Below are 72,089 nucleotides of genomic sequence, written 5' to 3'. Positions count from 1 at the left end.
TGAAAGGAGCTAAAGAGCTGAGCGATATTAAGCCCCTGCAATTCGAAAACTTTAGCTTTAACGATTTTGTGGTATTCAGTAAATGGCTGGAAGATGCCGAGAACGCGGTGGACAAGAGAAGGACGGAGCTCTGGGCTTTAAAGGCTTCAAGTTCAACTCCATGCCCAGGAGCTATTAAAGCCTCTTTCAGAAGCCAAAACAATGATAAATGCGACGATCCTTGTAAAGCACAAGTTGGACATGAGTAATCAGTTCCAGCGGACGTAGGGAGAGATTGTTAACTCAGCTTAAATTGTATTTGGCATGATTCAGTCAATCTCTCCGCTTCAACAAGAGGGGCCTTTTGATAATAAAGCATTAAAAATGCTTAATAAAGTTACAGCAATCTTTTTTCTTTGCCTTTTTTGCTATGCTGTTGTGGTTGAAATTTTTCGTTTTTATTATAGTCTTGTGACAATTATTTTCCATCGAGTAAGAACCAGCACTGTAAGGAACAAACGTATGAGTAATTCCAGAAGTGGAAAAAAAAACAGAAAGGCTTTAAAAACATAAATTATTGCCTTCCGAATCAAATTTTTGAACTCAAGATGACCAATGGTGCAATGAGAATCCGAATCAATTCAAGCAAAGCATCAACAAATCGAGTGAAATGGGCACATTCTTGCTCTTATGGTACACGATCATTTACATTCAAATGCTGGGGTACCTGATTTATAAACGGTACGAGTCGCCATTTTTCATGAAATCAACGAGTTGCGAGTTGTGAGAAGCTCCCATCATTTGCTTCGCCAATATATCCTCATACTCCCTCCACCATTGCATGTAGCTGCTGCTATCCAAGAAAATATCAGTAGAAACAGCGTAGTTCTTGAGCAAATTCATGACATACCCCTCGAACCAGACCAATTTTTCTATTTCTGTGCTGTTCGATCCTCCGCTGTTCAACAACCTACACGATATTTGTGCCTCCTCCACATGTGGCCAGAAGCGTGAATCCTCCGTGACGCTCAACATGATCTTCTTCATCTTCGAATCGTTAGAGACACTCTTTGCTGTCTGCTTCGGATGTTTGTCCAACCAGTCTTTCAATAGCTTGAAGTGCTTGGATATCCCTTGAGACATGTAACCTCTTTTGCCCCATTTATAGTACTCAGCTATGTGGAGCGGTTCAACCAACCTCCGATAGTTTGTTCCTCCAAAAAGCCAGCAATTCCGCAGCGGTTCTCCCTCTCTCTGAGGCCTCTTCTCCGCATTTTCCACCACTTGTTCCCAGTAATTAGTGAGCTTTCTCACAAACTTAACGGCTCCATAGTCACGCCTAGCCATTTTGTTTTTGAAGCTGTCGTAATAACCACAACCCTGGCCATCGTTTTCGCATTTCTTCTTGTACCATTCCAAATTAGCCAGGCACACTTTCATGTCATTCAAATCCTTTGCTGGATCAAATGCTTTATTCTTTTGTTCTAGGACATCTTTTTCAGACTTGACTATATCCCTCAACAGAGCATCTACATCCATATTCTGCGGCTGCCATGACAATGTAAGTTCAGTAAATGAACTTCCAAAAGGTAAGAGGAAAGCATTCATAACAAGGGGAGCGAATTTTCCTGGTTAAGTATGTGAAGCTAAAAGCTGGGATACAATGCATTTTGATTTATACGACAAAGCACACTTCTGGTTTTGAGTAGAACGATTATGAAATCCCCTCCTGAGATGTTTTCAGAACGTGTATGCAAAAGAAGGTATAATAAGTAGTTACCTGAATTTGCAGAAGGCCAACTGCTGCAACTTGTGCAGTTATCCCAGCTTCAAATAAATCAGTAACAAGCACACTAAATTCAAAATGGCTCTTGCAAATCAATTGTTGTTCAAGACATTTAATGATGCTCTCATAATTGACAATTTGGGCACTATCTGGGCTCCTGGGGGCTAGCAACTCAATTATGGATTTAGGGGCTTCGAAACATGCACTACCCGATTCGGAACACACAAGAAATGTTCCAAAAGGCTTGTATAGGTTCTGCTCCATGGTCGACGGGTGAAAGATTTTGGGGAAACAGTCGTCCTTATGAACCACATGCACGAAGCAAGCACTCCAGGTTGGATTTTGCGATACTGCTTGTTGGAAGCCGTCGTCCCCGATGAGGGGCGAACCAAATGTGATGCAAAGCGGACGCTTTGTGGTTTCCGTACCGAGTGTGTAGGAGCCATAATGTGAAAAGAGAGGCAATGGATCCACCCAAACAATCTCTAGTTATAATGTGTGGAATAGACTCGCGGGATTCACTACCTGCAACAAAACTGGATGAGCATCGACAAACACAAGTCTGTGGGGGCCAGTCAGATTTCCAACTTGCAGCATGCGTCCCGAAGTCAGTTTTGCAGACATAATCACAACATTTCCCTTTTCATATTATTGCGGAAAACAGGCATTTATAATAATATAAACAAAATTATGCACCAAAATTACAATCACACTCAAGTCACTCAAAGATTGTCACTATTTCCCAACTACTAGTACACTCAATAATTGACATAGAATTTAGACCTCACAATTCCTCACAATACAATCTATCAATCTCACAAAGGAATTCACAGATTTTCCCACAAAATTAATTGGTTTCAAAACACTGTTATTTTTCTGGTGAAATAATTCACTTGCAAGCCGCACAATTGATTGTCACAGCCAAAAGTCAGGCAAAAAACCAAAACCATCTCTTATATACATAATATTTTGATCCAAAGCAGCCAACCCCTTTTAGCATACTCAAATTAGGAGATCTATTCAAACGTAGTCTAACTCCAAACCAGATTCATCGTTGCTTCATATGTTCGTCTACCAAAAGTCCACTCAAGACTTTCCTAATTTACATCAAAAGTCCGATTTGGAATTTCTACTTGGACGGGGTCCCTCAAACTAGAAGTGCTCTCAGCAAATATTGTGGTCAGTCAGAAAAGATGTCGAACGAACTTTTTCACACCAGACTCAAGATTCAGACATTGACAATTGACACTAGTGGCATGCTTAAGATTAACTGGAAACATTTTGATCCTTTTTTCTCTTATCGGCTCCGAATGGGATTAAGGTCAACTCAACTGAAAAAGATTGGAAAAGGCGACAGGCCATTGATGCCAGAGGTACTGTTCAGACAACTTGACCGACTGCTCATCATCACCCATTTTGCCAAAAGATGCAAGCCACGCTCTGAAAGAAGCAAGAAAGGGGGCGATCCACTTTTCACTCAAATAAAGTTAACTTTATGCGAAGAAGACAGCTCAAAACGATCATCGGCGAAGCAATTATCAGAGCACGTGTATGTATTGCAGCAACCCCACTTCGACAAGACCAAATTTCTAAATCTGAGAGACTAAGCAAAGCTCGTTGACTTTCAAAATTAGCAACTCCAGCTCATAAATTACTCGAAAAGAAACGATAGATAAAAGGATGTTTACCTTAGTTCTCAGGTCATAGAGCTTATCTTGGAGAGAGTTGTGTTACGAAATCGCACGTCAATTCCAGAAAAATAATGCTCGCAAACAATTCACCAGACATAATATAGTAATAAAAGAGCAGAATCAGATGAACACGCCAGAAAATTTGTTATCGAAGTTCACCCAAACTTGGGCTACGTCTCCGCGCAGAGGCACTCTGCGAATCCACTAAACTTCGAAAAAGTTGGAATACAACGACGATCTTCTCTCAAGATCAGGGCACAAAGAGATTGAGAACACTCATCAAGAAAAAAACTCACTTTTTTCTTCTCTCTTTTTCTTGCCTCTCTATTTCCTTTTTCAGCGTCTTGACGGCTAGGGTTTTGCCATCGCTAATATATAGGTACCACTTTTAACCTAAAAGGAAATCTAATAGAAAAGACAAAAAAGCCCCTAAAAACAAATATTTGGCTTTATCTATAACAATCTCCCACTTGAAGACAAATATATCAAAGCACCAAGCAACTTTGCATCCATCTTCTTCAAAAAATAGTAGTTGAAAAACTTGTGCCTCTGCGATACTCCTCATCAATCAACATGGAGTAATACCAATAGTAGTAGTACAGAAAATATGCTTCTCTCTGTCTACTACCTTGGTCAACATGTCAGCTGGATTCTTTGAGCCATCAATCTTGTGTAGTTTTAATTCATTATCTTTCAATGCTGACCTAATAAAGTGATAACGCTTCTTGATATGTCTAGTCCTTAAGTGATAAGCTGCATTCTTTGCTAAGTGCACTGCACTTTGACTATCACTCCACAGTGTACTGATTGGTTGTTTTCGATGTAACTCCTCCATATAATCTTGTAACCACATGATTTCCTTGGAGGCTTCTGTAATCGCTTTATATTTTGCCTCTGTCGTCAATAAAGTCACTATCTTTTGTAGTTGAGATACCCAACTCACTGTTGTACCTGCAACTGTAAAGACATATCCAGTGGTACTCTTACCACTATCTCGATCACCCAAATGATCTGCATCTACATAACCCTGCAACTCTAGAGATGTACCACCATAACAAAGTGAGTAATTGGAAGTACCTACTAGATATCTCAATATCCATTTAGCTGCATTTCAATGCTCTCTGCCTGGGTTCTGCATATATCGACTCACAACTCTCACTGCTTGTGCAATGTCTGGTCTCGTGCTCACCATGGCATACATCAAACTCCCTACTGCTGATGCATATGGAACTACCACCATCTCATCTTTCAAAGCCTGAGTGCTTGGACACATATCCTTGGAAAGTTTGAAATGACTCACTAGAGGATTTGCAACCGGTTTTGCCTTGTCTATTTTAAATCTCTTTAACACCTTGTTCACATAGTCTTCCTGCGACAACCATAATTTCTTATTTTCCCTGTCTCTGATGATTTTCATGCTTAAAATATTCTTGGCCTCTCCCAAGTCTTTCATAGCAAACTGTGATGATAACATCTTCTTCACTTCTACGATTATCTTCATATTGGAACTAGCCACAAGCATGTCATCCACATATAAAGATAGATACACAATGTCACCATCATCATATTTGCGAAAATAAACACAGTGATCAGACTCACAGTGTGCAAATCCTTTTTATTGCATGAAACTATCAAATTTTAAGTACCATTGCCGCGGAGCTTGTTTCAAGCCATACAAGTTTTTTTTCAAGCGACATACCATGTGCTCCTTACCTTTGACTTCAAAACCCTTAGGTTGTGCCATGTATAATTCTTCATCTAAGTCACCATGTAAAAACGCTGTTTTTACGTCTAACTACTCAAGATGAAGATCCTCCACTGCAACTATACTTAGCAGAACTCTAATTAATGTCATTTTCACTACAGGTGAAAATATCTTGGAGTAGTCGATCCCTTTTTTTTTAGAAAAGCCCTTGACTACAAGTCTCGCCTTGTATCTAATACTACCATCTGCTTCATTTTTAACCCTGTACACCCATTTGTTTAATAAAGTTTTTTACTGTGGGCAACTTGGTCAACTCCCAAGTTTTGTTCTCAAGTAACGAGCTCATCTCGTCTTTCATAGCACACTCCCCCGCAAGTGAGACGTGTCTGCCTTTGCCTCATCATAAGTCTCCGGTTCCCCCAAATCTGTATATAAGACATGGCTCAAAACAGTATTAGCTGATGGATCAAAAATTACCTTTGGCTTTCTCACATGTGTAGACCTTCTCAAGACAGGTACTTCAGGGTCATTCGTTTGCTCTAAATCACTGCGTTCTTCTTGAACTACCTCTTTACTGATAATAGGCTCATCTTGAACCTCTATTTCAGGTGAACTTTGATCTATTGGAAACATCTTCACGGGCATTATGTTGAATTCAACATACTCTGGTTGTACTACCTTCTCATGCTCTGTCTCTGTCTGACAATTCTTATACATCTTTTCTTCATGGAATACCACATTGCGACTGCGGATGACTTTGTTATTCTCATAATCCCAAAGTTTGTAGCCATACTCGTCGCCACCGTATCCAATAAAGACGCACTTCTGGGACTTAGCATCAAGCTTTTTTCTATCATCCCTGTCAATTAAAGCATATGCAATACAACCAAACACCTTTAGATGTGAATAATTAATCTTTTTACCTGACCACCGCTCTTGTGGTATTTCTCCATCCAACGCACTAGATGGACTTCTGTTGATAAGATAAATAGCTGCATCAACTGTAGCGGCCCATAAGTGTAGCGGGAGACCCGCGTGTAGTCTCATGCATCTCACACGTTCTAGAATAGTTCTGTTCATTCTTTCAGCTACACCATTCTCTTGAGAAGTTCTAGGAACAGTCTTTAGCCCATGTATGCCTTCTCGGCTCAGATAATTTGCAAATTCTTTACTTGTGTATTCACCACCATTATCAGATTTCAAAGCTTTAATCTGATAACCCGTTTCTTTTTCTACCATGGTCTTCCACATTCTGAACATCCCAAATACTTCTGATTTTTCTTTAAGAGCATAGACCCAAGTCTTTCTTGTTGCATCATCAGTGAATGTGACAAAATATCTCTTACCACCATAAGAGAGTTCTTGAGCAGGTCCCCATACATCAGTATGAACCAACTCTAGCTTCTGGCCTTTATTTTGTCGCCCATTCAATTGAAAACTAACAGCCTTCTATTTTCCATAAATGCAACTCTCACAAAAATCTAACTCAACTTTTTGTAAACCCGGAAGTAATTTTCTCGAGTGTAACTGCTTTACACCTTTTTCACCAAGATGTCCTAAACGATAATACCAAAGAGTAGATAAATTACCTGTAGTCATTGTAGTTGCAACCATATCACTGATATTGTCTCCTTAGAGAAGGTAAAGTGTACCCGTACACTTTCCCTTTGCTACTACTCTTACCCCTGAGGTTATCTTCCACTCTCCGCAGCCAAAGGTTATTACCAAATCTTCTTGGTCAAGTTTACTAGTTGAAATCAGATTTTTCTTTAATTCCGGAATATGCCTAGTTTCACGCAAAACTAGACGTCCTCCACCTGAGATGCTCACTGTCACAGTTCTTTTCCCAACAATTGGACACATGTGGCCATTTCCCACAACCACTTGTCCAAAATCTCCACTAGCATAATCATCAAATATGTCTCTTTGCGAGGTGCAATGAAAAGAAGCGCCAGAATCAATAAACCATTTATCTGTTGTCATGTCAAACCCTGAGACAAACACAAGTTATCTAGCAAAGATTTATCGCTAACTACATTAGCACCTTGATTCTCATCTTGCTCATCTTCTTTTTGTAGGCTTCACACTTTGAAACCTCCGGTGTCCGGTTTTGTGACAAAACCAACACTCATCTCTTGCAACCTGTCGCTTACCCCTTGATTGTGATCTGCCACGACCGCTGAAATTTCTTCTACTTTTACTTCTTCCACAGTTCTCCACTGCAAGTGCCGTTGAAGATGTAGATGCAGAAAAATTATCTCCACTTGAGACTTTTCTTCGCATCTCTTCATCCATGATACTACTCACAGCATCATCAAGAGTTAAATCATCCTTCATGGTGCTTGAAATTCCCTACACTGCGGTATTGTAGCTTTCTGGAAGAGAACATAAAAATAATAAAGCTTGAAGCTTCATATCTAAATTTATGCTTGCAGATTCCAATTGACCCGTGACTGCGTGAAACTATTAATATGCTCGCCACGAACCTCTATCGATAACTTCATATTAACCAGTTTCTTCAGCAAAAATACCGATTTGATGTGGATGACTTCTCAAAAATATTCGTTAGAATATCCATGGCTTCTTTTGCAGTTTTTGCTTTCGCGATGTGATACCCTTTCTTTTCGTCAACCCTAGACGAATCGCACCTAACGCCTTTCGATCAAGAATTTTCCATCCGGCTTCGCTGTCGGATCTACTTCCGCCATCTCGGGTTTCCAACCTCAAGTGGTGCATAGAGATCTTTTGATAAAGATAATCCTCTATTTGTAGTTTCCACCATCCGAAATCCTCTCCATTGAACTTATCGATTTTGATTTTATCTTCTGCCATCCTGTTTGCTTTCAATCAAACGTCACCGAAAAACCCTCGATGTTCTCGATTAGCCAACCTAGGCTCCGATACCAGTTGTTACGAAATCGCACATCGATTCTAGAAAAATAATACTCGCAAACAATTCACCAGACAAAATATAATAATAAAAGAGCATAATCAGATGAACACGCTAGAAAATTTGTTATCGAAGTTCACCCAAACTTGGGCTACGTCTCCGTGCAGAGGCACTCTGCGAATCCACTAGACTTTGAAAAAGTTGGAATACAACGACGATCTTCTCTCAAGATCAGAGCACAAAGAGATTGAGAACACTCATCAAGAAAAAACTCACTTTTTTCTTCTCTATTTTTTTTTGCCTCTCTATTTCCTTTTTCAGCGTCTTGACGGCTAGGGTTTTGCCATCGCTAATATATAGGTACCACTTTTAACCTAAAAGGAAATCTAATAGAAAAGACAAAAAAAAGCCCCTAAAAACAAATATTTGGCTTTATCTATAACAAGTTGAACAGAGAGATCACCTCCTTGTTTATTGCAAAAGACGGGTTCTTCTTGGAGCAGAGAAACTGAAACTCGGAGGCCTCCGATGAAGAAGATTCGACCAAACCGTTCTCTTCTTGGAGATAACTTGCAGCAACTGGAGGCGTCACAAAAGCAATGACCTTGTATCTCGGGTATTCAAATTCTTGAATCTTCACGGTTTCGGAAGATGAGGGGCTTTGGTGGTCGCGGTCAACCTGGGACCGGAGTTTAGAGATTGCAGCCCATGAATTGCCAAGAATACCGGAGGACACGGCCAGGTTCGCCAAATCGAGTCCGTTGCTGCATCTGCCAAAAAACAAGAAAACGACATCAAGAACAAGAGACCAACTTGAGGAACTAGAAACAAGAACGCGTCTCCTTATAAGAAGCGGAACGGGGTCTCTTTTCGCGGATTCCGAAGATGGGTCTCTTTCGCTTTCGGAACAAACCATAAAGTCGAGGAAAGCTAAAAGGAGCTTGCTCCTTTTGCTACAATACGTACAGAGGTTCAGCGGCTTTTTCATAGTCCATCGTCGGAGGAGCACGGTTGTCGGATTGCTGTTCTTGCGGCAGAACCGGCGAGTTGATATCTGTTGAATTGCGCCTCTTGGGATTTGGAGAATTGATACAGTCAGGATCAAGAGGTCGTTTGCGTTTGCTCCACAAATTCCCCATGGACAAACCCAAAACCAGGCATTTAATCTGGAGATATCCCGAGTAAAAGGAATAGGCCGGTTCCTTGGCGAGCTCATTTTCTCTTGTAAATTTTATGGTATTGTGAGGTGAATTTCCCGGGAATGAGCGCGCGTCGACGTTCGAGGGCAAATTCCTTGTTAAATGCTAAAAGCTGTTTCGGCTCCCCCAACAGGCCAATGGGAAAAGAGGATGACGGGCACAAACTCCAAAGTATTTACGCCGGAAATTAACGTCTTTTTAAAAATAAAATAAAAATTCAACCGTGTGGCCTAGAAAACGGATCTATCCTTTGCGTGCCTTAAACTGGTTTGCTTTTGCTCTGACCCCCACCAAAAATAAAAAAAGGGCTAGTTTGCTTTTGAAATAAGTTATTTTTCAACTGCAAAATATCCTTTTTTTCTTGGCTGAGTCTGTTTTCTCCTGTATGAGGAAGGTGCTTTGGAAAGTTGTTGGCAACTATATGGCAAGTAATGACTTCCTCATGTCTAGTCTCCATTGAGATTTCTTTTTTTTTTTCCTTAGGGCTTTGTTAGAATAATGGTTACAGCTTCTTATAAGTTACAAATTCTTAAAAAAATTAACTCCACAATAATTTATAATTATTTATTATTTGATTTTTTTTTCTGATTTAGAAAAGATTGTAATTCTCACGATCAATTAAAGATCATCATTCAATCATTTCTCTTTTTTTATTCCTTTTGCTAGGATTTCTTGACTACAAACTTTAAGTGTAACTTGAGTTAGACACGACTTCGTAACTCGAGTCAAATCCGACCATCTAGACTCGGATGCTGCTCGACATTCGATTTGAGTGTGACTTAGTCTATGACTTCAGCCTCAACGCGATTCCACAAAGTGTAAGAAAAGAGCAAACTTCCATCAAGTAAAAGCTCAAACTCGAACGAAAATAGTATAAAAATATGCATACTGAAACAAACGTAAGGATTATACTACCTGATCATACTCTTGAGTCAATCGAGTAGAGTAGCTTTTCATGTTCAAGCTCGTTTCCATCGGATATCTATTGAAATGAGAATGTGTTTCTCTAATTGGTCGTGCACTACCTTGTAGGCCTAGATGGAATGGAGATCAGTTGCGTCATTATATAATAGGGTCTTTTCTTCGTTATGCGTTTTAAAAACGCGTTGACCATCGCATCATGTACGAATGAATTTTCTTTAGAAGCGTTACAAAAGTCGTTGAGTGCGTTTTGTCCACCTGCGGATCCTTCTACCGTAGGGACGAAGAAAATTTGGTGGGAGCCGGCCAAAAGACTTTATCCTCAAGTATGCATGGACACAAGACTCGGAGAGAACCATCACATAAATGGGAAAAGCATCTCTTCCGTACAAAAGTGTCCCGCAGCAGCATCAACAGAAAAAGAAACTAATTTATGATGGAAGTTGAACGCTAGAACAAAGCCGACTATGCTTCCACAAGATCTAGAGAGTAAGCTCTATTTCACCAGGTGAAGAATTGTCAAAACTGTCGTGCATAGATCAATCGATACAATGGAGGCAAGTGCAGCAACGCGTTCGTGTATGGAAGTTTCCATGACCAGACCTCGCCAAGTGGCTCCATATTACCAGCTACGTGATCTCGGCCTTGAAGCAAAGAACTAGAAAAGAATTGAATCATATCCCTCAGATCCCACCGTCATATAAAACTGGCAACTGATCTCAAGGCTCCAGTCCAACTTCAAGGGATCATCGTACTTTACGAGACGATGGACGATCTGATCTAGTTCTGATGCCCTTTGTGTATATGTCGGTGAGAGCAAAATGTAACAGCACAAACACGACTTGAGCGCTCACGATCCCAAAATGACTGATGCCGTTACCGATCTCCATCCAGCTTCCTGTATTGCGGACCTGATATTATATAAAAGTGATGGCAAGTTAGGTTGGCAGAACAAGAACTACAATTAGGAATAAGTTATGCGAGCAAGCTAGACAATGGAAGCCGATAAAATTACAGGGAGGAGAAGTACAGCAAAAATATGTTTACCAGAAAGAAAAAGTGGATGGTCATCACATCTGAAAATAATATAACACGGAAATAACATCCTGATCGTGGAATGCGAATCAGTTTGGCTATTGCGCTAAAAATACATCTGCATTTACAGAAGACAGATTATCATCAGGTAAGTAAATAGGCAGTTACAACATTTTTCACGTCAAAAGCTACCAAGTTTCGAACTATTAAGAGAATAGTTCTATTATCATAAAGGTAAATGGCACTTAATCAACCGATGAGAAAAGATCATCTCACAAGAAAGCAGAAGTAAAGAATGGATCAGTGACCTTCAAAAGGCATAAGTTCAAATAGTCATTTCCACTAACCAATGATTCACGAGTTAAGAAAGTCGTGAAGCATATGGCATCCAGGTCAAAGGTTGACCACGAGAACTAAAGTAGCAACTAGACTTGCGGTGCCGCTCGCTGCTTTTGCAGTATAACATTCTTAAAGGAACACATAATTCATAATACCAAGTTCTATTAATTAACACCGTTATAATTATAGTTAATGGATCAACGAAGACCAACAAATTAATATACGTCTTTTCTATTCACGTATCCATTGAATTCGTAAATTTCCTAAACTTTTATGTTCATATATCTATTGAATTCATGAATTTTCTAGATTCATATATATTTTATTAAGTTCACGAATCTCTTGAATTCACGTGTCTCTAGATTCATGAATCTCTTAGATTCACGTATATTTTAATTCACGAATTTCGTGGACACATGCGTCTATTTAATTCATGTATCTCTTCTGTACATAAACTAAAAAGCTCTATAAATAGATAGAAGCATAGAGCTTCATCACAGTTTTTGGTTTTTTCGATTCGATTCCAAAAAGCTTTGATATACTTTTCTACTCTTTTGATTTTTCTAGGTGTGCTGGTTCAATTGAATAGTTCGACCAAGTCCTGTTTGTATAGTGCTAATCCAAACAAGTTTGAGATGTTGTATCTTGAGAGGTATATAGTTTATGAATCTGCAGAGCACTATTAGTAGGAACTAATCGCCTTAAGGAGATTCGGATACTCGTACCTCACCTCTATTACATTGATATTCTGATTACAACAAACAGTTTGTTTTCTCTAGATTTATTTCCAACAAAACTACATACCACCTTGATAAAACCAGAAATTTCAGAACTCATGAACCTCTGGTTTACGATAGTCCATAAACAGAGACTTCAATATCCTTTAATTTTAAGCCTTTCCAGACAATAGATATATAGATTGCACCAAAAAAAAAAAAAAAAAACCAATCGTGGTTTTAGTTGTAGCAAATATAAAGATGTCCAAATCAGTTAACCTCCCCCAGGCAGTATGAACAACACAGAAGGCTCATCATCCATTAAGATTTAAAAGTGACAGGGTCTTCTCATAAAAATATTTTGGTAAAAGCTTTGAGCGCAATGAGATGACCTACATTCTCTATGGACTACAAGCTGATAAAAGAAGCCAAGAAAGAAAATCTCTCACGGGGAAAACTGAAAAAAAAAAAAAAAAAACTACAAGATAACTAACAAAAAATCATACCCAAAAAAGAAAAAGAAAAATCGGGTGATCAAAGCACGACTGTCCATTGTAACTGCTAGCAATCAACAAATCTTTTATTTTCAATGGACCGCTATCTTTTGATCTGCCAATATACACATCAACTTAGTGGAAGCTTTGTTTTGAAATGGAAAGAAGTTGTCATTAACGGAGGTTACTTACACTGAAAATAGAGGAAAAGTGCCAAAAAGTCCTAAACCTTTTGGCTTTATGCCGATTTAGTCATAAACCTTTTTTTTTGTACTGATTTAGTCCTAAACCTTTTTACGTTGTGCCAATTCAGTCATTTCCGGCCAATTTTGGCCGGATTTTGCTGACTGGACGTCGGCCGGCCGACGTGGCATGATTGGCACCGACGTGTACAACTTTTAATAATATTTTAATATTTTTGAATTTTTTTCTTTTATTTATTTTTTTCTCTTTTTATTTTTATTCTTTTCTTTATTCTTTTTCTTTTTTTCTTCCTCCAGCCGGTCACCGGAGCTCGGTGACCGGCTAGAGGCAACGGCCGGCGAGGTCGAGGTCAACCTCGCCGGCCACCTCGCCGGTGGCCGCGAGGGCGGCCTCATGCCGAGCGAGCAAGGATTGAGCCTCGCCCATGGCCGGTGAGGCTCGACTCACCAGATTCGGCGAGGGCGAGCCTCGCCGCTCGGCGCGAGGCCGCCCTCGCGGCTTGGGTGGCGAGGGCGAGCCCCGCCAACTTGGCGCGAGGCCGTTGGACTCCTCCCGGCTCCGTTCTCCAATCCCAATCTCACCCTAGAAATTTCCTCCCTCCTCCGCTCGTCGTGGTCGTCGTCTCTAGGGTTTATGGGAGCTCGGGGTGTCTTTGGTCGCGTGGCTCCGGCCCCGGATTTTCGCATGTTTCTCCCGCCGCGGCGATCCATCGGGGGTGGGGGTTTGTGATTCCTAGGGTTCCCCGAGGCAGCTGACCTCGTGCCTAGCTGGTGGGGCTCGCCCTCGCTAGCCATGGGCGAGGCTCGACCCTCGCCAGATCCGGCGAGGGTGAGCCTCGCCACCCAGGCCACGAGGGCGGCCTCGCCCGCCCGACGTGAGGCTGCACTCACGACCACTGGCGAGGTGGCCGGTGAGGTCGACCTCGCCAACCGTCGCCTTTGGCCGGTCGCCGAGCTCCGGCAACCGGCTGGAGGAAGAAGATGAGAAGAAAAAAGAAAAAGAATAAAAATAAAAAATATTCAAAAATATTAAAATATTATTAAAAGTTGTACACGTCAGCGCCGATCAGGCCACGTCAGCCGGCCAGCATCCAGTCAGCAAAATCCGGCCAAAATTGGCCAGAAATGATTGAATTGGCATAACATAAAAAGGTTTAAAACTAAATTGGCACCAAAAAAAAAAGGTTTAGGACTAAATTGGCACAAAGTTAAAAGGCTTAGGACTTTTTTGGCACTTTTCCCCTGAAAACAGTTATAAATCGGTACACAGATGAAATTTCAAAGCTTGCAATGCTCGCAAAATTCCCCATCCCGAAAAAGGCAACATTGAAGAGTACCGTCTGAGAAAAAGAGACATTAAATAACACAAATGGCTCCTATTATCTGAATAGTGAAAGGAATTTAAGGAGATATGAAATCATATAGGAAAGCACCCAATTCTGCAAGTTTTTGCAATCCAAAAACATTTAGCATCGCCAACATTTATTTGAGGACCATATTGATAAGAAAAAACAGCTAGTGAGCCCATATAGTGACTTTATGTTCACATTTTCTCCAAGCATGCTTATTGAATCTATTTAATGCACTCGCTTAGCTGAAAAAATTCTCTGTTGAAAAATTAGAGCAATTAATCAATTAGGATACGACTATGCCAATCACAAATAATACATGCATAAGCCATCTTTTCTCCAAATGATACGCAATTTTTTCTTAGAAAGATAAAGCGAGATTAAGCAACACAAATTATTTTAAGGGCAAGATGGAGAGAGGAGAAAGAACTTACAAAAATTAGAGGAATTCTCACATTAGAGAGCCGCAAGTATCTATCATGACAAAAAAGCCTAGACTTAACTCGGGCTCTCCCAAGCCCATACCAATTCGCGACTTAGGTTCAAGTTTATAACATGCAAATGATTTTTCAATTAGGAGTCGCCACTAATCTATTTTTGGTGGGTCGATTAGAAACCCAAGTAAAGTAAGGAGTTTTACTTTGAACCAGAGATTTATGAGTTCGGGGACTTGGTTACGCTAGAACCTTTCTCTTTTATTTTGAAAAAATGTTTGGCAGGCAGCTTGAATTAATTTTAAATTTAATTCTCTAACATGATCTGCAATGTTAATTCAAAATCCACATCAACAACCCTAGAATTTTTCACTTAATTAATGAAAATTATGCAAGATGCAATATTAACTAAATGCTTAATTCTAATGTCATGCAGTTTCTAATTAAATGGACCTTGCATCTCAATGAATCTAATAATGATGTGCATATGACATTTTTGTATTTTTCATGAAATTCGGAATTTGGTGAAATGTGAAAATTACCTAACTAGATTGAGATCCTATTTAATTTATATTAGGAATTATGTTGAGCCATATCCTAATTTAAACTAAAATATTATCTTAATCTAAATAATCCTAAAATGCAATATATCTAAAAATGCCTAAACTTATAATAAATTAAAAAAAATTATCTAAATTAAACTAAGTGCAATTCAAAATATTGACAGCAAAATATGCCCTAATTCTACATCATTTTATTAAGGATGCAACTCAATTTAAAACGACCTAAATTGATTTTTTTGAATTCTTTAAATTTGAAATAAAATTCCTATTCTAAACCAATCACTCAAAAATAATAAACATGACGGACTATTCAAAATCACTAAAGGTATCATACATTATTCATCTTTTCTCCAAATGATACGCAATTTTTTCTTCAAAGAAAGATGAATATTCAAAAGCGAGATTAAGCAAAATGGATCTTTGATGATGGACAAATTATTTTAAGGGCAAAAGATGGAGACCTTTAAAAAACTAGAGGAGAAAGAACTACCGAGATAGACCGAGCAAGAAAGGAGATAGTCAAAAATCGGATGTTAGATTAGGGATAATGAAACTTGGACAAATTCAAGAACCGCAACAGGACACGGCGCAAGTGCAGGCGTGGCCGGACATCAGCAGCTTCTCAGTGTGAGCTATTGGTTGGTACGGGTGCCGTTCGTCGTTATGTAGTTGGAGGGAATCAACGGTCTGGCCTCATGGTATCAATGGATAGTCGCGGTGTGCTTGCAATGCTCATCAGTTTCCACCGAGAAGAGTCACGATCCTTTGTCTCCAATCCCTCTGATGCTTCTTGATCTTTGATGGTCTTTCTGAGAGCTGGAGACTAGATGCACCTGGACAACGCTCTTGATACGCCGTGGCTACAGGACAAGATGATCTCAGAACAGTGAATTCTTCTCAGTTTTACTTAAATCAGCAAAAGCAAGACCCTTTGACTCTTACAAAACCCTAAAAACGAAGTGTGTTTTCGAGATGAAGAAAAAAAGTAACCACGCCATAAGTGCAAGAGAAAGTGCGTTTGAAGATCCATAGAAGACCTTTTATGCCATGTGATTTTATTTTTTTAGGGATAAAATTAACCCCTAATTTTTATCTACCATGTTCCATATAAAGGGCAAAGAGGAAAATACATGAAGCTTTGTTCTAACAGGATGTGTGTCTTGAAAGTTAGAAAAACATAGGCAGATGAAAGGGAGTATATAAAAGAGGTTTACCCAATAGATAGAAGAAGCAAAGGGGGAGCAAAACCAAGAAATATAGAAGTCAACCGAGATAAGAGGGTATTTTCCGAAAACAAAGGAAGAATCATAGAAGAACCTACAATAGAGAGGACACCGCACGATTAGAGATAAAGAGAGTTAAATGCACAAAATAATAGCAGTAAGCATCAATTGATTTGTGCAAACAACACACTAGGAACCTAGATATAAGTCTAGTAAAAATAACACAAAATAATGTGGCAATGAAACATAATCATTTGAGTTCCGAAAATAAGTTTGCTATGCCATGTCACAACATATCTATTTACAGGGAACACAGTTGCATTACAATGGATTATGTTGACCCTCCTCAAAGGCCTCTCTATCTATAGAAGGATTCTCAAGCACCAGCCAATGCAACAAGTCGGTATGTCTAGTTCACTTCTGATGTTTGGCACAACTGTAGCACCAGTACCCAAGCAAGCAGGTCGTGATTGTTATCCAAGTGACTCTCCCTCAGATGGAGATTTTAATCAGAGAAAATGACATTCCAAAAGAACATAAATAAGTATGCCAGTAAAGATAATGAAAATGGAAAGTCACTTTAGTCTTCAAATTAGGTGCACAATGGAGCAAAAAGAGTAAACAGCAAGAAGGGACCACAGCATACCAGCAATGAGCCAACTCAGGAACCGGTGAAGTATATGTAGCTCTTGGTTCTGCATTCTGTGTGATGTCGAGAGTGATACCATCATTGAGGACAACCCCACCAATAGTACCTATCAGATGAGGCAAAAGAACTGGTCCTAGTGAAAGAATGGTAAGAAAGTCATCCAGTGAAAGCTGATGAAATTTCCAAAGAGAGGCTAGACATAACAACATGCACCTGCAAGAGGAAGAGCACGGAGAACTTTGACTTTTTCATGTCACGACTACAGATACTTGACCAATACTTACTGCCTTCTGCATGCTTGTCTAGCCACCTTGCAGCTACTCCTATAACAGTGATCATAACTCCGCTGGATATCCTATACAAAATAGTCACAATGCCCAGGATAGGAGCAAAATCAGCTGATGTTAATGCAAAACAAAGTCAAGGTCAATTGAGGATGACAAGTATATACAGGTGGAGGCCTCCTTTTTTATTCTTTCCATGGAGAACCCAATGCTTTGTACAACTTAACATCAGTGGCTAGTCATCTACTTATAGTAGAACGACTACACCAAAGATGACAAAGCTTCCATTTTCCTAATTGGCAGTGACATGAAAAATAATTTTTCATGGTAGTTTCAGCATGAAAAAAGAACCTGATGCTCCAAATAGAATATGTGGCCTAGAGAAAGAGTGTTTATATTAACATATGCAGTCCTTGATAATGGTCAAAATCTCACAGCAGGACCTTCAAGTTGGGGATATTGAAGAAAAAAAGTAGATAGAGGTAATACAAAGCCCACCCCTCCAAAAGAAAAGAAATGAAAAACAAACTTATAAGTGTATGAAAGAACAAGTGCAGACTTGCCACTCAAACACTCTGAAAAATAAGTCATAGTTTAGTAAAGTGACATACACCAATGGATTATTATCAGGAATATCAGCTGGCATCAATGTGAATCCAGACAGGAACCAACAGGCCAGGCAAACAAAAGCTGGTATCTGAGATCTCCATGGAATCAGGTAGAACAGGTAACAAAAGGCAGTAACCCCGCAAAAAGGAAACACCATGTATATAGCTTCCTCTCAGCGAAGCTGTTAACCTGATGAATAAATAAAGAGAAAAATTCAGAATGCAAAATCGTCTATTCACCTGGGCCAATGCAAGGAGTTTGCCCAGGTTTATCAAATTTACTTTTGCGTCCATACCAAGAATTCAGATAATTTAACTTCTCTCCACGTAAGTATCTCCAAAGTGCTTTTAAGAACTGATGCTCGCCAATTATTCGTGTCCAAAGAAATATGGTCATTGCAACGTATGCATGATAAAGAGGAGGAGACTGCTCCCAGAATAAAATCATAGACACAAGTCCCATTGCAGCAAATCCACATACAAGTATCTGCCATGATGATAATTGAATGTCAGTAAGAAGAAACTAGGAAAAAATGCAAGAAGCAGAGTTTGTCCCTAAAATGGGAAAATAGATCCATCAGAAGGCCCATCCAAAAAAGAGAGGACACCGAGTGATCGCTTGACAACAAGAAAAGTAGACTCCCTTTAAGCTTCGATTGGAGATTCTGAAAATACAACAAAAATAAATATACCAAACGGATAAACTATCTGATGAGACTCATAAGTTGACTCGCCTGAGTAGTTTTCATGTTCTAACTCGATTCCGTCCAATGTCTAAACAATCCAAACTCCAAAAGTGTCACACCATGGATCCTAGTAGAAAAGGAAATGACATGGCCGTCTTTCTACCTGAAGGATGCAGCCTCTGATCACCCAAATATCAACTTTGAAATGTTCTCGTCAAATCGCTCTTGCTCCATGGCTGCTAATTAGCTAACTAAGGAACTTGAAAAAATTGGGAAGAAGTAGGGTGAGCAATCACTGCTATATATCTTTTCTAAGTAGATTAAATAGCCACTATACATACATACATACATACATACATACATACATACATACATACATACATAGGGATAAACTAGGAAAAATCAAAATAAGAACGTAAAGTATCCTTATTTTCTCAAATAAAAACTCGAAATGAACTTTGTGTTAAATAAGAACCTGAAATGACTATGATTATTTTAAATAAATGCCTAAATTGGCCATGGTTGTTTCAAGGGTGGCCTCGTCCACAGCCGGCAAAGCTTGGTAGGCCTTGGCCGGCCCTTATCAGGGGCTAGCAAGGGTGACCCTCATCAGATCAAGTGAGAGCTATCCTCGCGCAGCTCTTTTCGATATATCATATGCACTAACAAATCACACATCTAATGTGATTATTCAAGCTGTTCAAAATGCGAAACTTAAACGATAGACCCTAAAATTTTGCTTCGATTAAACTGTTGTTCAAAACGGACTCTTGACAAACATTACAACTCTATAATGACATAATCCACCATTTTTATGAAATCTCGAAACACCATAACTCAAGAATTGGATTTCACGGTTTGACTTTTACATATCTTCGAATTTAAGCCCTAATTTTGAAACTTATCTTGATTGGACGAATGAGGAGGACAAATATTTATCAGTGTTGCAATATATAGTTGATTCGGCTTAACAAAGTCGGCCTGGTGTGTACACACGACCCCCTTTCCTTCTCTTTTCTTTCCTTTCTTCCATGCACATTCTCTTTGTAGTTTATTAGTGGAGCCGCTTCAAAACACCCCCCGGGGGGGCGGGGCGGGGCGGGTCTCTTTTTGACTTTTCAACCTTTCTTTTCTTTTCTGTCTTTTTCTTTGGCTGGGTCCCACTGAAGGCCAATATTAAAAGAAGAATCTAGCCCAAAACCAGATAATGTTTCTCCCACTGGTCGTGCTCTGCCTTGTCGACCTACATGGAATAAAAACGCCACGATGACTTACGTCCCGTTGTTCAAGTCATTATACGGTCGGGTCCTCTTTCTGATAATTTCTTTTTGAAGAGTTAGAAAGTTGCGTGGAGTGCAGTCATCCGTTCTGATGAATCCGCATGGATCCTTCTTTCTGGGAACAAAGGAAATTGCTGAGAACTGGCCGAGGCTTTTATTTACAAGTGGGCATAGACTTAAAAGAGAAAATTGTCAAATGAATGTGAAAACCATCGCTTTATACAAAACGTGTACCAACCAGATTTGGTGAGAGCAGAAAATAGTTGCCAGGGCAGAGGGCTTAACAAGTAGTGACTCCTGACAATATTCTAGGATAGTGAATTGGACAAAATTGAACCATTATATATTGAACATGAGGAAAGCCATTTTGAAATATATATGTTAAGAATGAAATTAACTCATATAAGTGATTTTGATGTAATGACTGTAACGACCCGGGCCCCATTGTATAATATTGTCTGTTTTGAACACTAAATCATCAGTGCTTTAAAACGCATTATACAGATTAAGGGTGCATTTGGGAAAGCTTTTGGGAAATGCCTTTGAGGAAATGCAAAAACCTTTGGTTTAAAGGGTTTTGGTGAAATGCAAAAACTGCTTGGTAAACTATAATTGAAAAGCGCCTTGAGAAGCAACTTTGGGAAAATGCTATTTGGTAAACACATATTTGGGGAAGTCCTTTAGCATGACCGATTTAAGTTTTTATTTTTTTAAAAATTGAAAACAAAAATAATGATTTTTTTTTATATTTTTGTTCTAAGATGTATATATAAAAGAGATATATTAACAAATTCAATGACTATTTTTTATTATATTTTTGCATTGAGATGTATATATAAAAGAGATATATTAACAAATTCAATGACTATTTTTTATTATATTTTTGCACTGAGATGTATATATAAAAGAGATATATTAACAAACTCAATGACTTATATATATATATATATATATATATATATATATATATATTTGCACTAAGATGTATATATAAAAGAGATATATTAATAAAAAGAAAGAATAATTTCATTATAATAAACATGATTACATATGCATCAAAGAAATAAATAGATTTTCATTGAAAATTACAAGCATCCTCAAGTATTTACTAAACTCATTGCTATTTGATCATGTATATGCACCATGTCAGAAAATAAATTGTCATTTGAAGTACCAGCCCCCTCATTTGTATTATGAAAGTCAACTGAATATCCATAATTGGGATCCAAATCTACTCTTACAAAGTGTCTATCATTGACAGCGTTTCGTCGTATATAATTATGCAAAGTCATTACTGCTATAACAATTTTTACTTGTTTTTCAAAGGGGAAACTTGGCATATGCTTTAGGATCTTCCACTTCATCTTTTAACACACCAAAAGCTTGCTCAATTTCCGATCGCAGCAATGAATGAACACGATCGAATACCTCTCGATAGCCTGTAGGGGCGGGACCTTGTTGAAATTCTGGCAAATGATATTTAACTTCTTTGTATGGTCCTAATATTCCTAGTTCCTTCAAGACCATAACGTGTTACTAAATCATGCATTAAATTATTAAATACAATATTATCCTTTTTAAACATTTGATAACACTTTATCAGATTAGCATCTTCTCCCATCAACTCTTCTAACCATGCATATCTTGTATACAATGATGTTCTACAAGGTTTTTTGTAATTGTATATTGCTTAATAAGCAATTGCAGCTTGAGTAATTTCCACAAGTTGATTGAATTCATCGTCCTTGTTTTCATCAATTTCTCTTTCAGGAGAATCGTCCATATCTGTTTAAAGTAATAAAACAGTAAAAAAAAGTGATGAATAATCATAAATCAATGGAACAATTATTTTTCATAATATATATTCAAATTCCACCAAATCGAAATAACATAAACTGAAAACACATGTCTCACATTAAAACATAATCAAAAGAAGAGTTTACAAGTAATGCAAATTAGCAACTGAAAATAAATCTCACATTACAACATAGATTAATGTGAAAGAGCTCAAAGAAGTAACTAGTATCCTAGTGACAACTATTATACTCTTCCAACTTATACTTCAGCCACTCAACTTTTTCTTCATCTTCATCCAAGTTCATAAAAATCTACCTATTGTCTTTCTTTTCAGCAAAATAAGAGAGTGCAAAAAAAAAAAAAAAAAAAAAAAACAGCTTTCTGTCTTGCTTAATCTCAGGTATGGCTTTCAATGTTTGTACAATTTCTTTGTAAGGATCAAACTCCCTTGCAACCGATGTTGCATCGCTCCTACTTTCAACAGTTGAACAAAATTTGTCGATTTGTGATGCTAACTTATCAAGTCCGCTCAATTTTTTCCTATCTTTCCTCGAGCTTGCTTCGTCAAACTTTCTACCGTTCTTTTATGGCTCTTACTTTGACTTGGTTGGGCATTTGCTTAACCTACATCACCTTCTAAAGTATCATCAGTAGATCCTGCACAATCACCAATATCAGCTCGTGTGGTCTCAACATTCTCATTATTGCATAAACTTTGTGCAGGATTCCAGGTAACACTTCCAGTGACAACTGTACCCTGGAACATTTGATCCAACAAAGCTTCAATATCCAGATGTATGTCTTTTGTTCGAAAGATTCTAAGCTTAGGATTGGCCTGTTATAATAAAATATTGTTATGAGTTATATTATAAAAGACGAACTTACAAACAAAAAGTAATAAAAGATTAGATAAACACCTGAATTTTTCTCTCCCACCATTCGTCACTCGCATCAATGGTTTTCTTCCTTGGATCCCATCTTAATCATGTTTCCTTTTGAACCAATTGCTTCCATTTTTTCCATTCTTCCTTTAAATTATCCCACTTACTTTTCATTTTATTTTTATCATACTTTTTTCCCCTCAGCTCCTCAAACTTGTTAATTATATCCGTTCATCCATCTCTTTTGTTGCTCATAGGACAATTGCCTTTTTCAATTTGTTCAATGCATAATCAACAAAAAGTTTCTATATCTTCAAGGCTCCAATACGCTTTTTCCTTTGATGAACTTGCCATCTTTCAATAAAATGAATATAAACATATTTGAAAAATGAAAAGAGATGATGTTAACTATGAACACAAAGCAAGGGACACTACAAATAAATTAAAATGCATTTCATATGAACCCATGAAAGAGCACACCAAGCTAGATATGTAAGTGGGGAAAAAGAATAGAAACATAAGAAATAGAAATGAAATAACCTAGGTTTGAAGTGGGACAATCGATACCTTTTGAGCGAAGAGAGAGGCGAGCACTTCAATTGTGAGCAAAAAGAGAGTTGAGCACTTGGATTCTGAGCCAAAAGAGAAGTGAAGAAGAAAGAATATAAACAAGTCACAAGTGTCAATATCAGCAAAGCTCATGAATTAATCAATGTATTGTTTCAAGTGAAATTTCTAAGCTGAAAATAATTTAATTTAGAATAATAAACACCGAGACAAGTGGAAAATTCAGCAATGTGGGAATGGGAACCACCTGAATTTTATGAAGAAGTAGGTCACTTAAATACAATAAATTACAAAATACTATTTATTCTCATATAACTTGAACAATTAAAACCTGGAAACTATTTAACAACTACTCAGAACGAAATTCTAATATTTGGCCAAAAGCTTAATCGACCAACACAAGAACCAAAAGACCAGACCTTGAGCACTTCAACAAACAAGACAATGGGGGTGTTTTCTATTGGATACAGCCATGCTCATGACATGAACAATAAAACCTGGATGAGGATGCAATCCAATTTGAAGAATAAGAAAAGCCAAGCATACACAGATCGCCCAATCTACTTCTAGTACCTTGCACTCTTCCATCTCAATTAAAAACTTTGTATTACTTGAGCAGTAATATCCTCAATCAAGCACAACATCGAAAGTACCATTCATGAAATCACGATGCGCTTAAGAATCACAACTAGAAAAGGCACAACTTCCATCATCAGCTACCATATCCAGGCATCATTGCCGTCCAACACCCATCCAAGATTTCGCAAAATATGGTCACAACGTGGTCGGGCCAAACAATGGCATTTTAAGGAACTCAATAGACAAACTGGTATAGACTAATATAGGACAAAGAAGAGGGCTGGCAAAAACTCACAGCTCCATTTGGCAAGTGAAGATGAAACAATCATTTATGTTTCCAAAGCACTAAAAACTATCCACGGTGTAGGCTAACAAAACATTATGCCTGCAATCCAATATCTCCGACAACTTTCATGAGTTTCAACTCCCTAATCCGATAGATCCCCACCTTCAAATTCCCCAAACAGAAATAGCGCTGGCAATATGCAGCTTATTTATGGAACAACGGAAATCATAATCAAACATGGAAAAAGGTCGCGATGCAAGAAAAGCAACAAAACCTGCAAAACACAACATGCATAACAAGTTATCTCTTTACTCATGCAATCCTGACACGAAGGGAAAATCAAGCCATGGAGAGATCGAAAATACCTTGGAGAGTGGCGAAATCGAGAGGCTGCGATCCTTCCTAACCGAAGCTATGCTCAAATCCCTCGAGTCCGATTGAACATCCGCTTCGTTCTTCTCGTTATCTAACGGCAGCACAGACGGAACTCGTGAGAAAACACAAATCACAACTTGACAACAGCGAATGAAGTCAAAAGCTTTGCTCGGAACCAATCGAGACTTACAGGAGGAGGAGGCGGCGGGCGGCGAGACAGCTTAAACCTAGCAAGTGTATGTGCTTAAGAAGATCGAGCCTCGGCTTTGCTTGGATCAAAACAATGCAGATTAACAGGGATTCAAGAAAACAACAGTCTAATCGAGGAGTTCCCTACCCGACTCAGAGACGGCGACAAGCAGGCCAGCTCACGACAAATCGAGCTATGGTCTGCCGCCTTTTGGTGTCTTTAAGCCGGGATCCTTGGGCAAGGGAGGTTCTAAACAAGTAAAGAAACTCACCGGCAGTGCGGAGATTTGGGGAGTGAAAGATCGTGTGCTCGAGGGCGTCGGCCAGAGGTCATCGGAGAGGGTCCGAGCGAGGCCGATCCGCTAGAGAACTCCTTCTCGCTCTCGAGTCTCACTCTCTCCGCCATGCTCTCTCTCACACTCGGACCTCTATTCCGCCCAGTCCCCAAGAAGTGATAGAGAATAATGAACGCGAGAGAAGCGACATCGAAGAGGTGAGGTGAGCGGCAACAATAATCTAGGGTTTTCAAAAGGGTCAAATTGGAATTTAATAAATTTAGCGAGGGCAACAAAGGAAAATTAATTTTTTCTTTAATGAGCCCCCAGCATGCCGAGAATGCCGAAAAGCCCAAGGCACCCCCAAGGCAACCTTGGGCTTTCAGCCTTGGAAATGTTGGCTTTGCAATTAAGATACTAGCAAAAAAATTTCCCAAACGCTTTATTTTGGCCCAAGGGGCTTTTGATGGCCAAAGCCCCTTCCAAAGCTGATTCCAAACGGAGCCTAAAGGGACCCAAGCCTTTATAAACTAGCCTAAGACTCCCCCCTAAGCAATGTGGAACAGGAGACATGCTATTGGCCTCACCCACGTACTGCCAAGGTGATCTCAGTCCATCCCTCCGTACTGCCCCGGGTCTAGGTCGTCACATTCTCCCCCCCTTAAGGCGTAGTCGGGAGTCGGCTCTGATACCATTTGTATCGACTCAGGCCCCACTATATAATATTGTCCACTTTGGACACTAAGTCTTCACCGTCACACCCCGAATCCCGAGTGCGCGCACATCCCACTGCGGTCGATCAAATATGCGACATCCCAGGATACGTCGCCGGCCCATTCATTTTATTATGCATGCGGAAGGGAAACAAATCCCCTGACAACATTTAACTTGGGATAGAAAAAGCAAGCAATCAATCACAATACCAAACACTTATTTATAAACACATAGGTTTAAATACAATATTGGACTGTCTACAAAATAGACCAGCTCGACAAAAGGGGAACTATCCCAAAACCAACTAGCAGGACACATTCACCGATCCTTCAGTTTTCACCTTTCTAGACTTAGGGCTTTGGGTCCTCCACGACTGCCATCTAGGGACTTAAAATTTTGGCCCACAATGGGGTGAGACATTGTCTCAGCAAGTTCAACCCCTAAACCCCTATTAGAAAGAAAATACACCCCGGGTGGCCTAGCCACATCACACAGAAGACTTACCTCGTCTTAATTCCTTCCTGCAGATTAGCACAATTTATATCACACAATCTCAAGTAATAATAATAATTCAAACAATTGGAACACCATCACTTTCATATAAATCACAATCGCACTTAGCACGCATTCCAATTATTATTCACTGCCACACAATGGCATAGCCTACTCGCAGTTCGGCTATCTACTGACATTAATGACAGGCATCTCCTCCCCCCTTGGAGTGCGGCTTCGTCACTACATCGACGGCATTCACGAATGAGCATAGGTCCAGTCGGCCTAGCCTCTACTGCGACCCGCATCCGTTGTAAGGGGCATTTCATATAAGGGCAAGTCCGACTCAACAGCCCAGGACGCTTCCTCTTAATTATCACACAGCCAAATGATACTCGGCCCTAGGACACTTTGCATTTCACTCAATACTTCCACTCAAAATAGTGATCTCGGCCATTTTTCTTCATATTAAAAATATTCCATAAATTACTCACGTGTGTGGGGGCACGCTAATTTCGAACTAGAAAGCCAATATCTCACTTTTTCAAACCACACTATTTAATATAATTATTAAAATCCAATTTTTGCATCAAAACCCGATACTTGGGTTTTTATGAATAAAATCCCTATTTACCACAATCAACACTCAATTTGTCACATCCATTCATCAAATTCAAATTCTAAATGCACAGCAGTGATCGGCACAAAATTTCGAGCAATTAAGGTCATAAATGATTTTTTTGAATTTTTTTATTTTTTTAAAATAATTTTCGGAAAAAATAAATTATTAAAAATTCCAAAATTTGAAACATTTAAATAAATCAAAAATAAAACCTATTATGTCACATCAAGGCTTATATTAAAATAAACCTACTTAGCTTTAAACTAAACACACTTTAACTTAATTAAACACCCTAATCTAATCCTCAACCAAATAAACTAATTTAACTACCTAAACTTACTTAACTTAGACTAAGCACACTTAGGGCATCATTAACCGTCTAATCAAGATTTAGTGAGCTAACTCACTGGATTAGTGAGCCGAGCGGACCAAAACGACGGGGACGCCGAGGGGAACAACTTTCCTCAAAGTGGGCCAAGCATTCGAGGTCGGGAAGTCGGCCAAAACGGGCCAAAACCGAGCTGTCATACCCATTTTTCCAGATGCTGATTGGGGCCTAGAAGGAGCGGATCTAGGGTTGGCTTGGGCGAAGGGGGACCGATGGTGGCAGTAGCTGGTCCCCACAGTTGCAAGCAGTGGCTCTGGCGACCTTAGCGACTACGAACAACGGCTGGCGACGCTGGACGCAACTCTGGACATCGGCCAAGCTAGGGACGATGCAACTGGAGGCGAACAACGGCATGGCGTGTAGCTGGACGAGCCACGGCCTCCAGTGGGCTTGCGGTGGCATTCCGATGGTCCAACGGCTTGCTAGCTACTCCGACATCTTCTCAGATCTATTGGGGTGCCGAGCAGCAGCTGAAGATGGAGGAAATAGGGTTTTGATGGTGCAAGGGGGGAGAGAGGGAGGCGAAGATGGGCGGAGCAGCGGCAAGGTGACAATGAGCGTGGGCAAGTGGCGATAGTGAGGGCGTGCAACGGCAAGAGGTCCGGCGGTTTGCTGGTCGATTTCTCCTGCTGCTGGCCTCCGAAGAAGAAGATGGAGAGGCGGTCGCACGGGAGAGAGGAAGAAGAGAGGGAGAGATGGGACCATTTCTTTTTCTTTTTATTTTTCTTTAATCCAACAAAAATGGCCCACCGTGACCTCATGTGACATCACTTCCCACTCATCCAAATCTTTCACCACAATCTTCCCAATAGGTCCAATTTCAATTTCCGCTATGGCATGAATTCTCCAAAATCTTGCACAACACAATTCATTCAATTTCCTTCCAATTGAATTAAATTAAAGTCCATAAAATTAATTCAATATCACCGCATTTCAATTTACGTAATCGCTTGACCATAGAACCAACTTGAGTCCCAAAAGCGGCCTACTAATTTCTGGAGCCAAATTAGCCATTTTATGATTTAATTGCTAAAAAATTCTGATTACATGAAAAATCTTCTGAAGATGAATCAATGTTCCTAAAATAATTTGTGACACACCCAGACTTCCAATTTCTGAATTCGATCTCAATTCACGGTTAATTTCACTCTGGCACGATATTAGTGCGTCCTGATCTACCGAGTAGCTTTTAGAAATTTTCGTGCATTTGACCTGTGGTTGATCAATTCAAGCCACAATTTACATCTTTAACACATTGACGACTCTCGGTTGTCGGGATAATCTCAATGTTTCAAACACGGACACAGGATATCCAAATGACAGAAAAGCCGGTCTAGTGCCAATCAACAAGAATTGTGCGATCTTGTGGAATCACCCACAATCGATCACATGCCTCTGTCAAGTTAGCCTATCTCCAGTCTCTAATCAATTTTTAATTGTGCCATAATGACCCTTGCAGATTAACTCGGTCGAAAGGTCGTTTCCTGGTCAAATTCTCGAGTCCGATGCATTCGAATTTCTTAACAGCTTCACCTGATAGACTAGTTATCCCATGAGTGATCAGTTCAAGGAAAAGAACTATATGTGTGCCAACATAATACCCGTCTCTATTTATTGAAAATAAAATTAAAAAATCGGGATGTCATAACTCTTCCCCTCTTATAAAAATTTCGTTCTTGAAATTTAAACCATTAAAGTTCTTCAAAATGGTGGGGTATTGTCGTCTCATCAATTCTGCTCCTTCATTCTGCTTCGCAATGCTATCCAAGATCCTCAGTGCTGCCGAAACATTTCCAAATTAACCAGACCAACTATTAATTCCCAAAAAGGCTAAGCACTTGTCCAATTTTACAAAAATGAAATTTACATTTTTTTTCCTTTCCACTAAACGGCTAATTGCCGCTTTGGGGATTCAAACCCCCGATTTCGAACCTGCGGCTTCCTCCCGGGTACCACTAAGCTAAAGGCACCAATAGTGCTCCAAACTACTTTCTTTTCCCTTTTAAAGCCAAATTTCTCATTTGATCTCAAACTCAAAATATTCCACCGATTAAATAGTTCTAGCTCTCCTTTCATATTCCTACCCTAGGCGGCATCCGAGGAAGAACAGGATTCTCAACCTGAAATTCAAAGGTTTCCGACGCTTAACTACATAAATTTTCTCAGCGGTTCTGAGCGATCCTTAATCTATCACTAATATTTGCAACTGCTTCCACTAACTACTTAATTGACTCTAGGCTGCAACCTTTCATTCTCTGATCTCAACTCAACAACTAAAGTTCTAAACACTCTGCTCTGCACTAATTAAAAAGAAACTATCTGACTGATCTGCTGAAACTGGGAACCTCTAGTCAAGATTTGATATAACTCTGACACTGATCTCGACAACTGCAATGACTGACTACTGTACTGACCCTGGCCTGTGATCTTTCTTTCCCTGGCTTCATCTCAGCAATTGAAATTATGCACTCTCTATTATGTACTGCTTAAGAAAGAACCATCTGAAAGCTCTACCAACTTGGAACATTTGATCTAGATTTGAAATACAATTCATCCCCGGCACTCCATGTAGATGATTTACATGATATACACACACTTCGGTATTACCTATTCTAATCGAGATCTTTTCGTGCTGTACTAAGGTGAGTTGACTCTGTTCATCTGTCGACCATAACCATATAAGGAATCAATACTCTTCCCGACTCCTTAATAACCTTCATAACATTCCATCATGCTATACTTCCATTCCCACACAGGACTCTCTTAAATGCTTGAAAAAGCTTTCCTGGCTTACATTACCAAATTCTCACTTACTGATACATCCAACACTTACAACTTGTTCGGTGATATCTATCTTCATACCGATCTACCAATCCCGATGATGTAGATTCTAACTCATCTTCGTACTGTCTGGACAATGCTGAAATTGCTATGATGAGCTTCCCATAAGATCTCTTCTTTAATCTCGGCATCGTCAATTACACACAATCGTCCTCAGAACCTTAGCATTTTGTCTTCAGAAATCTGAAAATCAACCTCTCTCTCATCTGCATTCTCTTATAGAGTCTTCTGAATTTCTAAATCTGTCTACTGAAGTGTTTTGATTCTGATCTATACTCTCGGCTCAATTCTGAGGGTGGTCATAAGATTCAAAAGGTGGCCTACCTTAGATTTGAAAACCGAATTTCGAACTTTCTCAATTAAGATCCAATCCTTGAGTACCAACTATGCAACTAAGGACTCTCGACTCAGTGCATCTGCGACTTTGCTCACCTTTCCAAAGTGAAACAAAATATCATAGTCATAATCCTTAATGAGTTCCATCCAGTGGCGATGTCTCATATTCAACTCCTTGTGAGAGAATACATACTTGAGACTTTGATGGTCAATGAAGATATGGAATCTTTCTCTATACCGATAATGCCTCTAAATTTCCAGAACGAGCATAACTACTGCAAGTTCTACAATGTGCGTCAGGTAATTCAACTCACAAGATCTCAACTGACATGACGCATATGCAATAACCCTATCATGTTGCATCAACAAGCAACCCAATCCTTTAAATGACACATCACTGTAGATCTCATAATTTCCAGGACCAGATGGAATAGTCAACACATGTGCGGTAGTTAGCTTCTACTTAAACTCTTGAAAACTACACTTGCATTTACATGTCCCCACGAACTTCTCTTCCTTTCTTAGTAGTCTTGTCAACGGTGACGCTAATGCTGAAAACCATTCTACAAACTGTCTGAAATATCCTGCTAATCCCCAGAAACTTCTGATCTTTGTCATTGTAGTCAATCTCGGACAACTGCTCACTACTTCAATCTTGGACGGGGTCTACAGAGATTCCTTCTCTTGAAATTGCATGACTTAGGAACGCAACACGAGTCAATCAAAAATCGCACTTGCTAAATCTAGCGCACAACTAATGAATAATCAGGACTTAAAGTACTCTTCTCGAATGTCCCTCATGTTCCTCAGCACTCTTCGAATATCCTAGAATATCCAAGATAGACACGATCACCAACCAATCTTGATATTCTTTGAACACTCGGTTTGCCAACTCCATGACAGTAGCTGGAGTATTCACCAGACCATACGGCATTTCCGTACTCTTATAAAGACCATCTCGAGTACTAAACACTAAATTCAATAAGTCCTTCTTTCTGATCCTCAACTGATGATGCTCTGTTCTCTAATTGATCTTTGGAAATATTGATACACAAACGCAATGAACCATCTTCCTTCCCGAACAGGACAGTGCTCCCTAAGATGATGCATAGGGACATATAAATCTCTTATCTAACAATTTCTATATCTGCATCTTCATTTCTTTTAGCTCTGACAACACCATCCGGTAAGGAGCCTTAGAGACTGGCTCTAGATGCTAACTCAATCATGAACTCTATTTCTCTTTCTGACAGCAAACTTGGCAATTCTTCATGACACACCTCAGAAAAATTCTATACCATGGCTAAGTTTCTCATATCTGGCTCCTCAACTGACGCATCTATTACAGTTGCCATGCAAATTCGGTAACCAACAACCAAAACTAGGTCGTCTTCAGTGACGAATAACAAGGATTGAAGTTCCTCTTCAACTTTCAACGATTCAAAACTTTCACACGCTAACTGAACAAACTGAATTATATCACTACCGCGATTCAAAACAATAGAAAGCTCCTTAAGCCAAACCTTTTTATAAATGACTTCCAAGTCATACTTAAGCAAACCCCTTCAAGTACAACTATAGTCAGAGATTCATATTTCAATTACTTTATTACCAATCTGAAAGTCCTACAACCTTCACCGAAAATTTTGCTGAACTACTCTGATAAAAACATCTCAAAAACATTCTTCTCTTGATCGACGCTTGGTCGACCCATTCATGCTCTTTTAGCCATCCTAGTGGCATCCTATCTGCAGTAACGGTACTTACGCTCTCATGGACTTACGCTGACAGTTCCTAACCCGATGGCCGTGCTGGCCACATTCAAAGCATGCTCTCTTTTTACTCTAACACTGGGCTAACTCACGCCTCTTTCCACAAACTCGGCACACAATTGGTGAGTCATCTACCTCCCATCAAGTGACATCATGCACCCTTCCTTGCACTGGGGTCCATTCCAAGTACCCCATTAAACGTCTTGAAGCATGTTCCCTCTGATCTTTTCTAGGGGTGTGCAACCGGACCGGGTCAACCCGATTCCCGGATCGGCCCACCCAGAAAACAGGGTCAGGAACCGGTTCCAGTTGAAACTGGTTCGGGAACCGGTTCCCAAAGTTCAAACCATGTTTGAACTGGTCCGGGAACCGGTTCCGAGGGAATACCCACCCAAGAACCGGATCAACTGGACCGGTTCAGGAACTGATTTGAGAACCGGTTTTTAAGGCAAAACCCTAGTTCGTTTCTTTCTATCTTTACTCTCAACTTCTCAAGCTCTCACGGTTTCACCTCGGCTGATCCATCCATCCGAGCGCTACGCCCACCGTCGCCTTCCTCCTGCGACACTCGTAGCCGGGAACGCCCCCGGCAACACCAGCTTCGTCAACATCACCAACCTCCAAGGCGGCAAGGTGGGCTTCGGCGTCGTCGCCCCCGAGTCTAAGCTTGACTCATCGTACACCGGCTTCATCTCCGTCCTCCAGATCAGTGCCGGCCTGCAATTCCTTTGCGAGTTTCGGTTTTCAAACAAGGAGTGCTTGGCGTTGGCGTGGCTTAAGCACGTCTCTTTCCTCCTCCTTCCGTCCAACACTTCGCATTTTCCCTTCATCGACGGCCCAAAGTCTCCTTCCCTTCCCTTCTTCTTGACTCGTACTTCTCTCTCTCTATGTTTGGACTCTTGTAGATTGTTGGGATTGTCTCTGGGTGGCTTTGTTCTGAGTTCTTGATTCCATCTTGTAGCATCTCCAGGTACTTGGTTGATAGGCCGATTGGTTTTTGAGTCGTACCCGCTTTTTTTGTTGGGCATCATGTGCTGCCGCTTCCGAATTCAAGATCTTCCAGCGTTTTAATTTGACGGGCAAAGAAGTCTTCGTGTTGATTTTCTGTAATTCAAGATCTTGCTGTATCCTTGTTTGTGAATCCTGCCTCCAACCCAATTACTGGCAACGTTGTTTCTAATTTGCATTTATACCCGTTTTCTTTTCCTGGTCTCGACCATCCTCGCCGCCTCGCATCGGCGACAGAGCCTACAAGTACGAAGTCGAGCCCCCTCTTTAGGCCGTTGGTATCTGTTCACTGCCTAACGGGACGGCGATTCATGCCGCGGGCTTCTTACTTAGTGAATTTGCTGGCCTTCTCATGGGTTGACCTGGTTTTGCTGGATGTAGAATGATAAATCTGAATTGGGAGATGGTGAAAACAGGGATTATATTTTGAAATGTCTAGGAGGTTGCAATTTATGTTCTATCGATACCACTGAATGGGTGTCAAAGCTTAGCAAGATTTAGCTAGCATAAAAAAAATCAGAGAAATGACAATTTTATGCTTCTTTTTTTATGTACAAGGGAATTGGGAATTGCCATTTTGCAGAACTCGATGACTTGCTTCCGATGCTCTTCAGCGATTGTTTGTTTTTTGGTTGGTGCCCTAAGGTTGTGGGTTGATGGTTTTGAGTTGGGATTTGCGGATCTTGGGGCAATTCTCAAACTTTTACAAACAGGGCAAGGTGTTTCTTAAATTATTTTTGGCGTTTGATTGAGGCGTGTTTCTTTTCTTAGCTTGGTAATGGGCAAATGTCAAGATGGGTTGTTTGGCTAAAATGAATATATGACAGAGCTGGTAAATTTCCTCCCTCCCCAGCATCAAAATGTGGATTATATGTAGTTATGGTGTTTTTGTCTGAATTGTGTTTCTTGACAAACGCTGCCAATTTTTGCTTTGGCTTGGCCAAATATCAGCCAGTTCATTCAACCACATGGTCATTTTGGTGAATTATTTGTTCTCGTCCAGTTAATATAAAGATACGGCAATTTTTATGTAAAACAGGTTCCAATATAAATAGGGTCAACCCTGTTCCTGGACCGGAAAAACAGGGTGGGTCAGGAACATGGTCCAATGCAAACAGGGTCAGGAACATTGTCCAAAAAAAGGGAACCGGTTATAACAAGGTCGGGTACAGGGTTCAGGTCTAGACCCTACCCACCCTGGACCCGATCACCCGTAATCTTTTCTATCGATGGCGATGATAGAAACAGTTGTGGTTCCATCTATCTATACGGAAAATCTTTGATCAGATGACTGTACAGGCGACCCTTGTAACAAGTCATTTCTCCCTTACCGCATGGAATAGATCCAAGTCTTTTCTTACAGACACGACACACATTGATCGAGTTGAGCACTGACTTTCTAATTCATTCTTCCAGTTGGGTGAAATAAGGCACATTTCTTCTGACATCGGCCTTTCTCCCCAATCGATTTCCATCTCTGTCTAAATTGAACCTTGACTCAGATACAGCGGCTTGATCCTCGATCACAACTCCAGATTGGGCCTCAACAAGCGTGGCAACAACAACAATCACAACACTGGCAGCGGTAGAAACAACGGCAACAGCGGCAGCTCGGTCTTGAGCTTACTGACCCAAAATACTTCCCAAAGACTCTAGCGCCTAAACCATCCCGTCGAACCTAGGATCGTTCGGTGCTGTTACACTCTTAGTACCGACTTGTGGCGATACTCTCACACTCACGCTGGTCTAAGCCTGTGCTCTATCTCGGGTACCAACTCTTGTCAGCGTCCTACCTTGAGGTATAGGTCCTATCGACCTCCTCCAAGGAGTTTTCCACTCTTGGTCACTCATCCTACAGGCTCTTTATAGACGCCTATTTTCCGATTCCAACATCAAGTTAGAATTTGAGTGACCCCACAAACACATTACCAAGCAGCTATCACTCACATGCATCAGTATATTAAAAGCCTTTCCTACTAACTATCCCATGACTCATTGCACCTTATCACTCCATACACAGACCATGCTCTGATACCACTTAAATGGGGATGTCAAGCCCCGAACCCCAAGCGCACGCACATCCCACTGCGGTTGATCAAATATGCGACATCTCAGAATACATCGCTGACCCATTCATTTTATTACGCATGCGGAAGCGAAACAAATCCCCCGACAACATTTAACTTGGGATAGAAAAGCAGGCAATCAATCACAATATCAAACACTCATTTATAAACACATAGGTTTAAATACAATACTTGACTATCTACAAAATATACCAGCTCGACAAAAAGGGACCTATCCTAAAACCAACTAGTAGGACACGTTCACTGATCCTTCAGTTTCCACCTTTCCAGACTTAGGGCTTCGGATCCTCCACGACCGCCATCTAGGGACCTGAAATTTTGGCTCACAATAGGGTGAGATATTGTCTCAGCAAGTTCAACCCCCTAAACCTTTATTAGAAAGAAAATACACCTCGGGTGGCCTAGCCATATCACACAGAAGACTTACCTTGTCTTAATTTATTCCTGTAGATTAGCACAATTTGTATCACACAATCTCAAGTGATAATAATAATTCAAACAATTGGAACGTCATCGCTTTCATATAAATCACAATCGCACTTAGCACGCATTCCAATTATTATTCACTGCCACACAAGAGCATCGCCTACTCGCAGTTCGACTATCTACTGACATTAATGCCAGGCATCGCCTCCCCCCTTGGAGCGTGGCTTCGTCACTACGTCGACGACATTCCCGAATGAGCATAGGTTCAATCGGCCTAGCCTCTACTGCGACCCGCATCCGTTGTAAGGGGCATCCCATATAGGGGCAAGTCTGGCTTAACAGCCCAGGACGATTCCTCTTAATTATCACACAGCCAAATCTCACTTTTTCAAACCACACTATTTAATATAATTATTAAAATCCAATTTTTGCATCAAAACCCGACACTTGGGTTTTCATGAATAAAATCCCTATTTACCACAATCAACACTCAATTTGCCACATCCATTCATCAATTTCAAATTTTAAATGCACATGAGCGATCGATCACGAAATTCCGAGCAATTGAGGTCATAAATGATTTTTTTGAATTTTTTTATTTTTTAAAATAATTTTCGGAATATAATAAATTATTAAAAATTCCAAAATTTTGAAACTTTTAAATAAATAAAAAATAAAACCTATTATGTCACATCAAGGCTTATATTAAAATAAACATACTTAGCTTTAAACTAAACACACTTTAACTTAATTAAACACTCTAATCTAATCCTCAACCAAATAAACTAATTTAACCACCTAAACTTACTTAACTTAGACTAAGCACAATTAGGGCATCATTAACCGTCTAATCAAGATTTATTGAGCTAAGTCACCGGATTAGTGAGCCGAGCGGACCAAAACGACGGGGACGCCGAGGGAAACAACTTTCCTCAAAGCAGGCCAAGCATTCGGGATCAGGAAGCCAGCCAAAACGGGCCAAAATCGGGCTGCCATACCCATTTTTCCATATACTGATTGGGGCCGAGAAGGAGCGGATCCGGGGCTGGCTTGGGCGAAGGGGGACCAGTGGTGGCAGCAGCTGGTCCCAACAGCTGCAGGGGGTGGCTCCAGTGGCCTTGGCGACGACGAACAACGGCCGGCGACACTGGACGCAGCTCTGGACATCAGCCAAGCTAGGGACAACGCGGCTGGAGGCGAACGACAACATGGTGTGCGGCTGGACAAGCCATGGCCTCCGATGGGCTTGCGGTGGCGTTCCGGTGGTCCAGCGGCTTGCTGGCTGCTCCGGCATCTTCTTAGATCTACTGGGGTGCCGCGCAGCAACTGAAGATGGAGGAAAGAGGACTTCAACGGTGCAAGGGGGAAGAGAGGGAGGCGGAGATGGGCGGAGCAGCAGCAAGGCGACGACAAGCATGGACGAGTGGTGACAACGAGGACGTGTGACGACAAGAGGTCTGGCGGTTTGCTAGTCGATTTCTCCTGCCGCTGGCCTCCGAAGAAGAAGAAGATGGAAATGGAGATGGAGAAGCAGTCGCACGGGAGAGAGGAAGAAGAGAGGGAGAGATGGGACGTTTCTTTTTCTTTTTCTTTAATCCAACAAAAATGGCCCACCATGACCTCATGTGACATCACTTCCCACTCACCCAAATCTTTCACCACAATCTTCCCAATAGGTCCAATTTCAATTTCCGCCATGGCATGAATTCTCCAAAATCTTGTATAACACAATTCATTCAATTTCCTTCCAATTGAATTAAATTCAAGTCCATAAAATTAATCCAATATCACCACATTTCAATTTATGTAATCCCTTGACCATAGAACCAACTTGAGTTCCAAAAGCACAACCAAAAGCGGCCTACTAATTTCTGGAGCCAAATTAGCCATTCTCTGATTTAATTGCTAAAAAAATCTGATTACATGAAAAATCTTCTAAAGATGAGTCAATGTTCCTAAAATGATTTATGACACACCCAGACTTCCAATTTCTGAATTTGATCTCAATTCACAGTTAATTTCACTCTGGCACGATATTAGCGCATCTTGATCTACCGGGTAACTTTTAGAAATTTCCGTGCATTTGACCTGTGGTTGATCAATTCAAGCCACAATGTACATCTTTGACACATTGGTGACTCTTGGTTGTCGAGATAATCTCAAGGTTTCAAACACGGATACAGGGTATCCAAACGACAGAAAAGTCGGTCCAGTGCCGATCGACAAGAATTGTGCGATCTTGTGGAATCACCCACACTCGATCACATGCCTCTGTCAAGTCGACCTATCTCCTATCTCTATCGATTTATAACTGTGCCATAATGACCATTGCAGATTAACTCAGTCGAAAAGTCGTTTCCTAGTCAAATTCTCGAGTCTGATACGTTAGAATTTCTTAACGGCTTCACCCGATAGACTAGTTATCCCATGAGTGATCAGTTCATATGCGTGCCAACAAAATGCCCATCTCAATTTATTGAAAATAGAATTGGAAAATCGGGATGTCACACTCACGGCTTTAAAACGCGTTATACAGATTAAAAGGACCCAAGCCTTTATAAGCTAGCCCATGACTCCCCCCTAAGTAATGTGGGACGAGAGACATGCCCTTGGCCTTACTCGCGTACTGCCAAGGCGATCTCAGTCCATCCCTCCGTACTACCCCAGGTCTGGGTCGTCACAATGACAATACTTAATTCCTATGTTAAGCGTGCTCAGATAGGAGCACTCTTAGAATGGGTGATCTCCTAAGAAAGTGCTTACATATATGTCAAAGGAAAAAATCATAAAGCTCACTATGGAAAAACTAAATGGCATGACACCTCAAGTGAGTTCAATCTCGATGTAAGAATTTGTTGTCATATGCAAAAACCTATAGACAAAAGCTGTGCCACATTGTATTGTGGATGGCTCTGTACCATGTGTTAGCGAAACATATTCATTACAATCCATTTCATAAAGCAAAAAGCGTGTTGATTTGCGCCCTATGAATATATGTTTGCTCTTGTATGTGCACGGAAGCATCATGACTTCTAAAGAACATTGAGAATGCCGAGCACCTAGAAACAAGGAGTAAGTGCTGCTACTAAATATTTCGATTGTTATTTACAATAAGCTGTTTTTCTCGCATAATATGTAATCAGTGCATCATACTTAAACACATTTTCTTATTGATATGATTAACATGTGCCTAGGGCACTTATTAACAAGCGCCACTTGTAGGAATTTGACAAAAAAAAATTGATCGAAAATCCTCTAAACACGACAGGTAAAAATAACAAGATTGTAAAAATTGTCTTTTTTTTAGAGTTAAATTTTCCCTTTTCTTTCAAGTAAGCTCTTTGAGAGGTCTATAAAAATCAAATCGTCCCATCCAGGTATATTAAGATTTTACAAATTGTTAAAAATAAGTTTTGTCTTCCTACTGTCTAAATGATAAATGAAAGGGAATAACTACTACACACTTACACTGAGCGGCATTCCGCATGAGAAAATATAATACAAACACAATCTTACTAAGTTATAAATTCACAATCTATACCTTCAAAGCAAATATTAGCATAGTAATTACTGTCAAGATATGAGAGAGATATAAGATTGTCCGAAGCTTAAGTATTTTAAACCATTCTCCCAACAGAAAAAAGAAAAAAAAAAGTACATGTGCGGTATATGCTAACGGGAAAGGGTTAATAGGTGCACCAAAATCCAAATTCAAAGAATGATAATGACACATTTGAGATTTAGGGACTTATCGTACATCAATCTCAAAATTTAAATTTAAGGGGGCATGAAAAAAAAATCTGGAGTACTAATTGCACCGTGGGATTGTTTTCCTTCTTTAGCTGTGTAGCCGTTGTAGAAGTCTATTCTGGATTCTTATCCATTTACATTATGAGCTAGTAATTGACATTACAAGCTACAACATATAGACATACTAAAGATGAATGTACATTCGTTCATTAGACGGAAAACGACACGTTTATCATTAAACCGCTCCACGAGGTATGTTAATAATGGAAAACTTAAAAGTTATCAATCAAAGACAAGAATTATGAATTATTTTGGCCCATGAAATCTTATAAATGGTCACATTTTTTCACTGTTCCACCATATTAGTTGAATTTATATTGAGTTTCCAGTGAGCGCCATAGAGGGCTAAACAACTCCAACAATGATGACGAAGGAGGGTGCCAATGCTCGACAGGCTACCTCCTCCAAACGCCGACCGGGGCTATTGAAGAAAGCGAGTGAATTATATGCTTTTTGTGCTATTGAGATGGCCATTATCGTTCTCTCTCCGAGAGGCAAGCCTTTCTATTTTGGTCACCCGTCTGTGGATGCGACCGTGGATATGCGTGAGCATCCAAAGATGGCTTGTATTGATGCTACTCAACAGGCTCAAACTGACAGACAGCAGATCCTAGAGAAACTGAACAAACAATATGCCGACGTGCTCGAGCAACTGAAAGCTGGAATGAAAGGAGCTAAAGAGCTGAGCGATATTAAGCCCCTGCGATTCGAAAACTTTAGCTTTAACGATTTTGTGGTATTCGGGAAATGGCTGGAAGATGTCGAGAACGCAGTGGACAAGAGAAGGACGGAGCTCTTGGCCCTAGAGTCTTCAAGTTCAACTCCATGCCCAGGAGCTATTAAAGCATCTGTCAGAAGCCAAAACGATGATAAATGTGACGATCCTTGTAAAGCACAAGTTGGAAATTGAGTAATCAATTCCCGCGGACTTAGGGAGAGATTGTTGGTTCATCTTAAATTGTATTTGGCATGATTCAGTCAATCTCTCAGCTTCAACGAGAGAGGCCTCTTGATAATAAAGCATTAAAAATGCTCAATAAAGTAGCAGCAATCTTTTTTCTTTTGCTTTTTTTTTTCCTATGCTGTTTTGGTTAAAATTACTCGTTTTTATTATAGTCTTGTGATAATTATTTTCCATCGAGTAGGAACCAGCACTGAAGGAACAAACATATGAGTAATTCTAGAAGTGGAAAAAACATAAAGGCTTTAAAAACATAAATTATGCCTTCCGAACCAAATTTTTGAACTTGCAATGACCAATCCGAATCAATTCAAGCAAACCACCCTCATTCTTGCTCTTATGATACACTATAATTTACATTCAAATACTGGGATACCTGATTTATACGGGTAACAGTCGCCATCCATCATGAAAACAGCGAGTTGCTACGATCATTTGCAGCAGCAGCAGCAGTAGGAGCAGCAGTAGCAGCAGCAGTACGAATCCTGTGCTGTTCAACAATTTTTTCTATTTATGTGCTGTTCGATCCTCCGCTGTTCAACAACCTGCACAATATTCGCGCCTCCTCCACATGTGCCCAGAAGCATGAATTCTCCGTGGACACTGGACATGATCTTCTTCATCTTCGAATCATTAGGGAAACACTTTGCTGGCTGTTTCAGATGTTTATCCAACCACTCTTTCAATAGCTTGAAGTGCTTGGATCTCCCTTGAGATATGTAACCTCTTTTGCCCCATTTATAGTACTCAGCGTGGAGCGGTTCGACCAACCTCCGATAGTTTGTTCCTCCAAAAAGCCAGCGATTCCAAAGCGGTGCTCCCTCTCTCTAAGGCCTCTTCTCCACGTCTTCCACCACTTGTTCCCAGTAATCAGTGAGCTTTTTCATAAACTTAACAGCTTCATAGTCACGCATAGCCATTTTGTTCTTGAAGCTGTCAAAGTAACCAGAACCCCGGCCCTCGTTCTCGCATTTCTTCTCGTACCATTCCAAATTAGCCAGGCACACTTTCATGTCATTCAAATCCTTTGCAGGATCAAATGCTTTATTCTTTTGTTCTAGGACATCTTTTTCAGACGATTATCTCCCTCAACAGAGCATCGATATCCATATTCTGCGGCTGCCATGACAATGTAAATTCAGTAAATGAACTTCCAAAAGGCAAAAAGAAAGCATTCATAACAAGGGACTATTCGAGTGGAGCAAATTTTCCTGGTTAAGTATGTGAAGCTAAAAGCTGGGACACAATGCATTTTGGTTTACAGCAAAGCACAATTTAACTTATGGTTTCGACTAGAACGATTGTGAAATCCCCTTCTGAGATGTTTTCACAACGTGTACACAGAAGAAGGTATAATAAATAGTTACCTGAATTTGCATAAGGCCAATTGCTGCAACTTGCGCGGTTATCCCAGCTTTAAAGAAATCAGTATCAGGCATACTAAATTCAGAATGGCTCTTGCAAATCAATTGTTGTTAGCGACATTTGATGATGCTCTGATAATTGAAAATTTGGACACTTTCTGGGCTTCTGGGGACTAGCAACTCAATTATGGATTTAGGGGCTTTGAAACATGCACTACCCAATTCGAAACACACAAGACATGTTCCAAAAGGCTTGTATAGGCTCTGCTCCATGGTTGACGGGTGAAAGATTTTGGGGAAACAGTCATCCTTATGAACCACATGCAAGAAGCAAGCACTCCAGGTTGGATTTTGCGATACTGCTTGTTGGAAGCCACTGTCCCCAATGAGGGGCGAAGTAAATGTGATGCAAAGCGGGCGCTTTGTGGTTTCTGTACCGAGTGTGCGTAGGAGCCATAACGTGAAAAGAGAGGCAATGGATCCACCCAAACAATCTCCATTTATAACGTGTGCAACAGACTTGGAGGAAGTTGCAACCTGCATCAAAAGCTGGATGAGCATGGGCAAACACAAGTCTATAGGGCCAGTCAGTTTTTTTAACTTGCAGCACGAGTTTTTAGTCAATTTCACTAGCATAAACACACTATTTCCCTTTGATACCGTTGCAAAAAACATACTAATTAATAATAAAATAAACAAAATAAAGAAATAAATTGGACATTAGATTTACACCATTCAGTCGATATGATATGGTCAACCCAAGGAGAGGGCAGCATAAGATTCCAATATAAATCAATTGATATGATCAAGATTATAACTGTACTCGAGTTACTTTAACAATTTCCAGTAGCGAATTATACTCAGTAAGTCATATAGTATTCAATATCACAATTTCTTTCGAAACAATCTATAGGAATTCACAAATCTTACATAAGATTCATTAGTTTCAAAACACTTCTTCAATATGCAATTTAGGAGTATGCTGCACAAATGATTGTTTTGGACAAAAGCTCCTCTGCTCACTAATGGGTAAAAAACTAAAACCCAACTCTTATATATATATTATTTGGATGCAAAATAGAAAACCATTTTAACAGGCTCAATTTAAAAATCCAACTCCAATGAGGATTTGTTGTTACTTCATATATTTTGGTGAATCAAATGTCCAATCAAGGCTTTTCTAATTTGAATCATAAGTCCTATTGGGATATGGAATTTTCATTTAGATCAGGTGACACAGAGAAAGCGATGCTTGGAATGAATTCCAAAGATGGTGTTTATTTTGAATAAGGAAGTGCGAATTACAATATCTTTTGTGTCTATTTATAAGGAGGTCGTCATCTAGAAAATAACCAAATAATTGAAATCTAATAACAAAATTGAAAAGATATTAATAAACTAGGAAATCTAAAATCTAATAACAAATTAAGGAAACAATATGGATAAACCAAAATATCTTAAATCTAATAACAAATAAAAGGGAAACGTGTGAATCAAATATTGTAATCCATTTGCAATCTTGAAGATCATGCAATCCTCTTTGATTTGTAGGACCGCCCGCTCTTATGATGCTCCAATGTTTCCATAAAGGCATTTGCATATTATTCTACATCAGTCTCCTCCACTTCAGAAGAACTCGACCCCGAGTTGTGATTAGGATAAAGAGGAGTATATGGAGGATGATACTCAAATAGGTCCGCTACATTGAATGTCGGGGAGATGTTGAGGTCACCAGGAAGATGAACAACATAGGCATTGTCATTAATTTTCTTCACGATTCGACAGGGGCCAACTTTCTTGTGCTTTAGCTTGTTATATGTACCAATAGGAAAGCGTTCCTTGCGGAGGTAGACCATCACTTCATCACCCTCAGCAAATACCTTGAGGCGACGATGTTTATCTACAGCAACTTTGTAAACAATAGTGGAAGCTTCTAGCTGTTGCTTCACACCCTCTTGTATCTCTTGTAATTTTGTTGCTAAGTTCAACCGCAACACTATATCCTGGGACTTTGGGCAAAGGCACGAGATCTAGTGTATGTTGTGGTGTTCGCCCGTAGATAACCTCAAATGAAGACTTGCCCGTGGAACGGTTGACAGTGTTGTTAAAAGCAAACTCAGCAGGAGCAAGATACTAGTCCCATTGCTTTGGCATGTCACTACAAAGACACCGAATAATATCCGCCATAGTACGATTGACAACTTCAGTTTGACCATCAATTTGAGGATGAAAGGAGCTGCTATACTGCAAATCCGTCCCAAATAAACACCATAGGGTCCTCCAAAAATGACTAAGGAATTTGGTATCACGATAAGAGGTGATGGTTTTTGGAACACCATGCAAACGAACTATTTCTCGAAAAAATAAACTAGCTACATGAGAAGCATCAGAAGTCTTCTTGCAAGGGATAAAGTGCGCCATCTTTGTAAACCTGTCCACTACCACAAAAATAGAATCCATACCTCATTGGGTTCGAGGAAGCCCCAACACAAAATCCATTGAAATGTCTATCCAAGGTCCAAAAGGAATAGGTAGAGGGGTGTAAAATCCAGTGTTTTGAGAATAGCCTTTCGCAGTCTAACAAATGTAGCACTTTTTCACATATCGTCCAACATCCCATTTCAATTGAGGCCAATAATACCCCTCCTCAACTAAGGCAACAGTTTTATCTCACCCACAATGTCCTCCAAGGGAGTCACCATGTTGCTCTTGAATAAGTTGTTCCTGCAAAGAGCTTCAAGGAATGCACAACCTGTTGCCAAGGAACAAAAATTTGTCCTGAACAATCATGTCACCGTGAGAACTTGTTGTAGAACATTTCTCCCAAATTTCCTAAAAATCTTCATCATCAGCATAAAGAGCACAGAGGTGATCAAAGCCCACAACGTTAGTGTGCATGGTGACGAGTATTGCAACACGACGGCTAAGTGCATCAGTGACTTTGTTCAAGTGACCCGCCTTGTGTCGAAGCACAAAATTGAATTGCTCCAAAAAAGAGACCCAACATCCATGCATTCAATTTAGATGTCTTTGGCTCTTAATATATTTGAGTGCATGATGGTCAGTGTTAAAAACAAACTCATGTTGATAAAGATAAGGCTGCCAATGCTTGATAGCTCGTACTACAGCAAAGTACTCCTGCTCATAGGTAGACCATCGCTTGCGAACATAATTAAGTTTCTCGCTAAAATAAGCAATAGGCTTACCTTCCTGGGAGAGAACATCATCGATTCCTACACTAAAAGCATCACAGTATAGTTCAAATACCTTTTCAAAATTCAGGAGCATCATTATTGGTGCCGTGGAAAGTTTTTCCTTGATGAGAGCAAAGCCGACTTTTGCTTCGTCACCTTAATGAAATTTTCCTTTCTTCAAGCACTCGGTGATCGAAGCCATAGTAGAACCGAAATTTCGAATAAAGCGTCGATAGAATGTCGCAAGCCCGTGAAAGCTACACGCCTCCCCAATGGTCTGGGGAGTCGGCTAGTCGTGGATGGCAGCTACCTTTTCTGCATCAACTTGAAGGCCTTCTGCTCCGACGATATACCCCAAGAAGCGAAGTCGATCAGTCATGAAGCTACACTTCTTCAAATTAATGTACAATTGGTTCGTCTGCAAAGCCGATAAGACGTCCCTTAGATGCTCCATATGCTGTTGGTCATCTGGAATATATATGAGAATTTCATCGAAGTAGACCACCACAAATTTGCCAATAAAAGGTTTAAGAACTTGAGTCATCAAATGCATGAAGGTGCTAGGCACGTTTGTGAGACCAAACGGCATGACAAGCCATTCGTACAAACCTTCACTTGTTTTAAAGCCCGTTTTCCATTCATCGCCAGGGCGGACGCGTACTTGATGATATCCACTACGTAGATCAATCCTTGTAAAGACCTTTGATCCCGTAAGCCGGTCAAACATGTCATCCAGGCGAGGGATTGGGAATCAATACTTGACAGTAATCCGATTAATTGCCCGACTATCAACGCACATATGCATGCTTCCGTCTTTCTTCGGAGTGAGGAGTGCATGTGACGACCCAGACCCGGGGCAATACAGAGGGATGGACTGAGATTGCCTTGGCAGTACGCGGGTGAGGCCAAGGACATGTCTCCCGTCCCACATCACTTAGGGGGGAGTCCTAAGCTAGTTTATAAAGGCTTGGGTCCCTTTAATCTGTATAACGTGTTTTAAAGCCATGAGAACTCAGTGTCCAAAACGAACAATATTATACAGTGGGGCCTGAGTCGTTATAGTGCAGGTACTACATAAGGGCTCATGCTTTCGCACAAGAAGCCTTTTCGAAGAAGTTCTCCTACTTGGTCTTGCAAAATCTGGTTCTCCTTCGGATTCATCCGGTAGTGCGGCAAATTAGGGAGGCTCGCTCTTGGAAGAAAATCAATCTCATGTTGGATATCCCTCAAGGGTGGTAATCCAACAGGTAGATCCTCCGGAATAACATCGATGAATGCCCTCAATAAGGGCTGAAGAGTTGCCAAAATAGGAATAATGGCTTCTTGATTGCCTTTCTCACAATCATATACATGCCCTCACGTTTACGGACGTTTAGCATAATCCCTGCACTTTGCTTCTTTGGGGCCTGGGCAGTGTTACTCATCGGCTTCAAAGTAATCTTCGTCTTTTTCCACACAAAAGAATATGTGTTCTCTCAAGCCTTATGAATGATATCAACATCGTATTGCCATGGTCGTCCCAGTAGGACATGGCATGCATCCATCTCCACTACATCACAAATTATGGTGTCCTTATAGGACTTTCCAATTGAAATAGGTAAATGACATACCTGTGTCACCTTAAGTTCGGCCCCTTTACAAATCCACCCGATTGTATAAGAGGAGGGATGTAACTCTGTCTTTAGTTGTAGATGGTCCACCAAAGCCTTGGACACTATGTTCTCACAACTTCCACTGCTGATGATGACATCGCAAACTTTGCCGTTGACAGTACAACAGGCACAAAAAAGACTATTTCGCTACGTGTCTTCTCTTTGTGGAGTGAGCAATAGTCTCCTAACAATGCAGTTGACATGCTCGCCCTCCTCATCCTCCACTTCTTCCTCATCAATCCAATCGTCTTCGTATATGTCATCATTGTGCTCGACAACATTGGCCATCTTCCACCGTGGACAATCACTTGAACGATGTCCCAATTCGTTACACTTGTAGTATTTGATTGGTGGTGGCTTCGCGTACGGGTTCTGGGTATTTTGATTGGTGTTACGGTTGTTTGCAATAACCGGTTCCTTACGCACCCCAGTAATACTTCCTAGAGTTCGATTCATAGTGTTGGTTTGCTGGTTGGAGGATTCTAGAACATATAGTTGTCTCCCCTTTCTAGATGATCCTCGAATAGAATAATTGTTAGCCCTATTAATGGGGCTAGTTCTCTCTAATTGCATCTCAACCTTTCGGGCCATCTCTTGAGCATCCTCAACAGAGAACAAACAATGTAGAGAAACATAGTCTTGAATATTAAGTTGCAAAACATTAATGTACCTGGAGGTCTGTCGTGCCTCCGACTCAGCCAGGTTGTTACGGGCGGAAATTCGGAGAAACTCCTCTATGTATGCTTGGACTGATCAGCTTAACTGCTTATAATTCTGAAATTGTTGAAATAATAATTGTTCATAATCAGTTGGGAGGAACCGAACCTTCAACATTTCCTTCATCCGATTCCATGTTTGGATAGGAGTTTTTCCTTGTCGACGTCAAGTCAATTGTGTATGCTCCCACCACGCTGAGGCTCTACCCTTCAATTTGTATGCCACCAATTTTACTTGGCGATCCTCTTCAATCTCCATGGCATCGAAGAATTTATCAACTTCCCAAAGCCAATCCAAAAAGTCTTCAACATTCAAATTGCCATTAAAGGTCGGAAGGTCAACCTTAAGTTGATATTGCTCGGGGTCTTGTCAATATCCCCTGTTCTGGTGGCCTCCACGAACAGGCCGATCCAGGAACTCTTTTTCTCCTTTAGAGTCCTCGACATAGGCTTGTTACCTCTGTCGGGGATTTGCCCCACATTCCATTGCTACTTCCGGATCGTGAGCTACCCGAGCATGTTTAGCCAGAAGATTATTAGGTATGGGGTTGGTAGACAAACGCTAAATGGCATCAAGTAATTCTTGAAACCTCCGTTCAGTTTGCTCCGCAAATTGGTTGAACTCATCCCGTGTAACAGGCTCGTTTCTACGGCCTTCAGCTGCGGGGAGATTGTCATTAACATTATTAGCCATTGTCACAGGAGAAACCGCTCTAATACCAAATGATGCAAAGAAAGCGATGCTTGGAAATAATTCCAAAAGATGGTGTTTATTTTGAATAAGAAAGTGCGGATTACAATATCTTTGGCGCCTATTTATAAGAAGGTTGATATCTAGAAAATAACCAAATAACTAATATCTAATAACAAAATTGAAAAGATGTTGATAAACTAGGAAATCTAAAATCTAATAACAAATTAAGGAAACGATATGATAAACCAGAATATCTGAAATCTAATAACAAATAAAGGGAAACACATGAATCAAATATTGTAACCCATTTGCAATCTTGAAAATCACGCAATCCTCTTTGATTTGTGGGACCGTCCGCTCTTATGATGCTCTAATATTTCCATAAAGGCATTTGCATATTGTTCTACATCATCAGGTTTCTTAATGGGCTCAAATTAGAGACATATACTCAAAATTATTGTGATTAAATCAAACAAAATCTCGAACCGGCTTTTGCTCCCACTAGGATAAGGGGATTCACGACGGATCACTTCCTTATAATCCAGCGAGCTCTGGTGAGTAACTTTGAGCAAGATTCAAACCTAAGACCTCAGGCTTCTTGAGACGCAAAGCCTAATTACTTTACCAAATCAGCCAAACTCCTTCGGTTCACGCACATTCAATAAATCAACAATATTTCTAAAGACCGGATGTGAATTATCAAAACGCAGAATTTAATTTGCTGTCATATCTTGATTCATTCAGAGCTGCATTGGTACGCTTAAGTTCTACTGGAAACATTTTATTCCTTTTTCTCTTTTCGGCCAGGAATAGGATTATGTTTGACTCAAGTGAAAAGAATGAAAAAGGCAATGAGCCATAAATGCGAGAGGAACTGTTCAGACAATTGACCGACTGCTCATCAGTCATCATCAACCATTTTACCTAGTGATGCAATTCACACTCCGAAAGAAGCAAAAAGGGGAATGATAAACCACTTTTTCCATCAAATAAAGCTAACGACATGTGAAGAAACAACTCAAAATGGTTATCAATGAAGCAACTATCAGAGCAGATGCAAGCATTCCCCAACCCACTTCAACAAGACCTGATTCCAAGATCTGAGACCAACTCTTGTGATCTTTTGCAGCGACTAGCAAAAGCTCGTAAATAACTAGAAAGAAAACGAAATATTAAAGGGTATTACCTGAGCTTTCAGGGGAAAGAGCTTATTATCCCGGAGAGAGTTGAACAGAGAAATCGCAGCTTTGTTAATGGCAAAAGACGGGTTGTCCTTAGAGCAGAGAAACTGAAACTCGGAGACCTCTGATGAAGAAGAAGAGACAAAATCTCCCTCTTTTTGGAGATGACTTGAAGCAACTGGTGGGGTCACGAAAGCAATGATTCTGTATTCCGGGTGTTCGAATTCTTGGATTTTCACGGTTTCCGAAGATGATGGGCTTTAGCTTTGGTGATTGCGGTCAAACTGGGATTGGAGTTCAGAGATTGCAGCCCATGAATTGCAAAGAATATCGGAGGACACAACCAAGTTCGCCAAATTGAGTCCGTTTCTAAATCTGCAAAAACAAAAGAAAAAAATCATCGAAGAACAAGAGACCAACTGGGGAACAAGAAACAAGAACACGTCCTCTAGGAAGCGAAACGTGTCAAACTATATGCGTAGGGCGCACTTTGTTCGCTGAATCCGAAATTGTGTCTCTTTCACTTTCGGAAGTGTTGGGGACAACTCGGGAGAACTTGGGACACAATTTACCACGGCCAAATGCACTCCATGATCAATTTCTCCCCCGAAACTAAATCAAGTTAAAATCTTTTAACTCCAGCAACCACCAGCAATGTATAGCTTCATAATATGCAAATATAATTCCAAAACGATAGTTAGACAAAGCAAATAACGACACCAAGGATTTAACGTGAAAAACCCGATGCGGGAAAAACCACAGATCGCCCAAAAACATCTACTAATTACCAAAAATAGTAGGATACACAGAGTATTATTATCTAGTTACACACTAGAGGTTTAACATTAACATTACAATAATATTTTTCTCACAACATTGATAGACAAACAAGTTTGGAACAAGAAAATCTTAAATGCAACTGGAGAATTCGGAGATGGTTCTTGACGAACAAAAACATCAACTTGTAGCCCTCGGTCTCACAAACAACATACTAAAATTTGAGTCGATTCCGACAATATTTGGCATTCGAATTGAAGCCACAAAGTTACAGCATTTTTCATTTCTTCTCCTCTCTTGCTTGTGCAGTTTTTGTTTTCTCTCTCCTCTCTTTTCTTTTTCGATGGACACCCACGCACGACAACTCCACTTACTTTTGTTCTTTTCTTTTCTTTTTGTTTATTTTTATTTTTATTTTTATTTAATGCTGGCTGGGCCCCAGATGAAGGTGGACCCAGCCAACAGGAAGAAACTATAAAGTTGAGAGCGATCGAAGAAACATTTTCTCTTTTGTTTCAAAACGTACAGAGGTTTAGCAGCTCGAACAGAGTCCATTGTCGGAGCTTCCTTATTGGGCTGCTGCTCTCGCAGAACCGGCGAGTCGACGATGATTGAGTCGCGCCTTTCGGATTTGGAGAATTGAAACAGGCAGAAGCAAGTGGCACTCTGCTCCATAAACACCTCCATTGACAACGTCAAACCCGAGTCAATCGCTGGTTCTTTGTTTATTCTTTTCTTCTTTTAAATTCATAGTACATCCATGTGAACTTTCCCGGAATAAGCATGCTGCGTTCCCTTCTGATGATGGATAACAAATTCTTTCTTAAATGCCATAAGCCATTCTTTTCTTCTTCGTGGCCCTCCAAACAGCCTGTGAAAAAGCCGGATTGGGTAAAAACTATGAAGGATTTCCGCAGAAAAATAACGTTTAATTTTTGCAACTAGATGATGAAAGGACGGATATATTCTTTGGTGAACCGTAAACACTCTCATTAGTAATAAATTGTTTTTCTAAGATGTTACTATCAAAAGTCTGTCCTTTCCTTTCTCCTGCTACAGTTACTACTGCTTAGTCCTCGGTGTCTAAGGAAGGTGCTATCAAAGTTGTTGGCAAATCATGACTTCCTCCTGTCAATTCTTGATTGAGAGTTCAGGATTGGTCCAACCCTGCTCATCTTGGTTTCTAAGGAAACTAGGTCGGTCCTTGGTCCTATGATTCCTAAATTAGTATTGTGCAAATTGATTCTCAGTCTTGACAGTTCAAGGTTGGTCCAATCCGGACCAAGCCTAACTATATATTATATCTTATATATTTTTTATATATTTTTTATATAGATAAAATCTTAAAATAAATGGTATCAATAAAATTAAACAACTATTTAATGAGGAATTCAAGTAATTTAACATTGTTCTTTAATAATTTAGATTTTTAAAGTTTTTTATGACGTCAATAGTCATAATTTACGAAGGAATAAAATGTTTTTGTGAAGAGTTCTCACGGTGTCTAAAAGGGTATAAACATCTCCTTACGACATCCTCCTCTAGTACTCATTATCATCTATCTTATTTGTTATCTTAGTCTTCAACTTGCCAAAATCGAAAGAAACAACTTCTCTGCTCGCTACTCGACACTTGCCTTGCTCACTTTGGGTCACTCATGCTGCTCCCCACTTGATACTCGCTTGGCTTATTGCTCCCCGCTCGACACTCAATGCTTACTCTGTTCAACGCTCACCCCACTCGACCTTCACCACTTGCCTTTCTTAGTTGACATCGCTTATCATCGAACCTATTGGATCCTCGATTACCCTTTCAAGGAGTACAAAAAATGAAATAAAAAATTATTTGTTAGTCTTGAGTTGACCCTGGAACTAGATTGAACTCATTGAGTTAGTCCAGTCCTCAATCGTTTTTTCAATGAGTACAAAAAATGAAATAAAGAAATTAGTAGTTAGTCCCGTGTTGATCTTGGAACCAGACTAAACCCACCGGGTCTGTCCGATTCTCAATCTCAAGTTCAATAGGGCCAGTCCTCGATCCAAAAAATTGAGGACCAGCACTATGCAGGTTGGTCCAAGGGTTAAGGGGTGGACCGGTCCAACCCGGACCATGTTCACCCCTACGTGAGGGTATGAATGAACCGAATCCCACATCACTTAGGTGTGATAAGATGAAATGCTTTATATGGGATGGCAATTGTTCTAACTTGTAACGAGGTCTTTTGTGGGCGAAGCCTAGAAGAACAAAAGCGTGCGAGCTCCGGCTCAAAGCGGATAATATCATTACGAGCGGGACTAAGGCCAACATCATGGTATCGAGCCAATGGCCCAGCCAAAAATGTGAGGTTAACCACGTGGAAGCTGGTGGACCTGTAATGACCCGTTCTTATGAGGGGGGGAGTGATTGCTAGGGTAAAAAAGGGGCCCAAAGAAGGTGCTCAAATGTACATACTTTGGGACTTGGTTCATGGCAATGTCATGGCTACGCCTGAAAAGTAGGAATCTTCGAAACCTGTTCTGATGAGGGGGGGAGTGATTGCTGGGGTCAAAAAGGGGCCCAAACAAGGTGCTCACTTGTACATACTTTGGGACTTGGTTCATGGCAATGTCATGGCTACGCTTGAAGAATAGGAATCTTCGAGAGAGTTTCGACGTCGAGACAACTTGTGAGGATTACAAGTACGAACCCTTACTTGAGTGTTGTCAAAGGCGCATGTGTCACTGGGATCTACCTAAAGATTACATGCATCAGATTTTGTATTGTATAGAATGCGAATGGTAACATTTCTGTTTTTGGGAAATTTCTTTTTAAAAATAGTTCTTTTCTATTTTTACTCCCCGGATTAATTTTTGAGTAAAACAACGCGTTTGGTAACTATATATAATTTCTATTCTTGGAATAAAAAATGATTAGGAATGCATTTGGCACAATCTAGAAAAAGAATAGGAACGCATTTGACCACCACCGACCATTGCCGCTGACCGTTGACTGTAATTCACAATGGCCCACCGGCGGCGACGATTGGTGGCAATGGGTAGTGGCTCGCCCGCAAACAGCAGCCTGTGGGAGCGACAAGGAAGAAGAACAAAAGAAAAAGAGAAAAAAAAATGACTTATTACTAGAAATTGTTCTCAAAAACAAAAAGTTACTTTTTTCTACTTCTTGTTCTGTTCCAAATCTATTATCCAGCTACTTTTTTTATTTTTGTGAATAAAAAAATTAGTTGACGTTATCAAATAAATTTATATTATTTTTTTTATTTCGAAAAGCATAAGAACAAAGGAACATAAACGTTCCTATGCACTACCATAGTGACCGAAGCACGAGTGCTTCCGTGGCCACATATGTGGCCAACCAAAGCAAGTTCTTGAGAGATTTTTGCTGCGACAATGGAGTAGCTCGGCGTCCAAGGAGTGACGACTGGGAGGCGAGGCGAGATCTGGCGCCAGTGTGTTGCGGTTGATTAGCTGATAAAGAAAATAGTCAGAATCCTCTAAACATAACAAGTAAAAATAACAAGATTGTAAAAAATGCCCTTTTTATAGTAAAATTATCGTCTTTTCTTTTAAGTAAGGTCTTTAAGAGGTCTATAAAATCAAATCGTCTCATCTAGTTATACTAAGATTTTACAAACTGTTAAAAATTAGTTATGTCTTCTTACTGTGTAAATAATAAGCGAAGGAGAATAACACGATAGGGAGGAGATGGCCATAGACACATTTTCACTTAGCGGTATATAATAGAAACGAAATCTAACTGCATTATAATTTCACAATCCATACTTCCGAAGAAATATTAGCATAATAATTAATGTCTAAATAGGAGAGATATATAGGATTGTCCGAAGCTTTAGCATGTTAAACCCTCAACTTTGAATTTGGGGACCAAAAGGAATTTATTAGAAATTTTAAGAAAAGGTTGCACTTTAAACGCCACCCATCCTCCCAATGGAAAAATAAGGTCGGAAAAGTACAAAAAGAAAAATTCATAAACCCGTTGCATTAATATAAATAAATTGTATACATTTCAATTAAATCAATTTAGATATAAACATTTTCACATTAGCATCAATTGAGTCAATCTAACTAATTTTGGCCGGAAAGGATGCTGATGGTCTTACATGGAACGGTCAACATTGATGCTGCCATTTTTTAAATAATTTTTCAAAATTGTTAACTTTTTATTAATTTTTCTTCTCTTTTTCATTTTCCTTCTCTTTGGCTTGTGTATGGCTAGTGACTGGCCACAAGCCAAAGGCAAGTGAAGGGAAAAAAAAAGGGAAAAGGGCAAAAATTAATAAAAATAATGCGAAAATTTCATTAAAAAATTAAAAATATTGTTTACATTAGAATGTGGGACAATTGGGTCCACATCAGTAATTTTTGTCTGAATTGGGTGGACGAATGGACTCAATTGGTAGTGATGTGAAAATATTTGAAACTAAATTTATTTAATTGAAATATTTATGATTTTTTTGGTATTTTTCCCAAAAAAAGGTATATACGCAGTACATGCAGATGGAAATAGTAATGGTGTTAATAGACGCAACAAAATGCAAATTCAAAGAATTACTATGACACAAAAAATTTAAGGATTTATTGTACATCAATGCTGTATTGGTTGAAATTGCTCGTTTCCATTATGGTTTTGTGATGGATGTTTTTCAACCGAGTATGAACCAGCACTAAGCGGAACATTTGAGTAATTCCTGAGGAAACATAAATTCTTGCCTTCCGAATCAAATTTTTGAACTCGCGATGTCCAATAGTCCTATGAGAATCCAACTCAATTCAAGCAAAGCAAAATCAACGTATCGAGCAAGACCAGCACATTGAAGAAAAACAAAACTTCACACAAAGACACAAAGGTTACGAGGTTTGGCAATGTGCCTACATCCTCGGACAAAGCTTTCAGTCTCTTTTTTTTTTTTTTTTTTGTATTGAGCATCTGCCATTGTTCAACCATATGTACATAAAAGGTTGCCACAACTAAGGAAACAAGCAACCAGAATAAAACCAGAAAAAGGAAGAGATCCCAGAATTATAGGAATACAATATTAACGAATCTCCTTTCTTTAGATAGGAGAGAAAATCACGACAACACTCCCCCTCAAGTTGGGCCGAAGACCTCGTCGGAGGTCAACTTGCTTGTCATTTCTTGAAATACTCTCTTGGGTAACGCTTTGGTAAAAACATCGGCCAGTTGACCCTCACTGCGAATGTATGGAGTCTCAATTTTCTTGTCTTGCACCTTTTCTCTCACAAAGTGGCAACCCACCTCTATGTGTTTGGTCCTCTCATGAAATACTGGATTTGAAGCTATATGAGTTGCAGCCTGATTATCACAAAACAACTTTGTAGGCTTGGTCATGCAATTGCAACCCAATTCCTGAAGCAGAAGTCTCAACCACACAATTTCACTAGTAGTAGTAGCCATGGCCCGATATTCTGCCTCTGCGCTCGAACGAGCAACTGCCGTTTGTTTTTTGCTTTTCCAAGTGACAATATTTCCTCCCATAAAAGTACAAAACCCTGTAGTAGATTTCCTGGCCCAATCTGCATTAGTGTAGCCAACAAGCTCCGTGTGACCATTATTTTTCATTAAAATTCCCTTCCCAAGTGTGGCCTTCAAATATCGTAGTAAATGATTTATTAGCTCCATATGCCCTCGAGTTGGTTTCTGCATAAATTGACTTATGTAACTAACAGTATATGCTATGTCAGGTCTAGTGATAGTCAGATAACTAAACTGTCCAACAAGTCGTTGAAACTACCCAACATCATGTAATGGAGTGTCATCTGAAATGAACTTATTATTATACTCCATAGGAATGTTGGCCGGTCTAACTCCCAACTGCCCAGTCTCTTTCAACAAGTCCATGACATATTTTCTCTGAAATAAAAATAATCCTTTGTGAGATCTCGCCACCTCAATACCCAAAAAAATACCTCAATTTGCCAAGGTCTTTGATATCAAATTCCTTGCTCAAATGCCGCTTAAGTGCTTCGATTCCAGGTTGATTGCTGCCTGTAATCACAATATCATCAACATAAACAAGTACAATAACTATACCTTTGTCGTCACCTTGGTGAACATTGACGAGTCTGCTGTCCCTCTTTTGAATCCAACCTTGATGAGTGCAGCACTTAGTTTACCATACCAAGCTCTAGGTGATTGCTTGAGACCATATATGGCCTTCTTCAACCTACAAACAATTCCATCTTTATTATGCAAGGGGTGACCAAGAGGAAGATCCATATAAACCTCCTCCTCCAAATCTCCAAGAAGGAATGCGTTCTTTACATCCATTTGGAACAAGGACTATCCATAATTAACAGCTACTGACATAAGAACACGCACAGTGTTCCTTTTGCAACCAGCCTCGCTTTATACCTTTCAACTGATCCATCACTATTATATTTGATCTCATAGATCCATCGGCAACCAACTGTCTTCTTCCCTCTTGGAAGTTGTACAAGTTCCCAAGTATGATTTCGATCTAAAGCTTGAAGTCCATCCTTCATTGCATTAACCCAAATGGCTTTTTCCCTTGCTTCCTCATAGTTGTGAGGTTCCTGTTGTTCTTCAATAGCAGATAAGAAACTCAAAAAATTGTGAGATAATTTGTCATATCCAACAAATTCTTGAATGGGATGTTGAACTGAATAATAAATAGTAAAATCTCGAAGAGTTGAGGGTCTAGTGACACGAGATGATCTTCGTAACGGGATTACATCTGCTGCCCTTTCATTTATCAGCTCGTCAATGGCAATTCTAGGTCCAGCTTCTAGAACAACAGTTGCCTCAATCTCTCGATCCACTTCTGAATTTTCTTGATCTGCAGATTCATGACCCAAAGCACAGCTCCCATTGTTGACTTAGACACCCCCATTGTTGACTTTGGCTTCACCGGTCCCATTAACATCCATAGGAACAGGAGCACATTCATAGGAAAATTTCTTATAATAATTTATGCACTCCCCCTGAACGTGGCTCTTGTTAGGAAAAAACATATGAGTTTCATCAAATACAACATCTCGAGAAATATAGATACGCTTTGTGTAAGGGTCATAACACTTGTAGCATTTCTTGACAGATGAATAACCAACAAACACACATTTCCTGGAACAAGGATCTAGCTTTCCTTCAGTTTGAGAGTGAACATAGCAGACACACCCAAAAATCCTCAAGTGAGATATATCAAATTTTCGCCAATACAACACTTCCATAGGAGTTATATACCCTAATACTCGACTAGAAAGTCTATTAATTAAATAACAGCTAGTCATAACTACATCTGCCCTATAGGATTTAGACAAATTTGCAGAGAATAACAAGGCCCAGGTGACCTCTAGTAGGTGACGATTTTTTCTTTCAGCTATTCCATTCTGTTGTGGAGTACCCACACATGTTGTCTCGTGAATAATACCCTTGCTTCGTAAAAATACCTGAAATATATGATTGGTGTATTTGGTACCATTGTCGGTACGAAGAACCTTCACGGAAGTATTAAATTGATTACTTACCATATTGCAAAAATCCTGGAAAACAGTAAGCACTTCACTTTTGTACTTAAGAAGGTAAAGTCAGATAGCTCTCGATTTATCATCAATAAGGGTAACAAAATACCGAAAACCCTCTCTAGAATCAACAGGAGAATATCCCCGAATGTCTAAATGTACCAAAGCAAACAATTCAGTTGATTTATGCAAATGTTTAGGGAAAGGCAACCTATGTTGCTTAGCAAAGTGACATGATTACAACTACTAGAATCATGAGTCAAAGACATATTTAAGGACTGCAACACCCGATTTGAAGGATGACCCATGCGTCAATGCCATAGACGAGAGGTATCCACATTCCCCTTCCTAGCCACCAATGCTTCACCATGCAAATCTAAGGTGTACAGCCCATTCTGAAGTTGTCCTTCACCAATCATCCTCTTGGTATTGGGATCCTAGAACAACACCTTCTGTGGAGTAAAAATGACATTACAATTCCACTGTTTAGCACATTTGCTCACAGATATTAAATTAGAAGATAATCCTGGAATCAATAAAGCCTCAGTTTTCTTCGAAAGCACATTCAGTTGCCCAACACCTTGGGTTGGTACCTACACTCCGTTAACTACTGTGATCGGTGGATACAAAGAGCTAGAAATAGTATTAGATAGAATATTTGGGGAACTACACATATGATCTGTGGCACCAGAATCAACAATAAATCGATTTCTAGACTTAATAGAAAGTGCACTAATACTGCCAGAAGTCTTGGCCAAATTTACGGATTCAGTGCCAGAGGGACCCGAACCATGTGTCTAAAGTAGTTGCTGAACCTGCAGCGCTAGAGACTCCAACTTGGATTGGAAGTCTATGGTATTCCCTTGAATTGCTGTCTTAGCGTCCGGACCTTTGTCCTTATTTGGACGCAGCTAAGGATGTAGAATCCAACATCGTTCCTTAGAATGCCCATCTCGATCACAATGATCGCAATGGAAACGAAGGGGCTTCTTTCCTTTCCCTTTAACAAATTGAGTACCACCATCACTTTGCTTGGCATTAGAACTAACAGCGTTTGCAAAGTGTTCTGATGATCCTATTGATGGTGCCACAATCGAGTCAGAATGCATGACTCTCCTCCTTGTTTCTTCACTTTGTATTATGGAGCAAACGGTATTAAAGGACGGCAATTGCGGTCTCATAAAAATGTCACGTTTGGTGTCTTCAAACTCTGGCCTTAGGCTTGCCAAGAGATAAAAAAATTCTATCTTGCTCTTCCCTTTGCACATAGTCATGCACATTTTGGGTTGCAGGTCTCTATTGACGAAGTTCATCCCACTGTTTTTTTATGTTCCCTAGATGTTCCATGAATGATTGATTTGCACCTTGCCTAGAGGTAGCAAGACCTTGTTGAAGCTCAAAGATTCGAGATGCATTATTGGCTTGACCATACATCTCAGAAACGAATCCCACAATGTTTTGGCTAAATCTGAATAAGCAAAAATCTCATAGATTTTAGGCTCCATCGAGTTGAAAATCCAAGTCATAACGCCGTGATCGCTTCCTTGCCATTCTTCAAAATTTGGATGACTTTCATCTGGGGCTTTAGTTTGCCCAATAATTTGTCCAAGCCTCAATCGGCCTCCAAGCGCAATGGTCACTGCTCGTGACCATGGGAGAAAATTCCTTCCATTCAGCAAAATAGATGTAAGATGTTGGCTGTTTACCTCATGCACCACAGCCTTTGCTAATTCAGAACTTGCACCTTTGTCGGGAAGTTTTCCAGATTCTAATTCTGAAATTGTCATGGTGCTCAACAAAAAAACGACCCAAAGAGGATGATGCGAGTTCTTCAAATAATTAGGGTCATAACCCGCTCTGATACCATGAAGAAAAACAAAACTTCACACAAAGACACAAAGGTTACGAGGTTCAGCAATGTGCCTATGTCCTTGGACAAAGCTTTCAGTCTCTCTCTCTCTCTCTTTTTGGTTGTTTTGAGCATCTACCATTGTTCAACCATATGTACATAAAAGGTTGCCACAACTAAGGAAACAAGCAACCAGAATAAAACCAGAAAAAGGAAGAGATCCCAGAATTATAGGACTACAAAATTAACAAATCTCCTTTCTTAAGATAGGAGAGAAAATCACGCCAACACACATTAATTACCCAGTTTATTCATCTGTCATGTGAATACTGAGGTACCTGATTTATAATGGAAATATTCTTCGTCCTTCATGAATCGAATGAGTCCGGAGTTGTGAAAAGCTCCCATCATTTGCTTCCCCAACATGTCCTCATACTCCCTCCACCATTGCATGTAACTACTGCTTTCCAAGAAAATATCGGGAGTAACCGCATATTTCTTGAGCAAACCCATGACATACTTCTCAAACTCGACCAAGTTCTTTATTTCTGCACCGTTCGATCCTCCGCTGTTCAGCAACCCGCATGATATCCACGCCTCCTCCACATGGGCCCAGAAGCATGAATCCTCTGTGATGCTGGACATGATCTTAATTTTCGAATTGTTTGGAACACTATTCTGGGGCTTTTTCTGATGTTTGTCCAGCCACTGTTCCAATAGCTTGAAGTGCTCGGATCTCCCTTGAGATATGTAACCTCCTTTGCCCCCTTTATAGTACTCAGCTATCTGGAGTGGTTCGACCAACCTCCGATAGTTTGTTCCTCCAAAAAGCCAGCGATGCCGCAGCGGTGCTCCCTTTCTCTGAGGCCTCTTCTCCGCGTCTTCCACCACTTGTTCCCAGTAATCAGTGAGCTTTTTCATAAACTTAACAGCATCATAGTCACGCTTAGCCACTTTGTTCTTGAAGCTGTCGAAGTAACCAGAACCCCGGCCATCGTTTTCGCATCTCTTCTTGTACCATTCCAAATTAGCCATGCACACTTTCATGTCATTCAAATCCTTTGCAGGATCAAATGCTTTACTCTTTTGTTCTAGGACATCTTTTTCAGACTTGACTATATCCCTCAACAGAGCATCGACATCCATATTCTGCAGCTGCCATGACAATGTAAGTTCAGTAAATGAACTTCCAAAAGGTAAGAGGAAAGCATTCATAACAAGGGACTATTCAAGTGGAGCGAATTTTCCTGGTTAAGTATGTGAAGCTAAAAGCTGGGATACAGTGCATTTTGGTTTATACGAAAAAGAACACTTCTGGTTTCGACTAGAACGATTGTGAAATCCCCTCCTGAGATGCTTTCAGAACGTGTATGCAAAAGAAGGTATAATAAACAGTTACCTGAATTTGCAGAAGGCCAACTGCTGCAACTTGTGCAGTTATCCCAGCTTTAAATAAATCAGTATCAGGCACACTAAATTCAGAATGACTCTTACAAATCAATTGCTGTTTAAGACATTTAATGATGCTCTCATAATTGACAATTTGGGCACTATCTGGGCTCCTGGGGGCCAGCAACTCAATTATGGATTTAGGGGCTTCGAAACATGCACTACCCAATTCGGAACACACAAGAAATGTTCCAAAAGGCATGTATAGGCTCTGCTCCATGGTCGACGGGTGAAAGATTTTGGGGAAATAGTCGTCCTTATGAACCACATGCAAGAAGCAAGCACTCCAGATTGGATTTTGCGATACTGCTTGTTGGAAGCCGTCGTCCCCGATGAGGGGTGAACCAAATGTGATGCAAAGCGGATGCTCTGTGGTTTCTGTACCGAGTGTGTGTAGGAGCCATAATGTGAAAAGAGAGGCAATGGATCCACCCAAACAATCTCCAGTTATAATGTGTGGAATAGACTCATGGGGATTCACTACCTGCAACAAAGCTGGATGAGCATCAACAAACACAAGTCTATGGGGCCAGTCAGATTTTCTAACTTGCAGCATGCGTCCTGAAGTCAGTTTTGCAGACATAATCACAACATTTCCCTTTTCATATTATTGTGAAAAGCAGGCATTTATAATAATATAAACAGAATTATGCACCAAAATTGCGATCACACTCAAGTCACTCAAACATTCTCACTATTTGCCAACTACCAATACACCCAATAATTGACATAGAATTTAGACTTCACAATTCCTCACAATACAATCTATCAATCTCACAAAGGAATTCGCAGATTTTCCCACAAAATTAATTGGTTTCAAAACACTGTTATTTTTTTGGTGATATAATTCACAAGCAAGCCGCACAATTGATTGTCACAGCCAAAAGTCAGGCAAAAACCAAAACCATCTCTTATATACATAATATTTTGATCCAAGGCAGCAAACCCCTTTTAGCATACTCAAATTAGGAGATCTATTCAAACGTAATCTAACTCCAAACCAGATTCATCGTTGCTCCATATGTTCGGTCTACCAAAAGTCCACTCAAGACTTTCCTAATTTACATTAAAAGTCCGATTTGGAATTTCTACTTGGACGGGGTCCCTCAAACTAGAAGTGCTCTCAGCAGATATTGTGGTCAGTCAGAAAATATGTGGAACGGCATTTTTCACACCAGACTCAAGATTCAGACATTGACAATTGACACTAGTGGCATGCTTAAGATTAACTGGAAACGTTTTGATCCTTTTTTCTCTTATCGGCTATGAATAGGATTAAGGTCAACTCAAGTGAAAAGGATTGAAAAATGCGAGGGGCCATCGATGCCAGAGGGACTGTTCAGACAATTGACCGACTGCTCATCATCGCCCATTTTGCCAAAAGATGCAATCCACGCTCTGAAAGAAGCAACAAAGGGGGCGATCCACTTTTCACTCAAATAAAGCTAACGTTATGTGAAGAAGACAGCTCAAAACGATCATCGGGGAAGCAATTATCAGAGCACATGTATGTATTGCAGCAACCCCACTTCAACAAGACCTAATTCCTAAATCTGAGAGACTAAGCAAAGCTCGTTGACTTTCAAAATTAGTAAGTCCAGCTCATAACTTACTCGAAAAGAAACGATAGATAAGAGGGTGTTTACCTGAGCTTTCAGCTGAGAGAGCTTATCTTGGAGAGAGTTGAACAGAGAGATCGCCGCCTTGTTAATGGCAAAAGACGGGTTCTTCTTGGAGCAGAGAAACTGAAACTCGGAGGCCTCCGATGAAGAAGATTCGACCAAATTGCTCTCTTCTTGGAGATAACTTGCAGCAACCGGAGGCGTCACAAAAGCAATGACCTTGTATCCCGGGTATTCAAATTCTTGAATCCTCACGGTTTCGGAAGATGATGGGCTTTGGTGGTCGCGGTCAACCTGGGAACGGAGTTCAGAGATTGCAGCCCATGAATCGCCAAGAATACCGGAGGACACGGCCAGGTTCGCCAAATCGAGTCCGGTGCTGTATCTGCCAAAAAAAAAAACGACATCAAGAACAAGAGACCAACTTGAGGAACAAGAAACGAGAACGCGTCCCCTTATAAGAAGCGAAACGGACTCTTTTCCCGGATTCCGAAGATGGGTCTCTTTCGCTTTCGGAACAAACCATAAAGTCGAGGAAAGCTAAAAGCAGCTTGCTCCTTTTGCTACAGTACGTACAGAGGTTCAGCGGCTTCTTCATAGTCCATCGTCGGAGGAGCACGGTTGTCGGATTGCTGTTCTTGCTGCAGAACCGGCGAGTCGATATCGGTTGAATTGCGCCTCTTGGGATTTGGAGAATTGATAGAGTCAGGATCAAGAGGTCGTTTGCGTTTGCTCAAAAAATTCCCCATGGACAAACCCAAAACCAAGCTTTTAATCTCGAGGTGGGGACGCTTGATCCCGAGCAAAAGGAATAGGGCCGGTTCCTTGGCGAGCTCCTTTTCTCTTTTAAATTTTATGGTATAGTGAGGTGAATTTCCCCGAAATGGGAAAAGAGGATGACGGGTGCAAACTCGAAAATATTCACGCGGGAAATTAACGTCTTTTTTTTTTTTTTTAATTCAACCGGGCGGCCTAGAAAACAGGTATGTCCTTTGCGTGCCTTAAACTGGTTTGCTTTTTGTTGGGTGTTCTGACCCCAACAAAAAAGATAAGAATAAAAAAAAGCTGGTTTGCTTTTGTAAGAAGTTATTTTTCAACTGCAAAATGTCCTTTTTTTTTCTTACTGAGTCTGTATGAGGAAGGTGCTTTGGAAAGCCGTTGGCGAATGTGGCAAGTAAGGCAAGTAATGACTTCCTAGTGTCTAGTCTCCATTGAGATTTCTTCTCTTTAAATCAGGGTTTTGCTAGCATATTGGTTACAGCTTGTTATAAGTTATATATTGTTAAAGAAGTTAACTCCACAATAATTTATAATTATTTATTATTTGATTTTTTTAAAGTAAATATCACGATAAACTAAAAACCATCACTCAATCATTTCTCTTTTTTTTTATTCCTTTTGGATTTCTTGATTGCAACCTTTGAGTGTAACTTGAGTTAGACACAACTCCATAACTTGGGTCAAATCCGACCATCTAGACTCGGATGCTGCTCGACATTCAATTTGAGTGTGACTTAATCTATGACTTTATCCTAAACTCAATTTCGTGAAGTGTAAAAAAAGAATAAACTTCCATCAAGTCAAAGCTCAAACGCGAACAAAAATACAATAAAAATATGCATACTGAAACAAACGTAAGAATTATGCCACCTGATGAGACTCTTGAGTCAATCGGGAAGAGTAGTCTTTCATGTTCGAGCTCGTTTCCATCCAATTGAAATGAGAACGTGTTTCTCTAATTGGTCGTGCACTACCTTGTAGGCCTACATGGAATGGAAAAGTCACGATAAGTTGCGTCATTATATAATAGGGTCTTTTCTTCATGAATGTGTTATATAATAGGGTCTTTTCTTCCTCTAGAAGCGTTTGAAAAGTCGTTGAGCGCGTTTTGTCCACCTGCGGATCCTTCTGCCTTAGGGACGAAGGAAATTTGGTGGGAGTCGGCCAAAAGACTTTGTCCTCAAGTATGCATGGACACAAGACTCGGAGAGAACCGTCACATAAATGGGAAAAGCATCTCTTCCATACAAAAGTGTCCCGCAGCAGCATCAACAGAAAAAGAAACTAATTCATGATGGAAGTTGAACGCTAGAACAAAGCTGACTATGCTTCTTCAAGATCAAGTTAGAAAGTAAGCTCTATTTCGCCAGGTGAAAAATTGTCAAAACTGTCGTGTAAAGGTCAATCGATACAATGGAGGCAAGTGCAGCGAGGCGTTCGTGTATGGCAGTCTCCATGACCGGACTTCGCCAATTGGCTCCATATTACTGGCTACGTGATCTCGGCCTTGACGCAAAGAACCAGAAAAGAATTGAATGATGTCCCTCAGATCCCACCGTCATATAAAACTGGCAACTGATCTCGAGGCTCCAGTCCAACTTCAAGGGATCATCGTACTTTACGAGACGATGGACGATCTGATCTAGTTCTGATGTCCTTTGTGTATATGTCGGTGAGAGCGAAAAGTAACAGCACACACGACTTGAGCGCTCACAATCCCAAAATGACTGATGCTGTTACCGATCTCCATCCAGCTTCCTGTATTGCGGACCTGATATTAAATAAAAGTGATGGCAAGTTACGTTGGCAGAACAAGAACTACAATTAGAAATAAGTTATGCGAGCAAGCTAGACAATGGAAGCCGATAAAATTATAGGGAGGAGAAGTACAGCAAAAATATGGTTACCAGAAAAAGAAAAAGTGGATGGTCATCACATCTGAAAATAATATAACAGGGAAATAACATCCTGATCGCGGAACTGGAATCAGTTTGTCCATTGCACGAAAAGTACATCTGCATTTACAGAAGACAGATTATCATCAGATAAGTAAATAGGCAGTTGCAACATTTATCACATCAAAAGCTACCAAGTTTCGAACTATTAAGAGAATAGTTCTATTGTCATAAAGGTAAATGGCACACAATCAACCGATGAGAAAAGATCATCTCACAAGATAGCAGAAGTAAAGAATGGATCAGTGACCTTCAAAAGGCATATGTTCGAATAATCATTTCCAATGATTCACGAGTTAAGAAAGTCGTGAAGCATATGGCATCCAGGTCAAAGGTTGCCCACGAGAACTATAGTAGCAACTAGACTTGCGATGCGGCTCGCTGCTTTTGCAGTATAGCATTCTTAAAGGAACACATGATTTAGAATACCAAGTTCTATTAATTAACACTATATACTGTTAACACCTAAATTTTTGCCCAAAAATATTTCATTCCGGCATATAGATTATCTAGGTGTTTAATATAGTGTTTTAAATGAAAGATGTTTTTCCTATAAAAAAAATAATAATTAAAAAAAGAAGAAATCCAAAAAAAAAAAAAAAAAAAAAAAAGAGAGAGCAAGTTGGGGCCAATGATCTAAATGTGACTAGCCAAGCCTAGGAGGTCAAATTGGAATTCAAATGGCAAGTTGGGGCCAAAATGCAATTTCCAAAAGTTGAGGGACCAATTCGCAAATTTTGCAAAATTTGAGCCCGAGCCCTTAAATCATCATCTTGGTCACCAATTAAGTTGAAATTGAATTTGGGCCAAGTCGAATCAATCAAATCGAGCCAAAAAGACTACATTTGTATTGAATTTGGTATTTTTGGATAAAAAAATGGCTAACTTTGAAGGACTTTCTTGCAAAATTGGGTGGGCACAATTGCGAAATCTGGTCGAGATCTTAAACTAATATACATGAACTTTCTAATTGATCAAAAACCGCAGCCAAAGTATGGATTAAAGCACCCAAACCAACTGCCAAATCTCAGTCCATGATTAAGTCTTAATTCGAAGCTGCTAAGTAGGTATATTGGTGGCCCCATCATATCCCATTCAGCCGCCCATTTAGGTTGATCTTTGCACGTGATGGAAGACCGTATATAGTAGTGCAAGTTGACGAAAATTAGCCAGGGATAAACTGCTGAAAGCACGGGAAAATCCCAGCAAAGTCCGCACACTCAACAGCTACAGAAGTGAAAAAATTGGCTAAGCTCAGTTGGCAGGCTTGGTAGGTGGACAAAAGACCGACCAAAAATCCCTCAATTCATGGGATAAGATCACCGAACAAAGGTATTTCAAGATATGAGAGAGAAGAGACGAGGGAGAGAGGAGAGAGCTTGGAATCGTTCCCCAAAGACACCTTCAGAAGCAACTCCAGAAAGAAAAAACCCAGAAAATCCAGACTGATCTTGAGAGAGAAAAGTGAGATTTTCATAACCCTGCTGCTAACATTAGCTAAAGCCTTTAACTAGAGAGTGAAACTTCATTCAAAGATATTTCCATCCATAGGTCGCACGTTCCAAATGGAGATCGGGAAGGCCTCCTAAATCCCCCCAAAAGTACACCCTCCTGGTGGGCCAAGAAACACTGGAAATTTTTCTAATGTTGAGCCCGATTGGTCACGAGTGAGGGAAAGCTAGTGTTTTTTTAAGAAATTTGAGAGACAAATGAGGAAAATATTGACTTTTACCCCAAACTAGAATAAATATAGTTTGGCTTGGTGTCAATTTTTCAAACAAAAGACGTCTTGAAGTCTAATTTTAGAGGTCAACGAAAATCTTCGTTGTCAGTTCTTTTTTTCTGCAGATCTCATTTCCAGTTGAAGAAGCCAACTTCCACATGCTTCCAAAGGACAATTTCTCGGTTTCCTTGGCCAAGAACCACTTGCAAAAGATACTATGAAGCAAGATAAGTATGCTAGATGTATTTTTGTTCGAGTTTGAACATGTTTTAATAGTGAAAAATTAAGAGGAAAACTAGTCCAAGAAACTGATTTTGAGGCTGGAATTTTTCTGTAAGTGTTGAAATCTCTTCAAGAGTTTTGCATGTATGCTTTTTGAAGAGGTTGTTTTGATGTGTTCGGTTGGTCATTTTCTATGATGTTTATTGCATTTGAAAGCTCATGTTACATACTTTCATTCGGATCAAGTAATGTTTCCCTTAGATCTTGTATGTGATGGGTGTCGGGGCTTGAATATGGGCATTCAACTTGTTTGCTTGACTTGGGTTCAAACCCAGATTTGCAAAATCAGATCAAACCCGCATATTTGATGACGATTCCAGCTTGATTTTCGTGTGTTTTAAGCTGTGATTTCTATCTAATCTTACTCCTTGCATGTGGTAGTTTAACCTTGATGTTTTAGTTTCCACATAATATTACTCATGCGTTGAGATTGAAGGCCGCAAACATGGCCCGAGGAAGCTGGTTTGGGGTGATTTGATACACGCCAAGTGTTCAAAGAAATGCAAACCAAGTTTCGATCTTGAAACGGTTGATTTGAGCCCGGTTATTGTGATATTCATGTGTTGTGTTGTTCAATGTTAGGATATATCGGTTTAGGAAATTATTATTTTTATTTAAATAAAAAATCCAAAAAATTTCAAAAAAAAAATATATAAGTGATAGATGTATCAAATTAAGGCAAAAATGGCATCTATGAAATTTTCCTATTTTTAAAATGTCATTTTCCTAATTTAATGCTATTTTGGTATTTTATGATCATTTTTGTAAATAATCCATTTTGCATAGATTAAAATTATCTAGAGTAATTTCATGCATCTAGAGTAATTTCATGCATATTTAAATTTCCATTTCGCTCACGAGGGTCATGTCCCGGGGCGTGATAACAAGGCCATGTAATAGTATTTGTTTACCTTTTCTGCGTTTATTTTCAAGTCATTTCAATTTCTTGGATGTTTACTTACACACCGTTTTTCATTAATTTGAATGTAAATTTCTCTTATAAATTATGTTAGAATTAGTCTAGACATTAAAAAAAAAAACTACAAAAACATTTGCATGGACACTTAGTGGTTTCATAAAGATTATAATTAGTAATCAAGATTGTATGGTCATTTAGATAAACAACCTTCCAAGTTAGTGGTACCGTAAGGGCGCTAATAGAAATATTGGCGTAAACAAATCCCCGTTCCTAAAAATCTCTGGTTGCGTATGAATCGAGACAACACTCACGTGTCTTAATTGGTTTCTAGCCGACCCCAATAGGCTAGTGGCGACTCCTAGAATTACATAGGTTGTTAAGAACTAAAAAAACGAATCCAACGTCGCGCGAGGTGTGGGCTTGGGAGAGCCCGCGCCTAATCTAGGGCCATTGGTCCACCTCTTTAGGCAAATACCCCTAAACCCTCTTCCTTTTCCCCCGGACGGGAAAAAAGAGGTCGTGACACATACCACCTTAATAAAACCAGAAATTTCAGCGCTCATGAAACTCTAGTTTACGATAGTCCATAAACAAAGACTTCAATATTTTTTTAATTTTAAGCCTTTCCAGACAATAGATATATATTAGATCTGGAGACATGGCAGCTCTACCAGATCTTGGTCCACATATACAGATTGCACCCAAAAAAAAAAACAAAAACAATACCAATCATGGTTTTAGTTGTAGCAAATAATTTATTTTTTGTTAGTCATACTCTAATCCTATTCTAATTCTCACTCTCAAACTTTTATCATGCCTCCTTGTAAGGTATGGGAGTCGAAACCCATACTTGAAACTAAATCGTCTCTACCCCAACCCCGAGAAAATGGGGATTCGAACCCCTCACCTTCCCCTTCCATGTTGGAAGGGTGGCCACTAGAGCAAATATAAAAATGCCCAACTTAGTTAACCTCCCCCAGGCAGTATGAACAACACAGAAGGCTCATCATCCATTACGGCTCCATTCGTTTCGCGGAAAATAATTTATGAGCAAACGTTTTCCAGATTTTTTGACATTCGTTTCACGGAATTTAAATTCATTGGGGAAAATGTTTTCCATGAAAGGAAAAAAAGACTTTTAGATTAGGGGAAAATATTTTCCACTTTTGAAAAATGGAAAACATTTTCCTCATTTGACTTCTTTTATCTCACACTTCTATAAACCCCACTTCCTCCTCCCTTTCTTCTTCTTCTTTTTTTTTTTATTTGAATAATTTTTTAATTTTCTTTTTCTTTTTTAATTCAAATTATTTTTAATTTCCCTTTTCTTTTCTATTTATTCTTTTTCTTTTTTCTTTTCTTTGTTTCCATCTTCTTCTTTCTTGGTTAGTTGTCGGCCGTTGCCAAGTGTACCTCGAGCTCATGCTCTACACTCTTGCTTATCATTTTCTTTATTTACTCTACCCTATAGTTATACATTACTCAAGTAAAGGGTTCTACATGCTTTACTTCTTCTTTTTTCTTTTTTTTTTATTAGAACGCAAAAGACAAGGGGGATGTCATGCCCCAAACCCCGAGACACATAAACAACCCGTCATGGTCATGTAGATACGACATTCCTAGGCAGTGTCGCCAACCCCATTCAATTACTATGCGCATGCGGAACGTACTAAGAAACCCCTGACAAAACTTACGAGATAGGACAGCAAAAAAAATCAATTCAAAATCAAACCAATATACTTTTATATATCATCATTACAGGGTTTACATACACCAACAGGATCTAGAGACTATATGCACCAAAAATGGGTCAAAGTTTATGTGCATCAAAAAGGGTCGGTCTACACCTCATGGATCGGTCCACCAAAAAGAGGAACAGTCCTATAACTACTAGTCGGACTCGTTCGTTGATCCCACATCTTCCACTTCTGATTGCACTGGGTTCGGAGACGATGGGTTATCCACCCCTACCATCAGGAAAGTCAGCTACACCTTCACCCAAAATAGCATCCATCACGGCCAGTAGAATATCAAAACTATCGAGTAGACCAATCCTAAAGCCATTAGCCCCAAAACGGAACCATGCCCTAAAGCTATGTGGTACCCTAACATCCTCGGTCTCCTGAATCCATACGGTGGTCCTGATCAGCTCGTAGACCCAATGGCTCCCAGGATCAGGAAAGCTGTGCACCTACTCGATAATCTACATCGAGATGTCATTCTTTTCCGGAGGTCCTGCCATCTACGGCCTTGTAATATTTTTCCCACAATGGGGTGAGACATTGTCTCAGCAAGTTCACCCCTCTTAAACTCCTATTAGAAAGAAAATGCGCCCCAAAGTGGTCTAGCCACACAGCACAGAAGACTTACCTCGCCTTCTTGCCTTCCTGCAGATTAGTACAATTCATATCACTCAATCACAGGTAATAATAGGAATTTAAACCATTGGAACACAATCAATTTCACTTAATTCGCAATCACAGCAAGCTTTCCAAATTATTATTCACTGCCACACAATGGCATAGCCTACTCATAGTTCGGCTATCTACTGACATATAGCTAGACATCGCCTCCCCACCTTGGAGGGCAGCTTCGTCAGTACATCGACGGCGTTCCCGAAGGAGTATGGGCTCAAAATTAACTGCGACCCACATCCGTTGTATGAGGCATCCCATATAGGGGCAATTCCAACTCAATAGCTCAAGACAAATTTCTCTTAATTATCACACGACAATTCATACTCAACCTAAAGCACTTTGCATATCACTCATATACTCCAATCACAATATTATCCTTCAAAATCCAATTCTGATGTCAAACCCAACGCTTGGGATTTTCCGAATAAAATTCACATTTTTCACATCAACCCTCAATTTGCATTAACCACTCATCGAATTCAAATTCTAAATACACAGCAGCGATCAACAAGAAATTCTTAGCAATTTGGATCAAAAATAATTTTTCGAATTCTTTTTAAATAATAATATTTTAATGATTTTCGGAATATATTATATTATTAAATAATCCAATAATTTCGAAACATTTATTTAAATCAGAAACGAATTCCTTTAAGTCACATCAAGGCTTATATTAAAATAAACCTACTTAACTTTAAATTAAACATACTTTAACTTAATTAATCACCTTAATCTAATCCACAACTAAATAAACTAATCTAACCACCTAATCTCAATCAACCTAAGCTAAACACACTTAAGGCATCATAGACCCTCTAATCAAGGCTTAGTGAGCTAAACTCACCGGAATTACTTTCCGACGAGTCTCCAACGAAGAGCACGACGATAACGATGACAAACCTACACACAGCAACACCAAATGAGAACCAAAAGGCGACCAAATCAAGCTTGGAAGGACTGGATCTCGCTGGAACTTCCAGCCATTGACCAACCTCAGAGGAAGGCGGCACGGCAGTCGGTTGGACGCGAATACGGCGGTAGCTCGAGTAACGATCGGCGGTGGCTCGGGCGGAGGAATGGCAGCGATGGAGACTTCAGCGAGGTGCTGCGACGTCAAGCAGCAGCTATGGGACGGCGGACGACGAGCTGGAACTCGCGGGCGAAGGCGGAGCAGCTCGCACGCGGGACAGCGTGCAGTCATGCACGGACGAGCGGCGACGGCGAGCTCCGGTGGCGAACGGCAAGCGACGACGAGCGAGCAAGCGAAGGGCGGACAAAAGGGAGTCAGGCTGGCTATCGCACGGTGCAGCTCCTTCTCTCTCCTCCAAGTTCAATGAAGAAGATGATGAGGACAAGGGGGAAGTGACATCCCACCTTTCCAAAAGCCAATCCCCACCATCCACTTGTCATCATCCTATACACTCTTGCCCCATACCATGACACTTGTGATGTCACAATGCACTAACTCCAACCTCACACAACCTTAGTCCAATAGGTTCAATTTCATTTTCCGTCGGGGCATGAAATCTTGTTCAACAATCCCTTCGATTCCAAT

At 40.0% G+C, this 72,089-nt stretch overlaps 5 protein-coding genes across 6 annotated transcripts; 1 reads left to right on the top strand and 4 right to left on the bottom strand.

Annotated features, from left to right (window-relative positions):
- Positions 1 to 711: 711 nt before the first annotated feature.
- On the bottom strand, positions 712 to 3,468 carry LOC104420652 (senescence-associated carboxylesterase 101-like). Its single transcript, XM_010032454.3, has 3 exons — positions 3,454 to 3,468; positions 1,760 to 2,290; positions 712 to 1,527 (listed from the first exon to the last, which is right to left on the bottom strand). The coding sequence occupies exons 2-3, from the start codon at positions 2,027 to 2,029 to the stop codon at positions 712 to 714; spliced, it is 1,086 nt and encodes a 361-aa protein (XP_010030756.2). The 5' UTR covers positions 2,030 to 2,290; positions 3,454 to 3,468.
- Positions 3,469 to 8,487: 5,019 nt separating this feature from the next.
- LOC104420651 (senescence-associated carboxylesterase 101-like) lies at positions 8,488 to 9,217 on the bottom strand. The gene is made up of 2 exons (XM_010032453.3): positions 9,018 to 9,217; positions 8,488 to 8,821 (listed from the first exon to the last, which is right to left on the bottom strand). Exons 1-2 carry the CDS (start codon positions 9,188 to 9,190, stop codon positions 8,488 to 8,490), a joined length of 507 nt encoding a protein of 168 aa, XP_010030755.2. The 5' UTR covers positions 9,191 to 9,217.
- Positions 9,218 to 16,039: 6,822 nt separating this feature from the next.
- LOC104419297 lies at positions 16,040 to 18,226 on the bottom strand. Its single transcript, XM_039302532.1, has 4 exons — positions 18,072 to 18,226; positions 17,390 to 17,531; positions 17,174 to 17,282; positions 16,040 to 16,164 (listed from the first exon to the last, which is right to left on the bottom strand). The coding sequence occupies exons 1-4, from the start codon at positions 18,224 to 18,226 to the stop codon at positions 16,040 to 16,042; spliced, it is 531 nt and encodes a 176-aa protein (XP_039158466.1).
- A 21,617-nt stretch (positions 18,227 to 39,843) lies between these two features.
- On the top strand, positions 39,844 to 40,389 carry LOC104420650 (agamous-like MADS-box protein AGL62). Its single transcript, XM_010032452.2, has one exon. It carries the CDS (start codon positions 39,844 to 39,846, stop codon positions 40,387 to 40,389), a length of 546 nt encoding a protein of 181 aa, XP_010030754.2.
- An 18,976-nt stretch (positions 40,390 to 59,365) lies between these two features.
- On the bottom strand, positions 59,366 to 64,206 carry LOC104419298 (senescence-associated carboxylesterase 101). 2 transcript variants are annotated; one of them, XM_010030924.3, is made up of 4 exons: positions 63,035 to 64,204; positions 62,483 to 62,843; positions 60,787 to 61,320; positions 59,366 to 60,542 (listed from the first exon to the last, which is right to left on the bottom strand). In XM_010030924.3, exons 1-4 carry the CDS (start codon positions 63,205 to 63,207, stop codon positions 59,706 to 59,708), a joined length of 1,905 nt encoding a protein of 634 aa, XP_010029226.2. In that variant the 5' UTR covers positions 63,208 to 64,204; the 3' UTR covers positions 59,366 to 59,705. The 2 variants fall into 2 exon arrangements, with proteins under 2 accessions (XP_010029226.2, XP_039157709.1); XM_039301775.1 differs by lacking the exon at positions 60,787 to 61,320 and having other exon boundaries at positions 63,035 to 64,206.
- Positions 64,207 to 72,089: the final 7,883 nt, after the last annotated feature.

This window comes from Eucalyptus grandis, chromosome 9, assembly GCF_016545825.1.
Source record: "Eucalyptus grandis isolate ANBG69807.140 chromosome 9, ASM1654582v1, whole genome shotgun sequence".
In the NCBI taxonomy this organism is placed as follows: domain Eukaryota; kingdom Viridiplantae; phylum Streptophyta; class Magnoliopsida; order Myrtales; family Myrtaceae; genus Eucalyptus; species Eucalyptus grandis.
Note: the sequence above shows the minus strand (reverse complement) of the source record. Positions and strands in the feature narration are given on the sequence as shown.

Excerpts from the sequence above, each read along its gene's own strand:
- LOC104420652 (XM_010032454.3), bottom strand. The coding sequence starts at position 2,029 with ATGGAGCAGAACCTATACAAGCCTTTTGGAACATTTCTTGTGTGTTCC. Across the intron at positions 1,528-1,759 it reads TTGGCCTTCTGCAAATTCAG|CCGCAGAATATGGATGTAGA; the intron begins GTAACTACTTAT and ends TTGTCATGGCAG.
- LOC104420651 (XM_010032453.3), bottom strand. The coding sequence starts at position 9,190 with ATGGGGAATTTGTGGAGCAAACGCAAACGACCTCTTGATCCTGACTGT. Across the intron at positions 8,822-9,017 it reads GAAAAAGCCGCTGAACCTCT|ATGCAGCAACGGACTCGATT; the intron begins GTACGTATTGTA and ends GTTTTTTGGCAG.
- LOC104419297 (XM_039302532.1), bottom strand. The coding sequence starts at position 18,226 with ATGGTGTTTCCTTTTTGCGGGGTTACTGCCTTTTGTTACCTGTTCTAC. Across the intron at positions 17,532-18,071 it reads CCTGATAATAATCCATTGGT|GATATCCAGCGGAGTTATGA; the intron begins GTATGTCACTTT and ends TATTTTGTATAG. Across the intron at positions 17,283-17,389 it reads CCGTGCTCTTCCTCTTGCAG|GTACTATTGGTGGGGTTGTC; the intron begins GTGCATGTTGTT and ends CTCATCTGATAG.
- LOC104420650 (XM_010032452.2), top strand. The coding sequence starts at position 39,844 with ATGACGAAGGAGGGTGCCAATGCTCGACAGGCTACCTCCTCCAAACGC.
- LOC104419298 (XM_010030924.3), bottom strand. The coding sequence starts at position 63,207 with ATGGGGAATTTTTTGAGCAAACGCAAACGACCTCTTGATCCTGACTCT. Across the intron at positions 61,321-62,482 it reads TCTCTCAGCTGAAAGCTCAG|GTAGTGAATCCCCATGAGTC; the intron begins GTAAACACCCTC and ends GCTTTGTTGCAG. Across the intron at positions 60,543-60,786 it reads TTGGCCTTCTGCAAATTCAG|CTGCAGAATATGGATGTCGA; the intron begins GTAACTGTTTAT and ends TTGTCATGGCAG.